Below are 70,204 nucleotides of genomic sequence, written 5' to 3' on the forward strand. Positions count from 1 at the left end.
AAGACCCTCATAAACTGATGGAGCTGAGAGGATTCAAGATGGCACATATTATTATATGGGAAACTTATCCAAATTTAAATCTTTCTCAACTGCTTTTCAGTTTTCATTTGTATACGTGTATGCAGTTTAAAGCATCAAGTAGGTCCATAATGTTTATTATGAGAAACTACAGCCTCCTGTCCCCCATCCCTGAATTCCTCCGCTTTTTTGCTCTTAGATGCAAACTCTTTGAACTCTTTTAGCTGTTGCTTTTAAAATTTACCTCTATATCACTAAATCACTGTGTGTGTGCGTGCGTGTGTGTGTGTTTAGTCTTAAGCATTGTGTATCAACTTTCCACAAAAGAAAAAAAAATGTGCCAGGCGTGGTGGCTCACGCCTGTAATCCCAGCACTTTTGGAGGCCGAGGTGGGCAGATCACTGGAGGTCGGGAGTTCGAGACCAGCCTGAATAACATGGAGAAACCCCATCTCTACTAAAAATACAAAAATTGGCCAGGCATGGTGGTGCATGCCTATAATCCCAGCTACTCCGGAGGCTGAGGCAGGAGAATCGCTTGAACCCGGGAGGTGGAGGTTGTGGTGAGCCGAGATTGTGCCATTGCACTCCAGCCTGGGCAACAAGAGTGAAACCCCGTCTCAAAATAAATAAATAAATAAATAAATAAACTGTCTGACTTTCACCAGCACCACTACTCCCTCTACCCTCACCCTACTTCCTGTTTCATCATTCTTCCAACATACTTCAGTCATAATTTGGGCTAGCTCAATATTGAAAGTTTACAATATTGTGATTGTATAAATCCTCTTCATCTCCTGTGCTAAGTAAAACACTACAGTTATTTTTTTTCTTCCACAGTCTTTTGTTTTCCTCGTAATAATGTTGCCTTATTTTTATTTATTTGACTTCTTGGTTTTCTTTTTTCTTTTTTTTTTGAGACAGAGTCTCACTCTGTCACCCAGGCTGGAGTGCAGTGGCGCCATCTTGGCTCACTGCAAGCTCCGTCTCCCGGGTTCACGCCATTCTCCTGCCTCAGCCTCCCGAGTAGCTGGGACTACAGGTGCCCGCCACCACGCCTGGCTAATTTTTTTGTTGTATTTTTAGTAGAGACGGGGTTTCACCGTGTTAGCCAGGATGGTCTTGATCTCCTGACCTCGTGATCCGCCTGCCTTGGCCTCCCAAAATGCTTGGATTACAGGCGTGAGCTACCGCGCCCGGACGACTTCTTAGTTTTCTATCTCACTTCATCCCAAACCCTTATTCAGCAGCACAAACTGCTGCTTGGTACATCCAAGCACATCAGTTAATCTTTCAGTTGCATCTTCTTGGAAACATTTTTTTGCAGATCCTTCTGGTTTGTTTCAATCTCTCTGGCGGCTTTCTAGGCCTGCTGAGATCTCCCTTCACCACCATCTTGGGAGTTCTCACTGTCTCTCTTCTGCCTTTGTTTCCCACTTTCACCTCTTTCTTGGTTTATTCCCTTGTTTTGGTGGAGCTTGTCCTCCAGTAAATTCTCTAGAAAGCATGCACAGGAGCTGAACTTTTTCTGTGTTCATTTCTGAAAACGTCTTTATTCTATTCTCACAACTGATTGATAATGTGGTTGGATATAGAATTCTATATTTTGAAATATTTTTTCCTTGGGATTTTGAAGGCATTTGCTCCACTGTGGTTTGGTTTCAGGAGGGCCGTTGAAAAGTCTGATGTCATTCTGATTCTTTGTGCTTTGTCTATAACCTGTTTTTTCCTGTTGAAATCTTGTATGACTTTTCATTTGTTCCCAGTGATCTGAAATTTTACGTTAGTGTATTTTTTAAAAATAGTACATTAGGCCGGGTGCGGTGGCTCACGCCTGTAATCTCAACTACTTGGGAGGCTGAGGTGGGAGGATCACTTGAACCCAGGAGGCAGAGTTTGCAGTGAGCCAAGATCATCCCACTGCACTCCAGTCTGGGCAACAGAGTGAGACTCCGTCTCAAAAAAAAAAAAAAAGGTTCATTAATGTGTTTTAGTGGGCAAATATCTTCATCCATTTTGTTACATACTTGTTACACATTTTCAATCTGGAAACTCATATCTTTTTGTTTTGTTTTGTTTTGTTTTGTTTTGAGACAGTGTCTTGCTCTGTTGCCCAGGCTGGAGTGCAGTGGCACGATCAGGCTCACTGCAGCCTTGACCTCCTAGGCTCAAGTGAACTTCCCATCTCAGCCTCCCAAGTAGCTGGGACCCCAGGCACCTGCCACCATGGCTGGCTAATTTTTAAATATTTTTTGTAGAGATGGGTCTCACTGTGTTACCCACTGTGGTCTCCAACTCCTGGGCTCAAGCAATCCTCCCTCCTCGGCCTCACAGAGGGCTGGGATTACAGGCATGAGCCACTGGGCCCAGCCCCACATTTAATTTAAAGAAATCGGCCAGGCACAGTGGCTCACGTATGTAATTCCAGCACTTTGGGAGGCGGAGGCGGAGGCGGGTGGATCACTTGAGGTCAGGAGTTCGAGACCAGCCCGACCAACATGATGAAACCCCATCTCTACTAAAAACACAAAAATTATCCGGGGGTTGTGATAATTTTTGTGTAAAAATTAGCCTGGGAGACAGAGCAAGACTCTGTCTCAACAACAACAACAACAGCAACAACAACAACAACAACAAAATACATAAAATTTTAAAAACTAAAGAAATTTACTTTAGTAACTTGGTTGATGATCCCTCTCCCTTTTATTTTCTATATTCTTTCTGAGACTCCTCATACTTGGGTGTTAGATCCTCCCAGAATGATTCTGTAACTTTCATGTCTTTACTCTCCTATGCTTTGTCCTTTTGCTCTGCCATCTCAGTTATTTCCTCATCTTTATCCTTATCTTCTAACCCTTCCACTAAGCTTTTAATTTGTGCTATCCAAGAGATATGAGATATTTTTTGTTCTCAGAATGTTCCTTTTTTTTTTTTTTGAGACACAGTCTTGCTTTGTCACCCAAGCTGGAGTACAGTGGCATGATCTCTGCTCACTGCAACCTCCGCCTCCCAGGCTCAAGCAATTCTCCTGCTTCAGCCTCCCAAGTAGCTGGGATTACAGGTGTGTGCCACCACACTTGGCTAATTTTTGTATTTATTTATTTATTTTTTTTAGTAGAGATGGGGTTTCACCATGTTGGCCAGGGTGGTTTAGAACTCTTGACTTCAAGTGATGTGCTTGGCTCAGCCTCCCAAAGTGCTGGGATTACAGGTACGAGCCACTGCGCCTGGCCAGAATGTTCCTTTTTGATAACATCCTGTTCTTGTTTAATGTGTGCTATAGCTCATCTTTGGTACTACTAATGATAATTTTTTAAAAATATTTTCTTCTTATCTCTTTCCCTAAGTTTTTTTCTTTAAAAAAAGATCTATTTGTTATTGTTTGTCTCCCCCAAGTGCCTTGGTGACCATTGGCTTCTGTGTATAGAGGCTGCTAGGAAGCTGAGAGCTCAGAGTTTGCTGCCCACCAGGAACTTCACTGTTGGGTGATCTGGCTGGGTTCTTTCATCAGTGAGCTCACAATGTCAGTGTCTTTAGGTCTTTGCTCTTGGGCTTCTCAGATCCCCAGGGAATTATCTTTGAATCTCCTGCCTACAGGTTCATACTAAGCCTGGATGCCAACTGGGAGTCTTCATAAGACCCTCACTGTATTCGTCTGTTTTCAATAAGATGCCCCCGTCCCCAGCTGGACTTACTTTTCCTCAGTCCAGAGACCCTTGGCTTTAGCCGCTCTGCAGAATAAACCATCTGTCTTCTGCTGGGGTGTGGTAGAGAGAGTCACCTTGGGAGAATGTCTCTTCGTTACTGATGGCTCTTTAAACTGTCTTTCAACAAATCCCCTGTGGTTCAATATGCTCCTTACCTCTGCTGCCAGAAGCACCTGGTACTCAATTCCTAGCCTTTGGGGGTTTCTTTTGTGTCTAGGCCCTCCTTACTGCCAGTTTAGGACTTTTTTTTTTTTTCATCCACTAAGGTGGTTCTCACTCATCCATCTGCTTTCCAATTTGAAAATTTTGTTTCTCTTACCTCACATCCCATTTTCTTTGTCATTGTGATATTTTGAAAATGCCTATTCTGCCATTTTAAAGGCATTTCAGGAGGTAGCAGGGATAAATACCTGCGTTTATTCTGCTGTCTCTAACCAGAAACTCTGCTTTTTTTTTCATAATATCTAATTCATTTTGATATTTCCCAAAACTTCTTTATGTCTTTTTTTTTTTTTTTTTTTTTTTGAGATAGAGTCTTGCTCTGTCACCCAGGCTGGAGTGCAGTGGTGCCATCTCGGCTCACTGCAACCTCCACCTCCCAGGTTCAAGTGATTCTCTTTCCTCAGCCTCCCGAGTAGCTGGGACTACAGGTGCACACCACTATGCCCAGCGAATTTTTGTATTTTTAGTAGAGATGGGATTTTTGCCATTTTGGCCAGGCTGGTCTCCAATTCCTGACCTCAACTGATCCACCTGCCTTTGCCTCCCAAAGTGCTGGGTGTCTTTTTTTTCTTTTTCTTTTTAGACAAGGTCTTGCTCTGTCACCAAGGCTGGAGTGCAGTGGCACGATCATGGCTCACTGCAGGCAGCCTCGACCTCCCAGGCTCAAGTGATCCTCCAACCTCAGCCTCCTGAGTAGCTGGGACCACAGGCATGCATCACCATGCCATGCTAATTTTTGTATTTTTCATAGAAATGGGGTTTTGCCATGTTTCCCAGGCTGGTCTTGAACTCCTGGGCCTGAGTGATCTGCCAACCTCAGCCTCCCAAAGTACTGGGATTACAAGCATGAGCCACTGCACCTGGCCTGTCGTTAGTAATTTTAATCATAGCTATTTTATGGTCTCTATCTCCTGGATCTATCATCTGGGGTTCTTGGGGTGTCCACTTGTACTGTTGGTTTTGCAGCTGGATCTCACTTATGGCTACTTTTGTTTTGTAATTTACCTTTGTGAGCTCATCTGCAGGGGCATCTGTTGGTGGGAACCCTGGGCAGCCTGGGTTGAGGTCATAGCCCTCTAGTGCACGTTTGCATTTGTTTCTGCCCCGTGCCAAGGGACCTGTTTTTGTGTTAAGCTTTTGCTTTGGGAGTCCCCAGAGCATATAAGTAGCAGTCTAAATTTAAATCTCAAACCCCCTGAGGCTAAGCCTATGGTTACAAATTCCCAGAGCAGCCTGCTTTCCCCACTCCAAGCCCAGGATGTGGCAGGTGATCTGCCTGAGTGGAGACTGGTTTTTACCCTTCTCTACCTTTTCACTGAGAATGTAACTCTGGAGAGTCTGGCTTGGGGGTGGGTCTCATTTACAATCCCCTGCTTTGTGGAGCCCAAAGCCTCATTTATTGTCCCCAGAGGGGCTATAAACTCCAATCCCCAGACTGCAGAGACCAACACCCTCCACCTCACCCATGCTGCTCACACCACACCAACATCGGCTGCCTGATTCCTGCTCTAGTTTTCAGCTGCTTCTGTGTTTTTGTCGCCCGATTCCTGCTCTAGTTTTCAGCTGCTTCTGTGTTTTTGTCCCTGGGGAGTTCTTTTCCTTTCTTGCAAGCTCAGCCATGCATTTAAAAGGATAGTTGTTATATTTTGGCCACCATTTCCAAGTAGTATGTTGTAGCAGGAGGGTTTTCTGCTGTCTAGCCTGCAATATGGCTGGAAATGGAAGTCCAGGGTTTTGTTTGGCTATTTTTTGGTTTCCTTAAAAATGCTTTTTGTTACAAAAATTAGCTGGGCGTGGTGGCATGCGCTTGTAGTCCCAGCTACTCAGGAGGCTGAGGCAGGAGACTCACTGGAACCCGGGAGGCAGAGGTTGCTGTGAGCTGAGATTGCACCACTGTACTCTAGCCTGAGCAACAGAGCAAGACTCTGTCTCAAAAAAATAAAAAATAAAAATAAAAATGCTTTTTGCGTCTCTGTATTCCCTGCAGCAGACCATCAATAGTGGTCCATGAATATTGGGGAAATGGAATGGAATTGCCCCATTTCTACCTAATTGGCAATTGTGCCAAGCAGTCCTGCTGTTTGGAGCAGGAGTCTTAGAGAACAAAGGACCATATTCATACTCTTGAACCTGGTATTCAAGGCCCACCCTGGCCTGGACCCAACCTGCCTCGGGTCCCATCTCATGGCTGGCCAGTCTCTCTGGCATTCTGCCCTCCAGCCACACACCTGATCAGAGGCTCCGTGCCACCCTGCTTTGAACTTCCTGCTCCCACCCTCTGGCCCAGGCTGAACGTCCACCCACACACGTTGCCCACGCATCCCCTGCAGGCCCTGGCACTTCACTGTGGCTGTTTGCTTGCTGTCTTCTCTGCTGCACCAGACTTGCACTCCCTGGGGGCGAGGCCGGACTCCTCTCCTCTCTGTATCTCCAGCATCCTCACAGTAGCTGCATAAACATCCAAGGCGCTGGAGAGATGTGTGTCTAATGCGCAAACGAGCAAGCCGCATTCCCACTCCACCAGCTCCAAGCACCAACTTTGCACTTTACAACATTAAAGCAGCCGTGGCAGGCCCCTTACTAAACCCAACCTTAACCTCACTCCCCTGTCCCAGATGGTCCCAGATACTGCAGGAGCAGAACTGTCCTCTGGCATTTTAATAGGGAGGTGACAGGTCATTTGGGTTAAAATGGACTCTAATTAGTCCTCGTAAGAGCTCAGCCTGGGGGAGGGTGAGAAGGAGCAGACCTTTGACGAAGTGAGAGAGCCTCACCTGTTTTGACACACTAAAAAAAGGGCAGAGAATGTTGGGTGATAATGATGTGTCAGTGTGGGTTCTCAACTGTAACACATCTGGTAGGGACATTGATAATGGGAGGCTATGCATGGTTGGGGCAAGGGACATATGAAATGTCTCAACACCTTCCTCTCAGTTTTGCTGTGAACCTAAAACTGCTCTAAAAAAAAAAGTGGGGGGGGCAGGGGAAGACTTGGTCACTGGCTCCTCCCCAGCCCCGCCCCTCTCCCTCTCCGGGGTGGGGTTCTAGAGCCCAAGCTTGGGAAGAGAGATCTGTTTCCACAATGGGAACCAGATGTCTGTCTCCCCAAACCTGTGCCCCCTCAAAAGCAAGAGATGCAAGTTCAGCAACTTTGTCTGTGTGGGTCCCTTGGTGGCCAGGGCAGATGACTGGAAGGAAGGTTACAGTGGCCGGCTCACAGTGAGGTTACAATGCACTTTCCCTCCGTGATAGCTGTCTGACCAAGACACACCGGGAGGAACTCATGGAGACTCAGAGATGAGAAGGGACTTGCTCAAGGTCACAAGGCAAGCGGTGGTGTCACAGCGGAGGCCAGGGCTGCACTGTCCTGCACGCAGGGCACTCAAAATGTGGCTAGCCTGAACTGCTATGTGCCTCGAGTGTGAAATGCACACAAATGCAAAGACTTAGTATGGAAAAAAAAAGTAAATATCTCATTAATAATTTTAAATATTAATTACCTGTCAAAGTGATAGTATTTTGGGTCTGTTGGGTTAAATACAAATATTATGAGAAAGAATTCTACCAGTTTCTTTCTTTTTTTCTTTTTTTTTGAGACAGTCTCACTCTGTTGTTCAGGCAGGAGTGAAGTGGCGCAATCTCGGCTCACTGCAACCTCCGCTCACTGCAACCTCTGCCTCCTGGGTTCAAGTGATTCTCCTGCCTCAGTCTTCCAAGTAACTGGGGCTATAGGCACACACCACCACGCCCAGCTAATTTTTGTATTTTTTAAACAGAGATGGGGTTTTTCCATGTTGCCCAGGCTGGTCTCAAACTCCCGGCCTCAAGTGATCTGCCCGTCTTGGCCTCCCAAAGTGCTGGGATTACAGGCGTGAGCCACTGCGCCCGGCCCCAGTTTATTTTTATTTGGTTTTAATGTAGCTACCGGAACATTTAAAATGGCTTATGTGTCTTGCATTTGTCTAGCGCTCAGGCCAGGTGACTCCTCGGCAGATCTGAGGGCCAAGGGGCCTCTGCCGGCTCTGGATTAGATGCTGTGGGTTCAGGCCTCAGTTCCACCACTTTTGACCTGTCTGACCTTCCTACGACAACAGGCCCCTCCCTGCACTCCAGGCCCCAGTTTTCTCACCCATAAGTGGGCACAGTTGGGCCCCCAGAAAAGCCAAGTAGTCTGAGGTTCAAAGATGGTGCTCAGCCGATCACCCATCCATGAAACGATTCCCCACGTGATGATTTGCCCAGTCTCTGTCTTCACCATCAGGCTGTGGGGGCCATGAGGGTGGGGACTTGTGTGATGTCCTCAGTACCTAGCACAGAGCAGGTGGCCAAGAATGAATGAATGAATGAATGAATGAGTGAGTGCTTGTTCAGCACCACTCAACCCTGGCTTCCGAATGAAATGGTTCACTTTGGCTGTGAACACGAGCCATTCTCAATCTATTTTCCACCTTTGCACTTATACCATATTTGTGAGGGGCACTGCCATGTGAGTTTTTTTTATACCTCTGTCCTAATTTGGGGTCCCTTGAAAGCAGAGCCTGCATTAAGGACTTGGGGGTGATGCCAGGAGGAAGGAGAGTGTGGCAGGGGAGGAGGAGAGATGGAGGTGTGTGTGTCTGAGATGACTGCTGTCTGGGAGGGGAGGCTGGATGCCTCTGGGAATTCTGGAAGCAAACAGAATGCCTCCCAGAATCGTCTTCTGGAAGATTCCAGGTGGGGGTATCTATCCGCTGGTTCCTGCCCTCCACTGCAGAAATTTGCTCCAGGAACCTTCACCCCCAAGGCAGGAAGGACCTGTGGGGGAGGCCCCCTGGCAGGCAGGAGGTGGAACCCGTGCTGCAGCCCCGATCAGAGGCAGCCGAGGGGATGTGATGTGGCACAAACAGTGTCCGCCACAGTCTTGAAGTTCACAGACACCAAAAAGCACTCATAATGGCTACAACAAATAGATAAAGATCAGTAGCAGCGGCTGAGGTGGGTGGATCACCTGAGGTCAGGAGTTTTGAGACCATCCTGGCCAACATGGTGAAACCCTGTCTCTACTAAAAATGCAAAAATTAGCCCGGCGTTGTGGTGGGTGCCTGTAATCCCAGCTACTTGGGAGGCTGAGACAGGAGAATGGCTGGAACCCAGGAGGCAGAGGCTGCAGTGAGCTGAGATCGTGCCATTGCACTCCAGCCTGGGTGACAGAGCGAGACTTTAATCTCAAAAAAAAAAAAAAAAAAAAAATCATAGCAGAACTTAAGGGATGTGGCGTAGACAGAATGGGCTGCAGCTCCTGATGATTCTGGCAATTTCCGGCAATATAAGCAATTTCTGGCAAGCTAGCAGAAATCTCACTTGTTTGTTCATTCATGCACTCATTCATTCATGGGGTTCATCTGTTTATTCATTTGTCAACCAATATTTACTGTACACCTCGTCTGCATCAGGCCCTGGCCCACCCCAGAAAGGATGGTGGAACGAAAGGGAGGGTAAGGAAGTCGTGATATCAACCGAAGGGAGGTTTTCCTGCTTCATATATTAATTACATCAGTCACTTGCAAGCTTCAGCCCCTGCATCTTCATTGGTAATGAGAGACTGATGCTGAATGTCACTCATTGTTGGGTGACAAGACAGCTGAAGGCCCTGAAGAGGGCTCAGCCCTGTCCTGAATGAAGGAGGACTTAGAAATGATTTCATCCACCTAGCCAGGTGCGGTGGCTCATGCCTGTAATCCAAGCACTTTGGGAGGCCGAGGCAGGCGGATCACCTGAGGTCAGGAGTTTGAGACCAGCCTGGCCAACACGGTGAAACCCCGTCTTTACTAAAAATAAAAAAATCAGCCGGGCGTGGTGGGGGCACACCTGTAATCCCAGCTACTCAGGAGGCTGAGGCAGGAGAATCACTTGCACCTGGGAGGTGGAGGTTGCAGTGAGCCGGGATTGCACCACTGTACTCCAGCCTGGGCAACAGAGTAAGACTCTGTTTCAAAAAAAAAAAAAAAAAAAAAAAAGCCATAAGCAAGCAAGAAAGAAATGAACTCATCCACTCATCCCGCCTTCCCGTGTCCACTTGGCCCACAGCCCTGGTGCCTACTTACTGCCAGGCTTTGTACCAGTTGCAGGTGTGGTGGTGAACAAGAGGGAGTCCCTACCTTTGGGAGCTCATGGAGGCAGAGAAGGAACCATCCTGCAGATGATTCAGAGGCAGACTCCAAGCCCTGGGGAGTGGAGAGGGGGCCAAGAACTGCTGGGTCTTGGAAGGCTTCCTGGAGGAGGTGCCGTTGAACATTCACCCAAGGCCTCTGGGCCCCAGATGTGAGCTTCTGGCACAGATCAGACCTGGCTGATCCCAAAACTGGCTGCTTGGCAAAGGACACTGGCAAACTCAGGCTTACTTGAGCTATTTGCATATCATTTGCATCTATCTGCATATGTGGTGGCACAGCCTGGTCTCTTATGCATTTAAATTGCAAGTTATTTGTCTCTCTTTGAAAGCTCTCATTTTTTTCCCCAAGGGGAGCTGGCTCCATTTCCCCTACTTGCCTTAAGACTGTGGAATTTGCCCAGTGAGGTTCAAGGCTGTGGATCGCTGGGTGCGCTATGCGTTTGTTATTCTGGGTTTCAGGGCACCGTATTATTTCTGAGGTGCGGCATGTGCCCCTGTGTTACAGATGGAGACACTGATGCAGAGACTCACTGAGGTGCCCAATCCCACTTACCATGTGGGAGGCAGGACCATGATCAGGGGTCAGGGCTCCTGATTTCTGATCCCACGTTGGGGGGGCCCTTAGAAATCATCTCCCCACTGGGTATGGTGGCTCACACCTGTAATCCCAGCACTTTGGGAGGCTGAGGCGGGCAGATCACTTGAGGTCAGTCTGGCCAACATGATGAAACCCCGTTTATACTAAGAATACAAAAATTAGCTGGGCACGGTGGCAGAAGCGTGTAGTCCCAGCTACTCAGGAGGCTGAGGCAGGGGAATTGCTTGAACCCAGGAGGCAGAAGTTGTAGTGAGCAGAGATCGCACCATTGCACTCCAGCCTGGGTGGCAGAACGAGACTCTGTCTCAAAACAAAACAAAAACAAAAACAAAACAAATCAAATCAGCTCTCTGTGCAAGTGATGGGAGGAGCCCCAGAGAGGTGCGGGGACTTGCCAAGGCCACACAAGCTAGTCCAGGACATAGCACTGGCTCCTACAGCTCTGCCTGAAGACAAGAGTCCCCTCTGCCAAGGTGCTTGTTTTGGCTCTGTGTCAGTGACCTCTGCCGCTTCAGAGGGGGACTGTCCCCATCAATACCAGGTGTTTTGATTTCTTCCTATTTGGGTTGTTGTTGAAAGCCTGTTGAGTGTCACCCAAGCTGACCCCTTCCACTCAATCAGGAATTGATTTCACTCAGAGATGAGCCCTCTAACTGGTGACTTTCTGCTGCCCAGGAGGCACAGTCTGGGCCATCCCAGGGGGTACAAGTCCTTGAACTCAGCAGGTGCACCCCTGACATGACAGTGAAAACTAAAACCAGACTTGTGGACATCAGCTTGTATGTCAAAGCATGTCACTAGAGGAGGGTGGGTTCTTACTCAAAGCCAGTGTTGGGTCTAGGCTACTGTCACATCATTTGGGGATCTTTACTTCAGAAAAGAACTGTGGAATTCATTTTTTTTTTTTTTTTTTTTTTTTTTTTTTTTGAGACAGTGTTTTGCTCTTGTTGCCCAGCTGGAGTGTAATGGTGCAATCTCAGCTCACTGCAACCTCCGCCTCCCAGGATCAGGTGATTCTCCTGCTTCAGCCTCCCTAGTAGCTGGGATTACAGGCACCCACCACCATGCCTGGCTAAGTTTTGTATTTTTAGTAGAGATGGGGTTTTACCATGTTGGCCAGGCTGGTCTCAAACTCCTGATCTCAATGATCTACTGCCTTGGCCTCCCAAAGTGCCAGGATTACAGGTGTGAGCCACTGCGGCCGGTCTGTAATTCACTCTTAACAATGTGCTGGGTTTTCACTGGGGTTCCTTCCATTCCTCATCCTGCAAGACAGGGTGATTCCCATTACACGGATGAGGCCACCAAGGCTCAGTGAGGTAAAGGGGCTTGCCCAGGGTCACACAGTGAAGGGTCACGGTAAAGGCTCAATATCAGGGTTGGCTGGCTCCAGACCCCAACAAAAGGGCCTGTACTTTCCACTAAGTCATATCACTTCCAACGTCAAGTCTAAAACCAGACGGAATATGAGCCCTAAGTTCTAAGTCTTAGGTAGTATGGTGTAGTGATTTACAAAGCAGACTTGCTGGTAGTGGAGAAGTAGCTTGTGTCAGATTAACTTTCTGGAGCTAACAATTATAAAGTCTGAAAAAATATATAAAATAATTTGTTTAGCTGGGTGTGGTGGCTCACGCCTGTAATCCCAGCACTTTGGGAGGCCAAGGCGGGCAGATCACCTGATGTTGGGAGTTTGAGACCAGCCTGACCAACATGGAGAAACCCCATCTCTACTAAAAATACAAAATTAGCCAGGCATGGTGGTGCATGCCTGTAATCCCAGCTACTTGGGAGGCTGAGGCAGGAGAATCGCTTGAGCCCAGGAGGCGGAGGTTGTGGTGAGTGGAGATTGTGCCACTGCCCTCCAGCCTGGGCAACAGAGCGAGACTCCATCTCAAAACAACAACAACAACAACAACAACAACAACAACAAAAAACAAAAAAAGAAATTAAGCAGAAAACAGAAGTCTTATTGGCTCAAGACTACATAGTTGGAGTTGAGGGCTTCCAGAGCAACTGGAAATTGAGAGGGAAAAATAATATCCCAGAAAAGAGAGCCACAGAAGGAGAAAACTCCCCTTAAATCTTTGGCTGACTCTGGCATGGGGCATGACTCCAAGAAGCCTAGGGGAAGACACAGATGGAAGACTAAAAGAGGGGAGCATAGGTTCCTGTAGCTGCTTGATATTTGGGAGACGGATTTTCCTGTTCAAATCTCACCAAGTTAGTGGGGCTTGGTAAACACTCCAGGCTTTTTCATTGAGATCCTGGGAGATCATGACTTAGGAAGAAGCACTAAAACAAACCTACCCCAACACAGTTTCAAATTGAGACTCCACCAAATCAAGGTGAATGGTCAGCAACTAAACAGAGCAATATGCAAAATTCTTCAGAGAAAGACAACACAATCCAGAATCTCTATACTGTATTATTTACAATGTCCAGCATAAAATAAAAAATTACTAGATATGTAAGGAAACAGAAAAGTGAGACACATAATTAAGATTTAAAAAAATAGAAACAGGTGCAGATTTTGGAATTCATAAGCAGACTTTAAATCATTATAATACATTTCTTTATTATAATCTACAAGAAGACTGGGCACAGTGGCTCAGGCCTATAATCCCAGCATTTTGGGAGGCCAAGGTGGAAAGATTGGTTGAAGCCAGGAGTTCAAGACAAGCCTGGGCAACATAGTGAGACCCCATCTCTGCAAACAAATTAAAAAATTAGCTGAGGCCAGGTGCGGTGGCTCACACCTGTAATCCCAGCACTTTGGGAGGCTGAGGCGGGCAGATCATGAGGTCAGGAGTTCAAAACCAGCCTGGCCAATATGGTGAAACCCTGTCTCTACTAAAAATACAAAAATTAGCCAAGTGTGGTGGTATGCGCCTGCATTCCCAGCTACTCGGGAGGCTGAGGCAGAAGAATTGCTTGAACTTGGGAGGCGGAGGTTGCAGTGAGCTGAGATCATGCCACTGCACTCCAGCCTGGGTGACAGAGTGAGACTCCATCTCAAAATTAAAAAAATAAAAATAAAATTTAAAAAATTAGCCGAATGTGGTGGCACATGCCTGTTGCTCTAGCTACTTGGGAGGCTGGGGCAGGAAGATTGCTTGAGCCCGGGAGTTTGAGGCTGCAGTGAGCTATAATTGCATCACTGGATGAAGAAAAGAAAAGAAAGAGAAAGAGAGCGAGAGAGAAAGAAAGAAAGAAAAAAAAAAGAAAGAAGAAGAGAAAGAAGGAAAGAAAGAAGAAGAAAGAAAAAAGTAGCAAAGTAAAATTCATCTATAAGGAAAAGCAAAGGCAATCATAGTGGACAAAAACAAGAGAAATTTCCGGAGTGTATTCGTTTCCCAGGGCCGCTAGAACAAAGTAGCACAAACTGAGTGGCATAAAACAAAAGACATTTTCTCTTTCATAGTTACAGAGGCTAAAAGTATGAAATTCAGGTATGATCAGGGTGGATTTCTCCTGAAGGCTCTCAGGAAGAATCTGTTCCATGCCTCTCTCTAGCTTCTAGCGATGCCAGCAGTTGTTGGCATTCCTTGGCTCATAGATGCGTCACTACAATCTCTTCCTTCCTCATCACAAGGCATTCTTCCTGAGTCTCTCTCTTGTTATTTCTTTTAAAATTTTAATCTATTTATTTGTTTATTTATTTATGAGACTGGCTTGAATTTTGTATTTTTGGTAGAGACAGCGTTTCACCGTGTTGCCAAGGCTGGTCTTGAACTCCCGGGCTCAAGCGGTCCACCTGCCTCAGCCTCCCAAAGTGCTGAGATTACAGGCAAGCCACCACTCCCAGCCTCTGTCTTCTTTCCTTTTTTTTGAGACGGAGTCTCTCTTTGTTGCCCAGGCTATAGTGCAGTGGCATGATCTCAGTTCACTGCAACCTTCCTCTCCTGGGTTCAAGCTATTCTCCTGCCTCAGCCTCTGGAGTAGCTGGGATTACAGGCATGCATCACCACGCCCAGCTAATTTTTGTATTTTTAGTAGAGACAGGGTTTTGCCATGTTGCCCAGGGTGGTTTTGAACTCCTGGCCTCAAGTGCTTTGTCTGCCTTGGCTTTCCAAAGTGTTGGGATTATAGACATGAGCCACTGTGCCTAGCCTCCTGTCTTTTCTTAAAAGGACACCAGTCTGGCCAGACATGGTGGCTCATGCCTGTAACCCCAGCACTTTGAGATGATGAGGCAGGTGGATTACTTGAGCCCAGGAGTTCAAGACCAGCCCCGGCAACATGGTGAAACCCTGTCTCTACTAAAAATACAAAAAATAGCTGGGTGCAGTGGTGTATGCCTGTAGTCCCAGTTACTCAGGAGGCTGAGGTGGGAGGATTGCTTGAGCCTGGGAGGCAGAGGTTGCAGTGGGCCAAGATTGCACCATTGCACTCCAGCCTGGGCAACAGTGAGACCCTGTCTCAAAAAAAAAAAAAAAAAAAAATGACACCAGTCATATTTCATTAAGGGCCTACCTTATTCCACTATGATCTTATCTTAAGTAATTACATCAGCAATGACACCATTTCTAAATGAGGTCACATTCTGAGGTATTGGGGGTTAGGAATACAACATATCTTTTGAAGGTGGTGGATGTAATTAACCCATAACAAGGTTGCGCACGGTGGCTCATGCCTGTAATCTCAACACACTGGGAGGCTGAGGCAGGTGGATCACTTGAGGCCAGGAGTTAGAGACCAGCCTGGCCAACATGCCCTGTCTCTACTAAAAATACAAAAAATTAGTCAGGAGTGGTGGTATGCACCTGTAGTTGTAGGAGGGAGGCTGAGGCAAGAGAATCGCTTGAACACAGGAGACGGATGTTGCAGTGAGCCAGGATCATGCCACTGCATACCCTGGGCAACAGAATGAGACTCTGTCTCAAAAAAAAGGTGTGTGGGGGGGAGATACAGCAACTATTTTTTAAAAAGAGAGAATCACATTAAATTTTAAACTAAAAAACACAGTGTCTGAAATTGAATATTCATTTGATGGGACTAAAGCCTGTTAGACTTGTCTGAGCACAATGGCTTGTATCTATAATCCCAGCACTAAGCCAAGGCAGGAGGATTATTGAGACCAGGAGTTCAAGACCAGCCTGGGCAACATGGCAAAACCCCATCTCTACAAAAAATGCGAAAATAAGCTGGGCATGATGGCATGTATCCACAGTCCCAGCTACCTGGGAGACTGAGGCAGGAGGATCACTTAAGCTCAGGAGTTTGAGCCTGCAGTGAGCTGTCATCATGTCACTATACTCTAGTCTGGGTGACCGAGTGAGAGCTTGTCTAAAAAAAAAAATAGCATATTAGACCCAATTTTAAGAGGGCCAATAAATGTAAAGACAGGTCAGTAGAAATTATCTACATAAAGTGTTGCAGGATCCTTGGGGTGTCACTTTTTTAGCTGGAAACCTCTGGACTGTGGCACCTTTGCCTGAGATTTGCTCAGGCCCACTAGGCTCGTTCCACCCACTTGGCCTGGTTGCACTCAGCTCACTCTACCAGCCTGGATCTCATGTCTGCCAAGGGCGAGCCAGGTGTGGAGTGGCCAGGGGTGTGTGAGCAAACAAACATGGGGTCTGGCCACTGCACACAGTCAGGCATACCAGCTGCTGCAGCAGGGTGGACAGCTCCAGGTGCCAGCATCAGTGCTGGCTCTCTGTGAGGCTGTGACTGGATCAGACACACTGCAAGCATCTTTCAAGGCTGCCACTGGGGAACATGGTGGTGCCCAGAAGCTTGGAGACTCTGGGAACTGCAGGGCCCCAAAGAGGGGGTCACAGCCCTGGCTTGGGGAGCTCTCAGGTCTGGGCTCCCTGAAGGGCTGTGGCTCTTCTCTACTTCTCTTCACTCACAATGGATGTATTTCAGCCTTGTGTTACAGCTCTTTCAGCCTTACCATTTGGCTGGTCCCAAGTTCTTGTCCTGTGTCTAGGAAGAATTAAGTGGAGGGGCAGCAAGGTGAAAGGAGCTTTACTGAGTAACAGAATAGCTCAGAGGAGGCCCTGGAGTGAGTAGCTCCTCTCTGCAGGTTGGTCCTCTCGTCATCTCTGCAGCTCTCAGCAGAGAGGAGGCCCTGGAGTGGGTAGCTCCTCTCTGCAGCTGGCCTTCCTGACCTCTGCTCAGCTCTGGCCGAGCCTGGGGCTTTTATGGGCCTCAGAGGGGAGGAAGTACACGCCAATTGGTCCATGGGCGGCCATGGGCAGGCCCAGAAAAGGCACCACAAGTTTCCCACTTCAGCCTGCAGGACTGGCAGTCTGGCCCCCAGCCTTCAGGCCTTCCCTGGCCTGAAGGTGGGACCTCACCAGAGACCCACTCCCTTCTGCCCAGGAAGCTGTCTGCCTCTTGCTGCCATTCATGGCACCCAGGCTGTAGGTGCCAAGGGGCACCTGCAGGCCAGTGCTGAGCTGCCCTCAGCCCCCATCAGCTTCCCTCCTGTGCTTGTTGGTGCCCAAAGTCTGGAGGGGGCCGAAGTGGCTGGGGGCTGGCGTGTCAGCACAGACCTGCTCATGTTTGGGCCCTGCAGCTGCACGGGGCAGAGTAGGGTGCACAAGGCTTCTGCCTGCTCCATGGATTGGGAGGCTTTGGTCTGCAGCTGTAATGTGGGTGGCTGCAGCTGCGCCTGGAAGGGCAGGGCTTCTGCCTGCTCCTGCCCCTAGCAGGAGCCCAGGGAGCCCTGGGTCTGCAGCCACAACTTGGGTGGCAGCTGTGCCTAGTGGGGTGGGGCTTCTGCCTGCTTCATGCAGTGGGAGGCCCAGGTCCACAGGCATAACTTGGGTGGCTGCGGCTGCATCCAGGGAGCTCCTGCCCCACTAGCTCAGAAGAGGTGGGGCTCCCACCTGTCTGCAGTTCCTGCTGGCTCCATGGAATGTGCAGCCCTGGCTGCACCTCCCCCTGCAGCTGGTATGATGGCAGCGGCCACTCCAGATGGGCCACCAGTGCCATCAGAAGCACAAAGAGAAGTGATTGAAAAATTTCGCCTCGGTAAGTTGTGGGGCAGGATAAAGCAGTCTAACATATATTTAATTGGCATTTCAGAGGAGAAAAGAGAGAGAAGAAGACAGAAAAAAAATTATGCTGAAAATATTCCAAGGTTTATGGAAAAAAGAAAATTAATCTACAGATTCAGAAAGTTCAGTGAGCCCCAGCCAAGATGAATGCAAAGAAAGTCCTATTTAGGCACATCATGGGCAGACTGCTGAAAATCAAAGAGAGAGAATGTGGAAAGCAGCTGGGGTGAGTGGGGTGGGAGGAGACAATTATACATAGGAAAACAATGCTGCAAAAGACTGCAGACTTCTCATAGAATCAATGCAAGTCAGCAAACAATGGAACGGCATCTGAAAAGTGATGAAAGAATAAATCTGTTAACTCCGAATGGTATCAGTGAAAATCTCTCTCAAAATGGAAAAATAAAACCATTTGGGGATAAATAAAACAGAGAATTTGTGGCCAGCAGTCCAAAGACTGTTTTTCTTTTCTTAAATTCTTTAAAAATTAATCCACCTTTTAAAGTAAAAATAACAATGCATTCTGGGATCTATAAGACATACAAAAATAAAGTATATGACCACAAGAACACCAAAGGCCGGAGAAGATGTGATGGCATTACATATATATATATATATATATATATATATATATATATATATATATATATAATTTGTTTATTTATTTATTTATTTATTGAGACGGAGTTTTGCTCTTGTTGCCCAGTGTGGGGTGCAACGGCGCAATCTTGGCTCATTGCAACCTCCACCTCCCCGGTTCCAGCAACTCTCCTGCCTCAGCCTCCTGAGTAGCTGGGATTACAGGCATGAGCCACCATGCCCGGCTAATTTTGTATTTTTAGTAGAGATGGGGTTCCTCCATGTTGGTCAGGCTGGTCTCGAACTCCTGACCTCAGGTGAGCTGCCCGCCTCGACCTCCCAAAGTGCTGGGATTACAGGCGTGAGCCACTGCGCCCAGCCCTGGCATTATATTTTTGTAAAGTTCTTACGTTATACATGAAGTGGTGTAATATTATTGGACAGTAGACTGGATATTGAAGAATGCATATTGTAACACTCCAGCAACCAAAAATATAAAGAGGCATAGCTAAAAAGTAAGTAGAGAAGATGGAATAAAATATTTTATTAAGTCTCAACCAAATAGAAGGCAGTAAAGGAGGAACAAAAGAGGGGGGACAAATAGATAACAAATAGCAAGATGATAAAACTTAAACCCACCCATAATGATAAGTATATTACATATGAAAGGACTAGGCACTGCCATTGAAAGGCAGATATTGCCAGACTTGATTGAAAAGGATCTTAGCTGAATTCTTGTCTGTAAATGGTGAGAATTAAATGAGACTGTGAATCAAAGCACTGAGCACAGTGCCTGGCCCACACTGGAGGCTTCTTCAGTGAAAACTCTGAACATATTCTAATAAGAGTCCTGCTTTCCTTCACGCCTGTCTGTGAGCTCTGTGGGGAGGCCCCAGTTAGCCACCCACACAGCGTACAGCCCAGAGCTGAGCATTCATCTAATCAGCCTTTGTGGACCTCCAACGTCATGCCAGACAGATGGGGCCCTTATCACCTGGCAGTTGCATGTAGGTTATATGTCTACTTTTCAGGAACAGTGAAATGACCCCTCCTCCTGTGCCTCCTCCAAAGAGGAGTTGGAGAAGGAGCCAGGGCACAAAGAGACAGATTGTCAAAACCATGCCTATGCCAGGCATGGTGGCTCATGCCTGTAATCCCTGCACTTTGGGAGGCTGAGGCAGGCAGATCACTTGAGGTCAGGAGTTCGAGACCAGCCTGGCTAACATGATGAAACCCTATCTCTACTAAAAACACAAAAATTAGCTGGGCAAGGTGGCATGCACATGTAATCTCAGCTACTCAGGAGGCTGAGGCAGGAGAATCGCTTGAACCCAGGAGGTGGAGGTTGCAGGGAGACGAGATGGTGCCACTTCACTCCAGCCTAGGCGACAGAGCGAGGTTCCATCTCAAAAACAAAACAAGACAAAACAAAACGAAAAACCATGCCTAGAGCTGAGACATCCTGAGGCTGGCTGGGGTCATCAGCTTGTGGCCAGTGTAGCCACCGCATGTTGGCCCACACCCTCCCCTTCCCTGGAAGCTGAGGCCAGAGGTCTTCCCATTAATCTCCCAGTGCCCCAGGGCTTCATGGGAAGCCCCTTTCCCCAGAGAAGCTCTTGTTCTCTAGCGTGGAAGCCCAGCACCTTACTTATTCCTGGAGTCTAGCTCCCTCTAGTCAAGCCAGAGTACCCAGCTTTTGGTCAGGGGGCTGTACGTGTGGGGCAAAGGGCAAAGCGGTGTCCAGGACCTGGAGCAGGAAAAGCTTGCATTATGCTCTGTGTCAACCCAGTGGGGGCTACAGGTCCTGGGTTACTACTTGCCAGTTGGTGGTTGTGTGGGCAAGGAAAGGGGGATCATGGGTGGGACCCTGAGAGGCACTTCTCATTCCCCTGTGAGAGGCCCCACATCTGGCCTCTCCAGACAGACTCCATGCTGGATAACAGTTGGGTTCAGAACTTTAAGGAACAAATTGCTGTTTCCAGCTCAGCTGTTCAGTCCATTGGGCTCCTCCTCTTCCAAATCCCCTATCACTAACCCTCCTGCCGCATGAGGGTAACCTCTACCCCTACTTCTAACACCATGGAGTAGTTTTGCCTGTTTTTGTCCTTTATATATGTGAACTATTTTGCACATTAAGGTTGTAGATTCATCTATATTGTTGTGTACGGTTTGTTTATTCTTAAAGCTGATCAGTCATCCCCTGTATGAATGAATAGTCTATAATTTCTCTATCTGTTCTAAAGCCGGAGGATATTCAGATTCTTTCCAGTTTAGGGCTGTCCTGAATAGTGTTGGTGTGAATATTCCAGGTTATGTCTTTCTTTCTTCTTCTTTTTTTTTTAACTGAGATAAGATCTTGCTCTGTCACCCAGGCTGGAGTGCAGTGGCGAGATCACAATTCACTGTAGCCTCCACCTTCCGGGTTCAATCAATCTGCATGCCTTGGCCTCCTGAGTAGCTGGGACTACAGGCATATACCATCATGCCTAGCTACTTTTTAGTAGAGACGAGGTTTTGCCTTGTTGCCTAGGCTGCTCTCGAACTTCTGGGCTCAAGCAATCCTCCCTCCTTGGCCTCCCAATGTGCTGGGATTACAGGCATGAACCACCTCACTTGGCACAGGTTACATCTTTTGATGAACACGTGGATGCATTTCTTTTGCCTGTATGCCCAGGAGTGGAAATGCTGGGTCAGAGGGCAGGGTGTGTTCAACACAATTAAACCTTACGGATGCTTTCGTGGTGGTTATACTAATTTAGATTCCCATCAGCAATGTCTGAGAGTTCTGGTTGCTCCATATCCTCATCAACACTTGGTATTGCCAGTCTTTTTCACTTAAACTTCTCTGGTGTCTGAAGTGGTAGCTCACTGTGGTTTTGTATTCTCCTTGCTATTGTCCGAATGTTTGAGTTTCTCCCAAAAACTCATACGTTAAGACTTAATCGGCTGGGTGCAGTGGCTCATGCCTGTAATCCCAGCACTTTGGGAGGCCGAAGTGGGCGGATCATGAGGTCAGGAGTTCGAGACCAGCCTGACCAACATGGTGAAACCCTGTCTCTACTAAAAATATGAAAATTAGCCGGGCATGGTGGCACACGCCTGTAATCCCAGCCACTTGGGAGGCTGAGACAGGATAATCACTTGAGCCCGGGAGGCAGAGGTTGCAGTGAACCAAGATTATGCCACCGCTCCAGCCTAGGCAACAGAGTGAGAGTCCATCTCAAAAAAACAAAACAAAACAAAACAAAAAACCTAATCACCAAGGTGATGGTGTTAGAAGGTGTTAGAAGATGGGGATCTTTGAAAGGTGATTAGGTCATGAGGGCTCTATCCTTGTGAATTGGATAACTGCCCTTATAAAAGAGGTGCCAGAGGACTGTCTTCCCCCTTCCACCATGTGAGGATGCAGCAAGAAGGTGCCATGTTTGAAGCAGGGAACAGGCTCAGGCACCGGATCTACTGCTGCCTTGATCTTGGACTTCCCAGCCTCCAGAACTGTGAGCAATAAATTCCGTTGTTTATAAATTTCCCAGTCTAAGGTATTTTGTTACAGTATCCTGAACTGACCAAGCCACCCCCATGAGTCATGAAGCTAGCAGCTTTTCGTGTATTTATTGGCCTCCTAAGTACTCTTGTTATGAAGTACTTTAATGCAAGCCCTTCCCCATTTTTCTCTTGAATTGTCTGCCTTTTTCTTTTTGGTTTGTAGGAGTTCTTCATATGTAGTGGGAAAAAATCATTTGGGATGTGTGTGTGTGTGTGTGCACACGCAAATGCATGCATGCACGTGTTTCAAAGCCCAATCTTCTCTGTCCCACAAATTCAGAACACCACAGTGGTTGGGCCATAATTGCACTGTGGGTGGTGGCAGGGTTTCAGACAAAAGGCATAATAACATGTCACATAAAATTAATCTGATTTGAATCGATTTTGTACGTGATGGGTCAATTTGTCTTGGTCTGATGCTTGTATAAGAGCTACAAGGAGTTTATATCTCATTTTATGCTTGCACATGTTTAAGTAATACACAATAAAAATCATTTAAGGCAACAGTGAGGGCCCAGGAGATGCCCTTCTTCTCTAGGTAAGCAGGAGATTCTCAAAACACAAATCCAATCTGTGACTCCCCTGCTTAATGCATCTCAAAAGATCCTTTTTTTGTCTAGGATGGAGATGAGACTCCTTCCCCTGGTAGGCGGCCTCCTCGGATCTGCTCCCCTGCACTGTTCACTGAAGCCGCCGCCTCCTTCTGGGCATGGTCTCTCCATGTCTTCTCTCTCCACATAAGCCCCCAGCCCCTGTTTTGGAGCAGCTGCTGCCCTGACCACCCCTTTTGCTTAGACTTAGCTCAATCATTCCTTCTCTGGGAAGCTCCCACTGTGGCCTCTGAAACCACCATCCCAGCTGGGCACTTTGCTTCTTCTTTTTTTTTTTTTTTTTTGAGACACAGTCTTGCTCTGTCGCCCAGGCTGGAGTGCAGTGGCACCATCTCGGCTCACTGCAACCTGTGCTCCTGGGTTCATGCCATCCTCCTGCCTCAGCCTCCCGAGTAGCTGGAACTACAGACGCCCGCCACCACGCCCAGCTAATTTTTTTGTATTTTTAGTAGAGATGGGGTTTCACCGTGTTAGCCAGGATGGTCTCAATCTCCTGACCTCGTGATCTGCCCGTCTCGGCCTCCCAAAGTGCTGGGATGACAGGCGTGAGCCACCACGTCCGGCCTTTGCTTCTTTGCATCATCTCAGCTGAGATTTTTAATTTACTTGTGGGATTCTCCCCTCCCAAACTATAAGTTCTGTGAAGACAGAGATGGTATTTTTTTCTCCTCACTTTATTTATTTATTTGAGACAGAGTCTCACTATGTTGCCCAGGCTGGAGTGCAGAGGTGCAATCTCGGCCCACTGCACGCTCCACCTCCCGAGTTCAAGTGATTCTCCTGCTCAGCCTCCTGAGTAGCTGGGACTACAGATATGCACCACCATGCCTGGCTAATATTTGTATTTTTAGTAGAGACGGGGTTTTGCCATGTTGGCCAGTCTGGTGTCAAACTCCTGACCTCAGGTAATCCACCTGCCTCTGCCCCTCAAAGTGCTGGAATTATAGTCACGAGCCACTGCGCCCGGCCTTCTCCTCACCTTTTTCTCCAGTGTCCACTCCAGCATGCAGTATTTGATAAGCGCTCAGTAAATGTTTGTTGAATGACTTACTAACCTGAGCTTGTGTTAAACCTCTCACTGTATTGATTCTGAAAGGCAAAGAGGGCCCAAGGTCACACGTAGGGAAGGGCCAAAGGCAGGACTGGAGCCCAGCAATTCTTGTTCAATCACACGGAATGGGAAGTAAAGTCCTCTTTGGCCAGCAGCAGAGAGGCCAGGTCCCCCTTGTCATCAGCCTGGAAGACCCTAAAGGATCATCTAGGACAATTCTTTCATTCTTCGAATGGGGCATCTAAAACTGAAGAGTGGACAGGGATTGTCTAGAGTCATACTGTGAAGGTGATCTGGAAGTTCCGAGAGAACACAGCAGATTCTATCCTGTAGAAACACAACGGGTTCTACCCAGATTGCCTGACATTCAATATTCTTTTTTAATTAAACTAAATTAATTAACTACTTTTTGAGTGCAGTGTTGTGATCTCAGCTCACTGCAACCTCCACCTCTCAGGTTCAAACAATTCTCCTGCCTCAGCCTCCCGAGCTGCTGGGATTACAGGTGTGTGCCACCACGCCCAGCTAATTTTTGTATTTTTAGTAGAGTCAGGGTTTCGTCGCGTTGGCCAGGCTGGTCTTGAACTCTTGGCCTCAAGCAATCCACCTGCCTCAGCCTCCCAAAGGGCTGGGATTTCAGGCGTGAGCCACTGAGAGGGGCTCTGACACTCAACATTCTTTCCAGTATCCCCAACTCTCCTGGAGGTGAAGGACTAAGGGGGTGGGGGCATGGCTCTCAGACTCCAGACTGACAACCTAATATTGAGGCTGGGCTGGGACTGGAACCGAGATTTCCCAGCCTGAGGCCAATGGATGACAAGGGCCTTTCTTGTTCTCCTCCAGAGCCTCTACTGGAGCCCCACTAGGGAATTCCTGTCCTTGGAAAAGTGGGAGAGGACCAGAACATTCTGGAATAAAGACTGGAGACATTCAGAGTGATGCAAGAAGTACAGTCCACAGTGGAGGAAAACTCCAGCTGCCAGGCAATTGCCCGCTGGTCCCTGGCCTGGTCTAGGTGGTTGTGGGGGAAGGGGAGCTAACTGCAGTGACTCACTTAACCCTTTCCGGGCAGAGGAAGATAACGCTTTTTAATTGAAAAAATTTTTTAATTAAAAAACATTTTTTTGACGGCTTCTTGTTGAGCAGGGCTACCCCACAGGCCATGTGCCTAGAGTGGCCTTAATTGAAATTTTTGTTACAATCATTGTAGATTCCTGTACAGTTATAAGAAATAAGAGCAAAGGCCGGACGTGGTGGCTCACGCCTGTAATCCCAGCACTATGGGAGGCCGAGACGGGCGGATGACGAGGTCAGGAGATCGAGACCATCCTGGCTAACACGGTGAAGCCCCGCCTCTACTAAAAATACAAAAAATTAGACGGGCGTGGTGGCAGGCGCCTGTAGTCCCAGCTACTCGGGTGGCTGAGGCAGGAGAATGGTGTGAACCCAGGAGGCAGAGCTTGCAGTGAGCCAATATCGTGCCACTGCACTCCAGCCTGGGGGACAGAGCGTCTCCAAAAAAAAGAAGAAGAAGAAATAAAACAGAGAGGCTGGGCACAGTGGCTCACGCCTGTAATCCCAGCACTTTGGGAGGCCGAGGCAAGTGGATCACCCAGCCTGGGCAACAAGAGGGAAACTTCATCTCAAAACAACAACAACAACAAAAAAGAAAACAGAGGGATCCCAGGTACCTGCCTTCACTCAGTTTCCCCAATGGTAACATCTCGCAGAACTACTGGGCGCCATCACAGCCGGGGTCTGACTGCTCTTGCTCAGGTTTCCCCGGTTTTCCGTATCCTCACGTGTGTGTATTCACTTCTGTGCAATTTTATCGCAGGCCAAGGCAGGCGGATCACCTGAGCTCAGGAGTTTGAGACCAGCCTGGGCAACATGGTGAAACCCTGTCTCTACAAAAAATACAAAAATTAGCCAGACACGGTGGCACGTGCCTGTAGCCCCAGCTCCTTGAGGGTCTGAGATGGGAGAATCACTTGAGCCCAGGAGGTGGAGGTTGCAGTGAGCCCATATTGCGCCACTGTACTCCAGCCTGGGTGACAGGGCGAGACCCTGTCTCAAAAACAAAAACAAATAAACAGAATGAGAGTATGCAACCTTTTGGGACTGGCTTTTCCCCTCAGCAGACACCACTTTTCTTGAGCACCTTGATCTCATAGTCCCAGGGACGGCTTCTGTTATTCCCATTTTACAGCTGAGCAAACTGCTCCCCAGCGCCCAACCCCCAGAGCCAGTGCTCATGATGGCTAATTTGGGGAGCATCTCCTCCAGGAGAGGAGGGCAGGGGGTTGGGCGGAGGGCTGGGGCCAGAGCCTTCCCCAGCCCTGCTGAGACCCAGCTCCCTCTTCTGCAGCCTGTCTCAGAGCGGGGTCTCCTTTGTGCCTCCCACCCGCTCCCCAGGCCCGTCTTTTCCCTCAGCAGAGAGGCAGTGAATGGGGGCCGCTGGGGGCCAAATCTGCTGACCCGAGGCCCAGCTTGGCCACAGAGAGCCTGTGACTAGCACGGTGGCCCCATCCTCTGAGCCTCAGGATCCCCCTGGGTAAAACAGGGGGAAGGGTCACACCCTGCAAATCCATGAAGATGCAATGAGGCAACGTGTGAGGCGCAGTCAGCGAAGTGCCAGGCGCAGAGTGAGCCCCCAGCGCACGCCGCGGAGAGCCGCCCGCAGCCCCATTTGGCAATGAATTATGTATGGCCTTCTGGCAGCCCTGCGTGTGGGGCTGCAAGCTCCCTCTGCTCCCCCCTGCTTCTCTTTCCGGTGAGGGGCGCAGGCTCCCCGGGGGGGTGGGCAGTGTTCTTTGTCTCTCCTGCAGGGACCCCCTATCAGCTTCCCAAGGCTAGTGCCTCAGTGCCCAGGATGCCCATTTCACAGGCTGGAGAACCAAGGGCTGGTATAGCTCAGGGTCTTTTTCAACAGACACTAATAACAATAATAGAGCACCACCAGTAACAATAATAATCACCATCGTACCTGCTGGGCTTTGTTTTTCTGTGTGTGCCAGACACATTTAACAGAAAATCCTTCATCCAACAAAAACGTCCACCTGTGCAGGCACTGTCCGAGGGGTTGGGGGCATAGCCCACAACCGAACAAAGTCTTGCCCTCACAGAGCTCGGGTGCCACTGTGGGAGAGCAGGAAATTAATAAATGAGTAATTTATGACATAAAATGTCAGGTGACAGAGGCTATGCAGGAAGAGGAAAGGGACGGGGTGGTCAGGGAAAGCCTCTGTGAACAGGTAGCATTTGAGCAGTGCCTTGAAGGAAGTGAGGGAGCCCTCTCAGGAGGTATCTGGGGAGGAATGTTCCAGGCCAAAGGAACAGCCAGTTCAAAGGGCCTGGGGTGGGACCTGTGCCTGTGCCAGGCTCACCAGTGCAATGGGAGGCATCAGATTCTCAGAACAGCCCTGGGAGGTGCATGCCATCACTGCCCCATTGTAGAGATGAGAAAACTGAGATTCAGAGCCTATTTAGAATCTTTCCTCGTCTGCTTTGCGGCATATGCATAAATGTGTTTGGTTGGGGGTGTTAGGAAATATGTGATATGTATCACATCATCTTTCTTTCTTTTTTTTTTTTTTTGGTGGTGGGGGATGGACTCTTGCTCTGTCGCCCGGACTGGAGTGTAGCGGTGCGATCTTGGCTCACTGCAACCTCCACCTCCCGGGTTCAAGCAATTCTCCTGGCTCAGCCTCCCGAGTAGCTGGGATTACAGGCATGCATCGCCACGCCCGGCTAATTTTTTTTTTTTTTTTTTTTTTTTTTTTTTTTAGTAGAGACAGGGTTTCACCATGTTGGCCAGGCTGGTCTCGAACTCCTGACCTCAGGTGATCCGCCCACCTCGTACTCCCAAAATGCTGGGATTACAGGCATGAGCCACTGCACCTGGCCCCATCTTTCTACAACTGGGAAAATTCTGAGTTCTGGAACCATCTGCCCAGGGATTTGGGGTCAGAGATGGTGGGCCTTTCTGATCCTGGTCTTTGCCATGGTTATGATTGTGGCATCCCTGCCTGTCTTCTATCACGTGCCTCAGCCTGTTTTTTTTCCTTTGCCAGGCTGCAAGCCCCTGATATCAGACTAACAGGAGCACAACATTGCACGGTCTAAAGACACTACATTAGGGTGAAATTTTGTTCTTCTATCTTCCCCCCTTGCATGGAGAGGACCCTCATTCCTGCCCCCACCCTCGCTTCACTGTGCCAGGCACAGGCAGAGCCCAGGTGCTGCCTCTGCTTGTCTGCAGTTGCCGACGAGGCCTGCGCTGAGCATTTTGGCAAGTCTGGAGAATTGAAGGCCCAGGCCCTTGGCCCTATCACCGCAATGCAGGCCCAGAGGTGGCAGGCGGGAGCTTACCGATGGATCTGCCAGTGTCAGTCCCAGAGCGGACCCCAGAAGTGTTCAGGCATGGACTCGCACTGTCTGACATTTCCATCGATGGCCTGCATGAGGAATGGATGGTGAGCATCCTCCTTCCATCTCCAGCTGGGGGTGGAGGGTGTGAGCCTGCCCGCCGAGAGGAAGCCAGTTACAGAATCAAAATGACTCAGGCTGGGCTCTGTGGTGCGTGTCTGCAGTCCCAGCTGCTCTGGAGGCTGAGGCAGGAGAACTGCTTTAGTCCAGGAGTTCGAGGCTGCAGTATGCTATGATCATGCCTGTAAGTAGCCACTGCACTCCAGCCCGGGTAACACAGCGAGAACTTGCTTCTGAAAAACAAAAACAAAATGACTCACAGAAAGGCGGAGTGGCCAGAAATCAGGGACTGGGAACCTGTGGGGGAAGAAAAATCACTCAGCAGTGGTCTCCTCCCAGCCTTCCTGCCTCCAAGTTTGCCCCTCTAATCAGTCTTACAGAGCTGCCAGCTTAATCGTTCCAATTAATCCTCCTACCTGAGCCAGCAAACCTTCGCTGTTGCTCCTACTTGCTTCCAAAGGCAGTTCAGTGTCTGGCCCCACTGTCTTTCCAGGGTGTCCTCCTCCTCCCGGAACACAACTGGCTGCCCACCGGCTGGGCGCGGTGGCTCACGCCTGTAATCCCAGCACTTTGGGAGGCCAAGGCCGACAATCACCTGAGGTCGGGAGTTCGACACCAGCCTGGCCAACATGGTGAAACCCTGTCTCTACAAAAAATATAAAAATTGACCGGGCACGGTGGCTCATGCCTGTAATCCCAGCACTTTGGGAGGCCGAGGCCTTGGGTGGATCACGAGGTCAGGAGATCGAGACCATCCTGGCTAACACAGTGAAACCCCGTCTCTACTAAAAAAAATACAAAAAATTAGCTGGGTGTGGTGGCGGATGCCTGTAGTCCCAGCTACTCGGGAGGCTGAGGCCGGAGAATGGCATGAACCCGCGAGGCGGAGCTTGCGGTGAGCCGAGATCGGGGCCACTGCACTCCAGCCTGGGCGACAGAGCAAGACTCCGTCTCAAAAAAAAAACAAAAAACAAAACAAAACAAAAAACAAAACAAACAAACAAAAATTAACAGGGCATGGTGACACACGTCTGTAATCTCAGCTACTTGGGAGGCTGAGGCAGGAGAATCGCTTGAACCTGGGAGGCGGAGGTTGCAGTGAGCCGAGATCACACCACTGTACTCCAGCCTGGTGACAGAGTGAGACTCCGTCTGAAAAAAAAAAAAAAAAAAGAAAGCCTTTGTCCATGCTGTTCTCTCTGTCTGGAACAGCATCACACTTGCAGGCCAGCTCCACATCAGAGGAGACCCTCTTTCTACAACTCTTGAGGGCCTCTCCAGTCCTCCAGCCCCACTCCATTCCACATCCTCACAGTCAACACAGCCCCACTTGCCTGGACTCTCGGAGCAGTCTCCCAATAGGCCTCCCTGCCTGGGGATAAGTCCCAGCTCTCAACCTGGCACTCAACGGCCTTCCTGATCAGCTGGGCTCCAGCCTCGTGATTCCCACCCACTGTTTGACCTGACACAGCTGCTTAAGTTTCTCTAGTTCTTCTAGATTACCCTGTTCTCCCACTTTGAGACCTTCTTATGTGTAGATTTCCTCTTCCTGGAGCACTTTTCCCTCCCCTCTTGGCCCGCCTTTTACTCATCTGTCAGGAAGCCATGTTGATTCCACCTCCTCCAGGAAGCCTTCTTGGATTTAGGGTCCCTCCTGTTGGCTCCCAGAGGTCCCATATCCCTTGCATCATCACAATTCCTCCTCCAGATTGAAGCTGGCTGCTTTGCCAGTCTCCTCTAGGCCATGGTCTCCTGAGGACAGAGCCACACATTGGCCTCTGTCTCCCCCAGCTTGATCAAGGCAGGAGGTGCCCAAGAAAGCCCAGAAGGAAGGAGTGGGAAATGGTCCCGCACATGTATTGAGCTCCCGCTCCACAGTGAGCCTTTTACTTGCAGCCCAGTAGCCTGGATGGCTCGGCCTTTCTGACATGGAGTTAGGTCACCATCTGGTCACAGCCTGCAGCCCCAAGCTCTTCTCTTTTCATCTAGATAGTGGGCATAACCCTGGATCTTAACAGCCTGTGAGATGCAAAGGAAACACCAGACCCCAAGGGCTCATCCCAGTCCCGGGTAGATGATTTTAAGCATTTCGTGTTCCTATCATTGGTCGTTATTGGGGCTCTGGAGCCAACCTCTGTGGCTTCAAATCTTGGCTTCTCCTCTCCTGGCTGGGTGACTTTGGGCAGTTACTTAACCCCTCTGTGCCTCAGTTTCCTCATCTGTAAAATGGAACTAATCATAAGCTCATTTTCTCTGTTTCTCAGGGCCCTGGAGAGGATTATAACAATTGATATGCATGCAGAGTTTGCACAGCACTTGGTGCAAGGGCCGGGCAAATGCTGGCTGTGGTTGTTATTATCTCGGGGTCACCCTGAGCATCTGATACCAGTGAGGAGACTCTGGCTTCTGGGGAATCTTCCAGAGCTGCAGATCTGAGCCTGGCAGGAGGAACTCTTAGACCTTGTGAAGACTGAATTCCTGTCCCCTGAAGCTCTTGAAACCATCCCATTCATGTCTGCCAGTCAGAGTCACCAGGAAGTTCTTCCTTGTATCTATCCTAAGTCTTTCCTGCGTTGATTTCTCTGGGTTCCCATCCAGGCCAGATAGGAAGACGAGGGAAGGAGCCTTAAGGGTGTTTCAAGCATCAATCCCAGAACTTCCCAGCTCAGCTCAGAAGCCAGCAATGTGAGTCTCTGGCTCCAAGGGGGCCAAGAGCCAGGAGGGGAGGGTTTGCCTGGCTCAGTCTCCTTCGAAGGTCTCCCAGCCACAGCCAGATGCAAAACCACCTTTGTTCGCTGAATTTCAGGCCGTGGGAGGGAATGGGGCCAGCGCCTGGGGTGCGGCTGGGGAGGGAGGAAGAGATGCAAGGATTGAAAATTCGAGGGAGGCCTAGAGCAGCAGGGAGGCAGGACAGGGCACCCTGGGCAGCCAAATAGGGGCAGGGGTGTGGGAAACAGAGGGCGCAGAGCAGGGGCCAGCGGGGCTGGGAATACGAGCCTCGGGGAGGCCGGCGAGGCGCGGAGAGGGAGGCCTCATACCAGACACTGTCTAGACGCAGCAATTATTGTCAGCTCGGAACACCCAGGCTCTGCCGGTTCAGCTGAAAGGGAGCTTAACAAAGAAGCAAGGGAGGAAGAAAGCAGGGAGAAAAGCCGGCTCCTGGCCTGTCGGGCTCTTTCTCTGCCTTGGCCACCCCCCTTTGTGTTCCACCAGCCCTGGTGGGGGGGACCCCAATGTGAAAGCACAGCTCAGAGATGCCTAATGGGGACACGGCTCCTCCTGGGCCCAGGGGGCCTGGCCAGGATCACTGTGTGGGTTTTTGGGAGGGAGAGGAGGGTGCTCTGGGCTGCCTCCTGCACGTGTATTTCTTTATATGGAGGCAGTGAGAACAGAATTCCCAGGGAGACAGCAGGCCTGAAAGTTTGAATCGCAATTCCCCCAGCTTCCTGCTGTATATATAGCTCTGGGCCGACTACAGATTTCTCTCAGCCTTGGTCTTCTCATCTGCAAAATAGGAAAAAGAACACTGCCTGGGCCAGGCGCGGTGGCTCATGCCTGCAATCCCAGTACTTTGGAAGGCTGAGACGGGTGGATCACCTGATGTCAGGAGTTTGAGACCAGCCTGGACAACACAGCGAAACCCTGTCTCTAATAAAAATACAAAAAATCGGCTGGGTGCGGTGGCTCATGCCTGTAATCCCAGCACTTTGGGAGGCTGAGGCAGGCGAATCACCTAAGGTCGGGAGTTCGAGACCAGCCTGACCAACATGGAGAAACCAAGTCTCTACCAAAAATACAAAATTGGCCGGGTGTGGTGGATTGAGTGCAATGGCGTGATCTCAGCTCACCGCAACCTCTGCCTTCCAGGTTAAAGTGATTCTCCTGCCTCAGCCTCCCAAGTAGCTGGGATTATAGGCATGTGCCTGTAATCCTTTTTCCCTCTTTGCTTCCATCCCAGGGAGAGTCCTTCATGCGTTGGATGGGACCTCCAAGGCCCTAAGTTTTTGTGGCTGCAGAGTCAGCTCAGAGCCATTTGGGCCAAACTCAACAGACCCACAGACAGAGAAAATGTGGCACATGCTCTCCGGCTCAGGGCTGCTACGTGGCCTTTTTCTCTCTCCTCCTCTCCCTGGCATTCTTTGCAGTTTCTGGGACTTTGGGTTCCTCTCTGGCTTCCACTTTCTCTGGGCCTCCTAGAGTCTCTGTGATTGTCTAGACTTTCATTCTCCTGCCACTACCCCAGCCACTGTCTGGAACCTGACCTTGGCTGAGCCACTGGGCCTGGTATTACAGGCAGCTCCAAGCTCAGGAACCCCAAGCTCCATCCTGGGAGAGGACAGACCAGGTCCTGAGTAAGAGGTAGGCAGGTGGCCCTGGACGCTGCCCTCCAGCCACTGGGCTCCTTGAGGAGGGGCTCAGATGCTGCTCCGGGGTTCCAGAGTGACCAGGGCTGGGGGTGGATTTTCAGAGGAGCAGCCCAGGCCCTCCTCCGTCCATCATTTCCTAGTCTGGCCTGGCTGGGTCATTCCCTGGTCCTGGAGAGGTTGGAGGTGTCCCATGGGTTGTGCCTCAAGTGGAGGGCAGGGCACTTAGTGCAAGGGACAGTCTCACACACACTCACACTCACTTATACACTCACACACGCACACTCACATACACTCTCACACACACATTCACACACACACATATACACTCACACTCACACATATACACTCACACACTCACATATACACACACAAATACACACACACTCACATTCATATACACACTCATACACACACACTCTCGCACTCCCTCTCATACTTTTACAGTCATTCTAACACACACACATGCTGTCCCAGAGCTAAGGCCCTGACACCTGCCCCAGTGACACTCCCCCACCACCAGCCTGGGTCCCTGGCTGCTGGGCACCCTCACTGTGTCTAGAGCTGGAAGCTCCCTTCCCCTCTCCCGCTCCCACACGCCCATAGCTGTCCACTGCCTGCAGATCCAGGGCAGACCCGTCTGCTTGCATCAGAGGCCCACCTCTCTGGAAGATTCCGGCATGTCCCACCATGTCACATGTGGTTCTCTTTGCCTGTCTCCTCTCTGCACCTTCGCTCAAGCTGTTCCTCCCCCTGGCACACCGTTCCTGGCTGCCCCCACCATGTCTCAAAACAAATGCCTGGCCTCCCATGAACCTGCTCCCCCATGCTGTCCTCTGCCTCGGGGACAGCACCAGCGTCCACCCACTGTACATGCCAGGGCCCAAGGAGCCTCCCCAGCCCCTCCTTCGCCTCCTTCACCCTCACACCATGCCACACCATGCCCTGTCCCCTGTACCTCCCACACTGTCTCAGCCAGCTGCCACCATCTCCACTGGATCTCAGTGCCACACTCCCAACCGGCTTCTGTGTCCACTCTTGTCCCTACCATTCTGAGTAAGCTTTGGCAATCTAGTCTCTTTTCTCTATAAAACCTTTCCTAAGCTTCCAGCCACCACAAGACAAGGGCTGGTCTCAGGCCAAATGGCCCCCTCCCTGCCACTGGCCATAGTGATCTCCTCTCAAGCTCTTAGGTCTGTGGCTGGGGGTCCCCATCCAGACCACCCCTGTCCCTCTTGCCTCCACCAGTCTCTCCTCCCCTCGTCAGCCACCCTGGTCCTCAGGCACCCTCTTCAGGGAGGTCTTCTGCGACCTCTGCAGAGGCCAGGCCCAGGGGACCGGTGCTCCCTGCCCGCTACCCCCTTGTCATTCTTTAATGCCTTATTCATCATGATTTGTGCAGCTACCGTCTCTGCTGTAGGACTGCCCTGTGTGGGCCTGGCTGTGGCTGTCTTGTTTGTCACTGTGTCCCCAGCACCCTCCTGGGGCCCTCTCTGGGTTTGGTTTTCAGCCTGGCTCCACCAAGAGGCAGGAAAAAGGGAGCCCCAGTCCCTCCCACCCTCTCCTCCAGGAAGCCCTCCCTGGAGAGACCCTGGAGTATCAGGGGAGGCCTCCTTGCCCCTCCCCTAGGGCTCCCAAGCCCTGTGTCCCAGTGGCCACCAAAGGGCAAGGACATATTGGCTGGAGAGCCCCCAGAACAGGGCTGCGGCTGCCTTGCGCCTTCCACTCCTCCAAGCCCAGTGCCCCGCCCCACCGCCCCCCCCGCCGCCCCCGCCCGGGCCTAGGTTGATGATGCTGGGGGGCTGCTCTCAGCTGGGGCACCAGGAGGCCAGGATGGAGCCCCACAGAGCCCCTGGGGTACGGGAGAGGTGGCAGTGCCCGCTCCGCATCCATTCCTCCTCCCCAGGCCCTGCCAGCTGGCTTCTCCAGCTCCAACTGGGCTCTGCCTTTCCCTCTCCCTCCATCACCCTGCTGCCTCCCCTCCTTCTCCCCTCCTCTCCTGCTCTCTTTCGCGTTCCCTCCCCTCTCCCCATTCCCCTTCCCGGACCTCCCCCGCCCCCACTTCTCTCCTCTCCTCTCCTCTCTTTTCCTCTCCTCTTTTCTCTGAGTCCTTCTCCCTCGCCTCCTTCCTTTCTTCTTCCTGGGTTAAAAATAATCAACTTTCTGGGAAGCAGCAGCTCCTGCTGAGCCGCCCTCCCCACACTCGGGAGCCCCTGAGAATAGCTTTCTGCGGTTCTCCACTAGAGCCCCTCCCCTCCCCTCGCCGCCTCCCCGCGAGCTGACTAATAAGCCCGGCCGCGCGGTGCCAGCTCGGCTGGAAAGGCGTTAACCACTTCGTGCCCGGACTGCGCGAAAGGGGCGGACGGGCTCCCTGCAGGCCCGGGGGGAGGGGTGGCGGGCGCGGGCGGCCCCGGGACACGGCTCAGGACGAGGCCCTGAGCGGCAGGCGGTAGGCCCTCGATTTTTCCTGGCGGTGGGATGAATGTTGACTTCTGACCGCCACGCCGGCAGGTCCTGCTGCTGGTGCAGCTAGCAGAGCTTAGTGGCACCGGTGGGCGCGCCAGGTGCGACACCCAAGGGATGGGTCGGGGTCACATGGAGGGCGTGGCTGGGCCGGTGAGGCTCTCTCCCCGTGGCCCGAGGGACTCCTAGGTCCTGGCACTGGGCACCGCCTGAGGGGAAGCCGGGGCTGGGACCGTTAAAGTTCGGGCCAAGGGCAGGGAAGGGCTGAAAACTGTCCTGGGATCCAAGGACGTCCACAGCTGGTAGGGTCTTTAGCGATCACCCACTCTGCTTCTTGCAGAAAGGGAAACTGAGGCCCAGAGGGTGTGACTGAGGCCGGGACGTCTCTCAGTTCCTGTCCCAGACTAAGGGAGGCCCGCGGCCCTGCAGCCGAGACTTTCAGTTCGGGCGCCTCTGCAGGGGTAAGGTTGGGGGAGGGGGGGTGTACATCAAGGTCAAAGGTGAGGGGTAGGTGGGGAGAGAAGAAGCGCTGAGCTCTGCGGGGTCCCCGTCAGCCCCGCCCACTCCGCGTGGTCCCGGCATTACCTCATCGCGGCGCGCGCTCATTGGCTGGCTCCCCCCCTTGAAGGACGGCCCAATGCGGCGGAGCCCGTTAACCCTTTCCGCCCCGCGGACTCTGCCCTGGCCATGCCACCTGCCTCCGCGGCCCCCAAGCGGCTTTCAGGCGCTGGAGGGCCACGGAGAACAGGGAAGGGTAGTGTGGGAGCCGGCTTGAGGCCGGAGAGCACAGTGGTTAGAGCACAGGTCAGACAACTACGTCTTCGGCCCCTGTCCTGCGGCCGGCCGGCCGGCTGTGTGACCTTGGGGGACTGGCTTCACCTCGCTGAGCCTCCGCTAGTTTGCTCAGCTGTAAACAGGTGAATGATGTAACTCCTGCCCTTCCCAATTCCTTCCCGGTGTACTTGCCACGTGCCAGGCACACGTGGGCTCTGCGTTCTATTCCACCTTGTCTCCTCACTGGAAGAGGTACAGTTATTATTATGGGTTTTCCGGGGAGGAAACAGGGCTCAGGGCAGCAAAGCTGCCTCCCAAGGTCACGCATCAAGAAAGTCACAGAGCTGGGATTTGACCCCGAGTCTGCGGGTTCTGAGCTGTACTCCTCCCCAGGGCAAGATTCTGCTTCTGCTGGGAGGCGCTGCTTCTAGGAGCATTCCGTCTCTCCGGAAGGAGGGACAGGACTCATACCCAGCTGGTCAGCTCGTGACACATGCCACTGTGGCCAAATAAAACCAGAGCCCAGGATCTCCATGGACAAGGGACAGGAAGAAGGGTGAGGGCAGGGAGGGGCTGGAGTTGAATCCTCAAACAGGGAGGCAGGAGGACCCTCAGACAAAGGCAGGGGGCTGGACTGAGCCCAGCGAGGGTGCATGGAGTAGGAAGCTCTGAAGAAGCCTGCAGGATCCCCTGGGGGTCAGCCTGCTGGTTAGGGGTCAGCCCAGGGAGGCGGCTTCTCTCTGGGCAGCACCAGGGGTCAGCCTGGGGCAGGAGTGCAAGCCGAGACCCACATACCTCATGTCTAGGTATTTACAAGTTATAAATCAAGCTAACAAACTGCTAAATAAAATATGTTCTGTTGCCGGGTGCGGTGGCTCACGCCTGTAATCCCAGCACTTTGGGAGGCTGAGGCGGGCAGATCACCTGAGGTCGGGAGTTGGAGACTAACCTGACCAACATGGAGAAACCACGTCTCTACTAAAAATATAAAATTAGCCAGGCATGGTGGCGCATGCCTGTAATCCCAGCTACTCGGGAGGCTGAGGCAGGAGAATTGCTTGAACCAGGGAGGTGGAGGTTGCAGTGAGCCGAGATCACACCACTGCACTCCAGCCTGGGCAACAAAAGCGAAACTCCGTCTCAAAAAAAAAAAAAAAGTTCTGTCCTCCTTCCTTGACAAATACACCTTCATAAGGACAAACACACCTGGAAGGCTGGGTTTGTGTTTAGAATTCTCAGGCTCCTTGGAGACCACAGGAGGAGCTGTAGCGGGTGGGGGAGCCCGCCTCTCAGCCTCTGGCCTCTGGCTTCACACTCGCCTCTTCTTTTCTTTTTGCCCCAGGTTTTGTCCTTTTCCCTGAGGGGCTGTGCATGCTCAGGTGTAGGCACTCCAGGCTGTAAGCACGTGTTCTGTCCACACCCCCTGCCAACAGCCACCTCCTGGTCACTCCTGGGGTTTAGGGGTGCCCAAACAGGTGGCTCAGACAACCCTCAGGAGGATGCACCCAGGACGCAGGCCGGGGCCATTGAACAGGGAACTCCAGGGCCCCAGGTGCCAGATCATGGTCAAGGGGCCCATGGCTCCAGCTGGAAATGTCTCCCTGGTCCAGGAGCGCTGCCCTCTAATGCACAGGGCTCAAGTCTGTGGGCTGAGGGCCCCAGGGTGCTGCGGCAGCTGGGGTGGCCAGAGCTGGACACGGGGTCTCCCTCCATCCTTGAGCTTGCTCCTAACCATCACCTCCAGCCATGTACCCCCGCCCCAGCCAGATTCCCCATGCCCCAACCAAATGCCGACCCTGGGGAGCTTCCCACCTCAATGAGTCAGCTCCCTTTACCCTGTCCCCACTGCCCCCCACCCTTATCCCCCTTATCCGGCTGCTCCATCTCCCGCCTGCTCCCTGGGCTCCTAGCCCCTACTCTCTGCCTGCCCCCCCAACCCCCCTCCGCCACCCTAACCTCCTATCTGCCCTCCTCAGCTCAGCCAGCCAGATCTTTCTAAAATGAAAGGCTGCAGGCTTCCTTCCCTCTCTAACCATCGCTGGTTCCCGGGCTCTCTACATATCATCCCCAGGCTCTGGAGGTCTCTCCTTTCCTCCCCTCTCCTCTCCTCGGGTTCTGAGCTCTAGCCATTTGGGCCTTCTCTCCAATTCAGTTTTGTGTGCTTTCTGCCTCACGGTCTTCATGTGCGCTACCCCCCTCTACCTGGAACCATGTTTTCTGCTCTTTGTCCCCGGCTCCCCAGACCAGCAGAAACCACATGGCGATGAGCACATGGAGTTATCAGTTTCCAGTGTGTTTCCTACCTGGCCTGCAGGCAACAGGAGGACAGGCTGGGTCAGTGCTGTTCACTGCTCCATCTTCAGTGTCTGGCACAGAGCAGGTGTCACTGAAGTTTCGTAAGTCAGATGCAACTGCACTGGGCTTGAAATCAAGACACCACAGCAGCTAATGTCTATTGTATGCTCACTGTGTCCTGGGCCCTGCTTTTAAGCATATGACATGTATTAGTTCACTTATTTCTCACAACAATCTTTGAAATAGGAATGATTACTATCTCCACTCTACAGAATGAGGACACTAAGGCACAGAGAAGTTCAGAGACTTAGGCTCACAGCTGGCCAGTGACAGACCCCGATTTGAACCCAGGCAATGGAGCTCCAATGCTGAACCACCTCTTGCCATCTAGCCCCAGCTGGGCTAAGGCCTTGCTGTGGGTCCCTGGGCCAGTGTCTCCACTTCTCTGAGCTGCAGCTTTGTTTTTTTTTTTTTTTTTTTGGGACGGAGTTTCGCTCTTTTTGCCAAGGCTGGAGTGCAATAGCGTGATCTCGGCTCACCACAACCTCTGCCTCCCGGGTTCAAGCGATTCTCCTGCCTCAGCCTCCTGAGTAGCTGGGATTACAGGCATGCGCCAACACGCCTGGCTAATTTTGTATTTTTTAGCAGAGACAAGGTTTCTGCATGTTGGCCAGGCTGGTCTCGAACTCCCAACCTCAGGTGATCTGCCTGCCTTGGCCTCCCAAAGTGCTGGGATTACAGGTGTGAGCCACCACGCCCGGCTCTGAGCTGCAGCTTTTCTGTGTGTGCAGTTGGGGGTTGGCCACAGTGGTGATCCCTGAGGTCCCTTCCTGCTCTGGCAGCCTGGCAGCTCCTCTGATGATCCATCCTTCAGGGAGCCAAGGACTCCCCGTGGAGGTCCTGCAGGGATGCCCAAGAGTTGGGTGGCTGGGAAACAGCTCACCGTGTGTTAGGCTGTAGACCTGAGTACCTGGCCAGGGACCCAGTCGTCCCCAGCAGTCTTGTCATCGTGACCGGCCTTCATCTCACAGGAACCCAGGCTGGGCTACGTAAATGAACTGAGCTGAACTGCCAGGTGCTGGGGTTCAGGCAGAGACCGGAGGCTAGAAGTTTAGGGGGGCCAAGTACTTGGGGCAGGGTTGAGCTTGGGTCCCCACACCAAGAGCTCCACAGTCATCTCAGGGACCCTTCAACAACAGCCCTGAGGGCTATGCATCCATTTTTTAGAGGAGGACATGATGGGGAGGCACAGTGGGGGACAGCGACCTGGCCGAGGTCACACAGCAAGAAGGAGTCTAGATTTGGCTTTTAACCACTCTGCCCCCAGCCTTGGGCAAAGGTGTTCAGTGTAGATGTGAGAGTGAACTGATAGAGAAGTTCTAGAAGGGGTCAGGTGCAGTGGCTCACCCCTGTAATCTCAGCACTGTGGGAGGCCGAGGCGGGCGGATCACCTGAGGTCGGGAGTTCGACACCAGCCTGGCCAACATGGTGAAACCCTGTCTCTACTAAAAATACAAAAATTAGCCGGGCATGGTGGAGGGCGCCTGTAATCCCAGCTACTCGGGAGGCTTAGGCAGGAGAATCGCTTGAACCGAGGAGGTGGAGGTTGCAATGAGCCGAGATCGTGCCACTGCACTCCAGCTTGGGCTACAGAACAAGACTCTGTCTTGAAAAAAAAAAAAAAGTTCTGGAAGAAACTCTGGGACATACATATGGTTATATGGGTCCATGTGTTCATACCCATGAGCATGGGTACCCCCTTGCTCCCCATCCCAGCACCTCTCCTTGCCCACCTCTGTCTCACTGCCTTTGTTTATTCGCCTGTGGTCACTGTGGACTCTGCTAGACCCTGAGCCTGTGAGGGCAGCGGCTGTCTTCCTGTTCCCTGCACACCAGCACGTGACTCGAGCACAGGCAGGAGGAAGGCGGATGGAAACACAGGCGCAGCCCAGGGCTGTTCCACCCTGTGTTCAGTCCCTTCCCTCCTTGGGCCTCTGTTTCTCATCTCTGCATATGGGGTAAAATGCCCCATCCTTAGTCCGGGCTCAGGTGAGCCGCTGGGTTCCTACTGGGCCATGGGAAGGGCCCTAATACCTGAAGGGCAGGGAGGATGAGGGCAGGCAGCTCAGCTGCCCTCCCTCCATCCTGGGGCCTGCCACCTCCCCTCTGTCTTCTCCTGATTCCGGTTCCCCACCAGGAAGGGCTCACTGTCCTGCTCAGCAAGTTCTCTCAACAAGCTGGGCAGCCAGGGGGGTGCTCTGCTGGACTGGAGGAGCCGATGTGAGCCCAGGCCACCCATGGAGGCTCCCTCTGAAGAGAGGGAACAGACAACCCAGCCACTTGTCAGGAACCCCGATCAAATACCCCACCCCCAAGGCTCAGCACTAAGTGTCCCAGGGGCCTGATTTGCAGGAAGGGCAGCAGGATGCTCACTTGGGGGTGGAACACTCACCTGAGGGAGGAACTGTACCTGCCGAGGCTTGGATTACCCACAAACTCAGCCCAGCAGGAGCCCGCTGGCTGTGCTAACAATGTCCACTGTGACGTTGCTGAGATTCTGCAAGGTTCTTTCAGTGTTAGCCCATTTTACAGAGGAGAAAGTTGAGGCTCCAGACAGATGTGAGCTTAAGCCTCTGGCCCAGTTCAAGTTTCCAAATATTCCAGAGGCCAGGGCCTGGGGCGGGGTGTGGGGCACCCCAAAGTCCAGGTGAGGGTGACCTGAGGGTGAAGTCTGGGTCTGGAGAGGCAACAGAGGGAGTGAGGACGGCTCCTGCCAGAAACAGGGGAGGGGTGTTTGAGACCTTGAAGGAGGTGGGACTGTGACAGTGGTGACTGTGGGAAGAGTCCGGGTCCAAGCAATAACTGGGAGAGACTTGGTGCAGGGCCCTGAGCTGAAATGGAGGAAAACGGAGCTGGATGGGTCCCTGCCCTCAATGGGGGGTAAATGCTGAGGCTGGGGGCATGAGCCCAGAGGAGGGCACCAGGGCAGCCTAGACATGAGCTCTATGGTCTGTGTGTGTTTACTGTGTGGCCAGAGCGTGTGAGGAGTGTGTGGAACCGTCTGTGTGATGTGGGAGTGGGGGGATAAGTGTATTGGCATATGGAGTGGGAGTGTGTATGTGTGCACGCATGCACGCTAGGGCATGCACCTTTGTGCCTGTGATCTGTGTCATGCAGTGTGTCTGTGCCTGTGTGGGATGTGGTCCCTGTGATGTGGGGAGTGTATGTCGGTGTGTGTGTGTGTTGTGGGGTGGTGCTAACTGGGACACTCTCCAGGGGAAGATCCTAACTCGGATGGAGGTGGAGGAGTTAACCAGGAAAATGGGAGAGGGACCAGCACGTGCAAAGGCCTGGAGGCATGAAGATGGAGCCTGGAGCACTGGAGGACTTGAAAGTGGTCCAGTGAGGCTGGGAGTAGGGAGGGAGAGGCAGGGGCTGGGAGGGACAGGGCAGGCCTTCCTCCACCAGTTTGAGTTCCATTAGCTTGAGGGTGTGTACAGCCAGGAGGGGTGGAGGGGCTGAGAGGAGGCCGAGCCACCACTGACCAGGTGGAGGGGTAGGGGGTGAGCCTGGACCGGGGCAGGTGCTGGGTGGAGGTGGGGGAGTGAGAGCCAGAGCTCTCAACCAAGCCTCTGGGAGGCCGCAGGGCCTGGGATCGCAGACGCGAGCCTAATCCCTGCTCAGCCCAAGAGCTGTAGCCAGAAGGTTCTTAGTTTCCCCTCAGTAAACTGAGGTTCAGGACATTTCTGGGGCACTTGCTCTGTGTGACTGGGCAAGGGCTGGGCAGGCATTTCCAGCATGAACACATTTTCCCAGGCCCACTGGTTGGAGGGCACCGAGGGGAGAAGGGGGACAGAGGAAAGGAGCCGGAAGCAGGAGCCAGAATTTGAACCTAGGTGGTCTGGCTCCAAGAGGGCCCTCTCACTTGACTTCAACAGTGACATTAGCCAACTTCAATAGTGACCCCAGTAGCCAGGCGCGGTGGCTCACGCCTGTAATCCCAGCACTTTGGGAGGCCGAGGCGGGTGGATCATGAGGTCAGGAGATGAGACCATTCTGGCTAACACGGTGAAACCCCGTCCCTACTGAAAATACAAATAATTAGCCGGGTGTGGCTGCGGGTGCCTGTAGTCCGAGCTACTCGGGAGGCTGAGGCAGGAGAATGGCGTGAACCCGGTAGGCGGAGCTTGCAGTGAGCCGAGATCGCGCCACTGCACTCCAGCCTGGGGAAAGAGCGAGACTCCGTCTCAAAAAGAAAAAAAAAAAAATTGACCCCAGTAGTGACAACAGTGACTCACCTGCCCCATGGGCTTCCAACTGAGATGGTTGTGCTCTCCTTTGACCCTGTATCCTGGGGGACTGCATACGGTAATTATATTGTTACTGCGCCTTTTTAGAGATGAGAAAACTGTGGTCAGTAGCAGAGTGGCCTGACCAGGGCTCCAACTCCCCCGTCCTACTGCAGATGATGTGGGGCAGTTTTCTTAGCACAGGCTGGAAAGCTCTCTTAGGTAACACGTGGATGACAGCGTGTGACCCGGCAGAAAGGAATTGTAATTCCGGGTGGCTGTACGACCTTGGACGGTCCTTTTGCCATCTCTGGGCCTCGATTTACCCAACTGTACAATTCGCCCTGTGAGTCTAGGAAGATTTGCTGAGCGTCTGCCAACTGGCAGATGAGGAAACCGAAGTTCAGAGAGTTGAAAGCACTTGCCCCAGGTCAGGCGGCCGGCTTCGAAGCCGGATTCCGAAGGCGTGCCCTGCCCTCGGCCCCCAGCGGTGTCGTCCTGCCCCCAGGGGGCCGCGACGCGGGGCCGTTCCAGGCCCTGCCAGCCTGACGTCAAGCCCGGCCGGCGGGGCCTGGCTCTGCACAAACAGACGCCGCAGGCCAGCGTCGGGGCCGGGGGCGGCGATGACTCAGGGCCCCGAGACGGGCCGGGAAGCGGAAAGTTGTGTGCAGATGACATCAGCCGGCCGCGAGGGCGGGAGGGGGCCGGCTCCGGGAAACGGCGGCCTGGCGGGCGGCCCGGGGCAGGGGGTGGAGAGGCGGCCGCGGGGCGGGGGCGGGGGCGGGGACGCCGGGACGGGACGCTCGGGACCACGAAAAATGTCCCCACTCCCGCCCGCCCCGGACCCAGGCCCCGGAGCCCGGCCCCGCTTTTCGCCGGCGAGGAGCGGGCTTCACCCGCCTGCAAAGACTCCGCGCTCCCCCGCGCTCCGGAGGCAGCCGCATCCATCCTGCTGCGTCCCTGCATTTTAATTACCGCGGTATTAATATTCATGAGCCGGGACTCGAGGGGGACCGCGGGCTGTCATTTCCCTCGCCCGCCCTTCCCCCACCGCACCCCTCTTCCCGGGCTGAGTCGTGGGCTTTTTTCCTCCCGTTCCCAACCCCGCTCGCACCAACCGTTGGTGCGCAGATTTGGGGGAGGGGGGGTTGGTGTGAGTGTGAGCATGAGTGTGAGCGAGTGTGAGTGGGGAGGGGCCGAGTGTGAGTCTGTGCCTGTGTCTGTATGCCTGTGTGTACGTGCCTATGTGTGCCCGTGTGTCTGTCGGCAATCCCAGGGCCGTGTGTGCACATGTCTCTGATGTCTCTGTGGGGCTTGGAGAAGGGCCAAAGTCTGTCCAAGTTAGCAGGGCCTGACTGTACAAATGGGGAAACTAAGGCCTGGAGAAAGGCTGGGCCTTGTCCAAAGCCACCCCATAGGTCAGTAGCACAGGGAAGCCAGAGCCCAGGGTCTTGCGTTTGGCCGACTCTGCTCCCCGACTCTCCCGTGCTGTTGTTTGTAACAATGGCAGACAGGATGTGCTGAGCCGGCACCTCTCATATGGCCTTCCCAGCAAACCTGTGCAGCACGTGGTCCTGGCCGTCCCCCGTGCACACAGGGAAACTGAGGCAACTGGTCCAGCCAATGAGGGGTGGACTGGAGCCCAGAAGTGTCTGAATCCCAAGTCCCTGGGTTTAACGGCCCCACTGTGATGCCTCCTGGGGAATTGTGGAGTGTCCTCACTGGGGTGATCCGGGGGTACCTGGAAGTTCCTGGGTGCCCGGGCATCAGGGGGGTGTTTCCCCAGAAACACAGCCCACATTCTGTTTCCCTCCCAAGTCAGTCATCAGATGAGGCTGCCTTCCTGTGGCTCTCCCAGTCCCCCTCCGTCCTCTCCCCATCCCTGAAGCCTCCCAGGAGCTGCCCTGCACACCAGGCCTTCCTCCCTGGGCCTGAGGTCAGGCAATCACTCATTCATTCATCCAACAAATGCTTCAGTGCCAGTCGCTGTGCTAGGCACTGGGGATTCTCTGCTCCCTACTCTGGTCATCTCTACCTGGCCTAGGAGCCTCCAGGCCCACAAGGGGGCTGTTCACCTCTGTGTGTGAATGCTCACTAGTGGTGGGGGACTAGGGGCACCTGTGCACAAAAGACAGCTCTCACCCAGCCTTGCCACAGAGGTCTGGGGTGCCCACATATTCACTGGCCAGAAAGGGGCTGCGATCATCTTAGGGCTGATGGGGCGGTGGCCACACTAGGCAGCCTGAATCTTTGATTCTCTCTCCTGCAACTTGTCCTCCTCTGACTGCCAAGCCAAATAACCCCAGGGGCTGGTCAGCCTGCCTTACCCCGGGTTGAGCCAAGGCCGTCCTCCCTCTCACGTCCAGCCTAGAATAGGTGGACTGTTCCCTCCTCTCTGCCCACGCAGGGCTGGGCTGGAAGTTGTGTCCCAGCCATGTCCCCTGAGCCTTTTCTCCCCTCCCTTTGGGAGCTCCGCAGAAACACAGAGAAGAGGACAGGGGTGCAGCCAGAGGACTCGGGAGAGGAAGCGATAATTTAATTGGGCTTCACGGGCTAAATAGGAGTTTGCCTAGGAGAGGCGGCCCAAGGACAGGGGACTAGCTCAGAGGGGTGCCTGCCTGCAGCCCCCATTCTATAACAGGAACCAGAGCAGGCCAAAGGCAAGAGACCTGGGGAGACTGGGAGGACGGATTTTCTCCTAAAGGGCCCGAGGCAGTACAGCCTAGTGGTCCATCCGCACTCTTGGGTGGGTCCATCCTGGGTGAGAATTCCCCTTCCCTCCTCACTGTGAGGGCCTCTATTTCCTGATCTGCAAAACTGGGAAAATAACATTTTTTTTTCAGGTTTATATTCAGATCAAGAGACACTGCCTGTACAGCACCTAGCACGGTGGCTGGGGCTCTTTCATAGGGTGATGTGTCCTCACGGACGTAGGGAGGCCTCTGGAATCACTGTCCCCATTTGGCCCAGAATGGGATTTAAGGATCAGTCTGTGTCCCACAGTCTAACCCATGGGGAGGAGTTTGGTAGGGACAGACTGCTGGGAGGAGGGGGAACAGCCTGAAACTGTCATGGGTCAGGCAAGGCTCAGGCTCTAGGTAAGAGAGGGATCTCAGAGGCCGCACCGCCCTGCCTGCTGGGCTCCTTGTAGACCTGCCAGATGGCCCATCACCCAAACAGCCAGACCTGCAGTGAGAGGGGCAGCCTGGCCCGCCAGCTCTGGGCTCCCTCCTGCTGCCTGTGTCTCTTTGCCTCCTGGCTCCCCTCTGTCTTTTGAAAATGTCCTCCCTTCTTTTGTTAGAATAGTCATACCTGTACAGGGCAAACACATACACACACACACACACACACACACACAGACAAACAAAAAAAACACAAAACCATTTTTTTTGAAGGAAGCACTGTAAAAGTTCATGCAGTACATCCTGACGCTGTCATTCTAGGTTTCGTGTACATTTCCAGGACATTTCTCTGCCTATGGAGCTGTCTTTGTAAAATTCCCACAGGATGACATCCACGATGGCTCCTCATTTTTATAAAGCAAGGTAGCTTCCTCCAGCCTTTGCAGGCTGGCCCAGGCTCGGCAACACCATTCTCCTTCCCCTCCCCATTACCCTCCCTGACGCTGGGCTGCGGGCCCTTCCTCAGAGCATGGCCTCCTCTCCTGCCACCATGCCTTTGGCTTTGCTGTGCCAACCTCTGGGAATGGCCCAGTGCCCTCCACTGAGATTTCTCAAGACCAGCCTTTGCTGTCCCCTGGCCTCTGTGCCTCCCCCACCAGCTCTCCTCCCTCCCCATCCCCTACACCAAAACCCACCTCTCTCTCTCCCGGTGCCCTCAGCTCTGGTGGACGCCTCTAGGGTGCTGCTTTTCACATCTAACTCTCAGGAGCGCCTCCTCCAAGTCTTGTGTCCCCACTCGGCTATGAGCATCTCAAAGGCTGGGGCCCTGGCATCTTCGTTTTTGTTGCCACCTACCTTGATGCCCTGCACATAGTAGGGACTTTAAAATGTTATATTAAAAAAATTAAAGTTGCTTTTTCTCTTTTTCCTTCTCTCTTTCTTTCCTTTTTTCTTCCTCTCTCTCTCTCTCTTTTTTATTTTTATTTTTTTGGTGGAGTCTCATCCTGCTGTCCAGGCTGTATGGAGTGCAGGGGCGCGATCACGGTTCACTGCAGCCTTGACCTCCCCAGGCTCAGGTGATCCTTCCACCTCAGCCTCCTGAGTAGCTGGGACTACAGGCGCGCTCCCCCAGGCCGGGCTAATTTTCGTATTTTTGTAGAGATGAGGTTTCGCCACGTTGTCCAGGCTGGTCTCAAACTCCTGGGCTCAAGTGAGCCTCCAGCCTCAGCCTACCAAACTGCTGGGATTACAGGCGTGAGCCACTACACCCTGCCTGCTTTTTCTTTAGGGATTCAAGCTCTAAGCCAACAAATGATGGTTTGAATCGTGACTCTATCATTTCCTAGCTGTGTGTCCTTGAGAAAGTGAATCAACCTCTCTGAGCCTCAGTTACCTCATCTGGAAAAGAAAGTTAATAATAAAATCTCCCTCCACGAGTAACAGTGATTAACAGTGCATGTAAAACATCTAGCACCGGCCCAGGGCAGAGAGTAGCCAGCAAGCTCTAATGTTACTCCGTTTTGTCTTATTCAGTCTCATTCAGACTTGTCCAAAGTCACCTGTCCAATTTGGGGCAGTGCTGGGATGCTCCCCCTGTCTCTTCCCCCTCCAATGCTACTTCCCTGTAGTAGGAGAGGGTCCCAGGCCATCATCTCTGTTTTGCCGAGGAGAACCAGGTTCAGAGAGGCCGAGTTGCTCACCCAGGATCACACAGCCCTGAGAACAAAGCAAGGGTCTGCCTGTTTGCTAAGTTCCATGTGAGTTCTTTAGGTTGCTCAGGATAGCGATGGCCTCAATGAGACCCACCGTCCTGACAGAGGGGCTCGTACTCCTGTGGCCAAGAACTGGCAAGGTGGGCTCCTCGGGGCCAGGGAGCCACCACAAGTGCTATTAAATGGAACATCACTAAGACAAACAGCCCGCATTTCCTGGGTGCTTTCCCCAGGGCAGGGAGCTGTGTCAAGTGTTCATGGGCAGTCTCCTTCCATCCTCACAGCAACCCTATTATCCTGCATTCCAAGGATGGGTGCTCACTCAGATCCCAGGTAGGGGCTAAACGAGGGGTGGCGCCTGCACCCGAACCCTGATCTCGCTCCTGCCCTGAGCCTCTGTGGACCACTGAGGACAATGGGCTTTTGCCTGTGCTGTATCAGCTCTGGGGCTCAGCAGGAGGCCAGGCTCCACCCCCAACGCCCCCAACCCAAGTTGGGGGTGCTGCTTGGGTCTCATAGAACATCTTGGGGTCCCTCCCCAGCCCTGGCCCCACAGAGCCGACCCAGCTGCGTCTCTGAGCCGCACCCAAAATCTTCCCAGCTTTGCCAGGGAGACTGGAAATTTCTGCTCAGCAGCTTCGTCTGGGATGATTTCGACACTTGGCTCGATGGGGTCGAGAGGAGGAGCCAGGCCGCTCAGCCGCTCAACATTCTGGAACTCCCCTTGGGTCACCGGGAGGGGGGCTTTGCTAGGCGTAGATGAGCCCCTCCGAAATGATAAAATCAAGCAACAGTGACCAAGTACCGAGCGCTTACCGTGTGCTGGGCCCTGTGCCAAGTCAGGACTTGCTGGGCCTCACGGAACCTTTCGGCGCCCGGGCAAGGCCAGCACTGTTACCAACTGTCTCGCGGACTGCTCCTAACTGGGGGCTCTGTTAGCATCCAGGAGTCTCCTCCTCGGATACTCTGAGTACCCCCTCCAGAGACGCCAGGCACCGGATTCTCTGTACGGGGCCGCTGATGTGCCCAGCCCTGGTGAACCCACCCTTCCAGACACTTCCACCCACGCCCGGCCCTGGGGCTGGGGGCGTCGGGCAGAGCGCCGGTGAAATTCTGCCAGTGGCTAAGGCGCCTACTGTGCCCCTGGCTCTGCGAGGGTCGGGGGACTGTCACCAGGCCCAAAGTCGCCAGGGAGGAGGGGCGTGAATGACGAAGCTCAGATCCGGGCAAAGGATCGGAGAGGTGATTAGACACCCCGGGCAGGCAGCGGAGGCCGGCCCTACTGAGCGACCCCCGTTAGCGACGACCCTCAGGGGCTCAGGCTCCACGCCCATTAACTGGGTATCAGTCCCTTCCATCCCGGGGAGCCGAGCTCCTGGGAAGCAGCGCCTGGGGGCGCCGGCGACCGGCTGGGGCCGCCTCCCTGCTCCCCCGCCCTGGGCCCGATCGCCGGGCGCGAGGCGTGCAGGGCGCGGCCCGGGCCCGGGCGCCCAGTTCAGCGGAAAGGAATGCCTTGCTCGGCGGGGGAGGCCGTGGCCCCGAGGCCGTGTCCATCCCCGCCCGCCCCGGGCCTCATTTACTGCGGCTCTGAAGCCCGGCCCGTTTCGCCCGCCGGGCCCCGCGGGGTGACTCCCCCCACGATTGCGGCCCCCCGCCCTCCGCCCGGCCGCCGCTGGCGGACCCCAAAGTCGGGGCGAGTCTCCAAACCGGGGAGCCGGCCCCGCCCCCACGCCGCGGCGGCGCCCTCCCTTCCCCCTCCCCGCCGCCCGCCTCTCCCCCTCCCCCCTCCATAACTCAAAAGCCTGTCAAGCTGGTTCCAGACTCCTGGCGCCGGGCTCCGCTCCAGGAAAGAAAAAAAGGAAAGAGAAAAAGGGAAAAAGCCGGCGCGAGGGAGCGAGAGAGGCCCGCGGAGCAAAACCGTGCGCCCCGGCACGCACAGCCGCGCGGCCCCCGACCCCCCGCGCCCCTAACCCTAACGGGATCCCAGTCCTAGGGACACCGGGCGCGTGCGCGACCCCAATCAGTTATTTATGGACGAATTAATTATGTAGCCGCCATGGGCGGGGGGGGCGGGGGGGCCGGGAGGGGCCATGCGACGCGGAGACCACCCGGCCGCGGTGGCGGCTCTCCCGCCGGGCCTCGGGGTCGGGAGGCGTCCCCACGCGGCCCGGGGAGGGTCCCGTTGTGAGAAAGCTGCCTCGGGGTGGGCTCCGGGAGGAGCGCGGGGGAACCTGAGGAAGCGGGAGAGACGGCTCGGAGACCTCCCAATTAGACTGGGAGGGGAGGGGGGGCGGGCGACGGAGCTGGAAAGAGCGGGCCGCGGAGACCGGGGCGTGGGAAGAGCCTGGCCTAGGCATTTCTTCCCTTCCTTCCTTCCTTCATCCCCATCCTTACTGCGAGCCCACTACGTGCCACTGCGCCCACAGCAGAGGGCGGTATTAGGGAGGGGTTAGGAGCAGGAAGGAATTTCGAGGTACAGCTGGGTCCAAATCCGGATTTGTATCCTATACTCCCCTGCTGTGTGGCCTTAGGCAACGGCTTGCGCTCTCGGAGCCTCCACTTCCTCATCTGCCAGTGGTCTTCAGGACGTGGGAGATGGGGCGCTTGGGCAGAGAGTTTGTGGGGGCGCGGTCGAAGGGAGGTCCTGTCCTTGGGAAACTTTACATAGAGGGGAACACGCCCAGTCCCCCAGTATTCCCCATCTCGAAGCCCCGACTTTGGGTCCCATATAATCTGCCTCTCCCCGGGGCCCACACATTTGAAGGTCATTATTAAAACCACACCACCCCCAAGGCCACTGCTCAGGGCGCTCACCCCTAGCTGGCTTCTCACCAGCCTGGCCCTGCAGAAGGTCGTGCATATGGCAGCCAGAGGGGCTCAATCTAGTCCTTTTACTCCCCACCTCCGCTGCCTCCCCCCACTCTGCCCTTCACATCCCCATCTGGGTTCTCCTTCCAACCTTCTTCTAGTCTGGGGTAGGGAGATTGGAGCCCTGAGGCCATGGGGGCTACGGGGCAGTGAGAACAGGGGAGGGGGCTCAGCTGGCCCTCCCTGGACAAGTGTCCCCCTCGTCTGGGGTGTCAAGGCGTTCTACTTCCAAGACTCAGAAGTGAAGGAAGCTTCCGTTTGCGACCCAGGATTGCCTAGGGGTTTGCCTGTCTTCTTTCACCAAAACTTGCAATAACTCTGTTAGGTGAATGGGGCAGATCCAGGTTTTATGGGGCCTGAAGGTTTTACAATCCTGGGGACCCACTTGAAGAAGAATAGTGCAAAGTTATGAATAGGCGGTTAAGCTCAGGGCCTTGGTAAATGACAGTCCCAGGAGCTAAAGCTTCATTAGCCCCTCGGTAACTCACCTCTGTAGATGGACAACACAACTGTCATCCCTTTGCAGAGGTGGAAACAAAGCTTAGGCCGGCCCAAGGTCACAACAAGTAGAAAGGACAAGCTGGGATCAAACCCAGGTCCCACCCCACAGGCAGCACCCTGAACTAACTGCCTCAGTAGGAATGCCACCTTCCATATCATCTACCCCATGCCACATCTCACCTGTCCCCACCAGTGCCCAGCCCAGGCAGGGTCAGTCAGAACAGCCTTTGCTTCCAGAACAGTCTGTGTCCCTCCCTCCAGGGGCCTCCATGTCCCAAGGCTCAAGCCTCAGAGACTCTGTCTTGTGACAACACTCACAGATCTAGTAAGCAGGTCTCTTCTAAACTTTTGATTCCTGCAATGGTAACCTGCTCACTCCAGAACTCCAGCTCCCCCGTCCACCTGGAGGGAGCGCACCCCTGTTCCCTGGTGGGCTCCCTGGTGTTCGGGGCTGGATCTGTTTTATTTGGCTCAGTATTCCCCGCTCTTGACGCAGTACAGACATACAGCCGACAGAGTGACTGTAGCAGTAACATCTATTCCCAACCTCGTGGAACAGGATGTTGTTAAACTGCGGATTCCCGGGCCCCCCTCAGATTCTACTGAATCAGACTCTCTGTGCACAGGGCCGGGGACTTGGCATTTTACAAGCTCTTTTGGGTGCATCTTAACCATAGTAAAGTTCGAGACCACGGACCTACGGCCAGAAAGGACCAAATGGTTGTGTCTAGACCAAGGCCTTCTCACCAGGGGGAGTTATCTCCCCTAAATCCGACTGATTTCACCAGTTCCCCAAGCTCTTCTGGCTGAGATCAAATTATTTCACTTATCAGGCCAGGCACAGTGGGTCATGCCTGTAATTCCAGCACTTTGGGAGGCTGAGGTGGGTGTGTCACTTGAGGTCAGGAGTTCAAGACTAGTCTGGCCAACATGGCAAAACCCCGTCTCTACTAAAAACACAAAAATTAGCTGGGTGTGGTGGTGGGCGCCTGTAATCCCAGCTACTCAGGAGGCTGAGGCATAAGAATCGCTTGAACCCGGGAGGTGGAGGTTGCAGTGAGCCGAGATCGTGCCACTGCACCCCAGCCTGGGTGACAGAGCAAGACTCAAAAACAGCAACAAAAATTATTTCATGTATCAAAGACCTACTGCCTGCCCGGGACTGGGTCTGAGGCCTTAGAGAATTGACCTCATAGGATACTCGCAAAAGCTCTGAGAAGTAGGGAGAATTATTGTCCCCATTTTACAGATGGGAATCTGAGGCCTGGAGAAGCAAAGTGACTTTGTGGAAGGGATACGGTGCTGGGGAATGAGGAGGCTGGGATGGGAGCTGAACTCACACCCTTAACTCCTTCCTTCCACTGCCCCCAAGGCCACTGATCCGAGGGCTGTAACTCGCAAGGGTCCTTCAGTAACATCCGGAGATGAGAGTTTACACACCAGCCTGTGAGCGGCTTTGAGAAATTAAACACGCTACAGAGTCACTACAGGGACCTCATGCTAAGACGCGCAACAAAATTAGGCGACAGGCCCCAAAGAAATCTAATCAAGTAGGCCTCTTCTCCTCCGTATCTTTGGAGTCGGTGTTCAGGGGAATGTGTGTTTGCGGAAGGATTTGATGTATTTGCTTCAGGCAAATCTTTGCCTTTTTCTCTGCCTGCAGTTCTGTGCTAGGCAGCAAGAAAGCTCCACAGCTGGTGGCCAGTGCTGCAGGCCAGCGTGGCTCCCTGGGCTTCTCTGTAGGGCTGTGTTATCACGCTTCCCCGGGTCCGGTGCTCTGTGCAGACGTAGCCTCTTTCCTGCTCCAGGATGGGCAAGGCACAGGGGAGGTTTCAGGTGGAGAGAAATTGATTTAGTGGCCACTGCTTCTGAGGCTGGAGGACCTGCCTGAGGCAGAGGGTGTGGACTTGTTCTGGGAGGACCCAGAAGGCAGAACCACGGAAGGCTACCGAGAGAGGTCGGTTTTGCTTCAAGATGAACTATCCAATAGTCAGGGCAGCTGTGTAGGTAGTGAGTGCCCCACCTGGGGAGGTAGTCAAGGACAGGCAGGGATAGAGAGTGGTGTGTCTAGGAGTACAGAGCCATGCCTCAGGAGAAGAAGTGGCTGAAGACACTTTGAGGTCTTTTGAAACTCTGGGAATTTCCATATCTAACATTACTGACCAGCCCATGTGGGACTGGGGGGATAAATTAAGAAAGGGAAGGGGCAGGTTATGATGGCCAGACTGGGAACCACAGACCCCCAGGGAGACAGAAGCAGGCTCCTAGCCCTTGGTCTTCCAACAAAACTGCTGTTTCTCTCTCTCCCCTTCCTTCCTTCCTTCCTTCTTTCCTTCCTTCTCTCTCTCATCACCCTCTCCTTCCCTCCTTCCCTCTCTCCCTTCCTCCCCCACTCCCTCCCTCTCTGTCTCTCTTTCCTTTTCTTTTCTTTCTTCCGACAGGGTCTTGCTCTGTCGCCCAGGCTGGAGTGCAGTTGTGTGGTCACAGCTCACTGCAGCCTCAACCACCCAGGCTCAAGCAATCCTCCCACCTCAGCCTCCTGAGTAGCCGTAGTGAGACTACAGGTGCACTCCATCATGACTGGCTAATTTTTGTATTTTTTGTAGAGACAGGGTTTTGCCATGTTGCCCAGGCTGGTCTCAAACTCTTGGGCTCAAATCTTCCTTCCACCTTGGCCTCCCAAAGTGCCGGGATTACAGGTGTGAACCACCACACCTGGCCTCACTCTCATGACCCCTCATGGGGTCTTGCCATGTTACCCAGGCAGGTCTTGAACACAAGTGATCCTCCTGACTCAGCCTCCCTAAGTGTTGGAATTGCAGACCTGAGCCACCGTGCCCGGTGCACTATTGTTTCTTGAAATTCAAATACGCTTCTTTCTTTTTCAGTCATTTGTAAATGTCTGGTAACCTTTCATAATGTTATTAATAATAATATTTCTAATAACTGGTAATCAATAACTGTACTCTCTGTAGCATTAACTGCATGCTTACTGAGAAAGGATGTACTCTAGGCCAGGCATGGTGGCTCACGCCTGTCATTCCAGCACTTTGGGAGGCTGAGGTGGGTGGATCACTTGAGGTCAGGAGTTTGAGACCAGCCTGGCCAACATGGTGAAACCCCATCTCTACTAAAAATATAAAAATTAGCCAAGTGTGGTGGCACGTGCCTATAATCTCAGCTATTCGAGAGGATGAGGCATGAGAATCGCTTGAACGTGAGACGCAGAGGTTTCAGTGAGCTGAGATCATGCCACTGCACTCCAGCCTGGGTGACAGAGCCAGAAGCTGTCTCAAAAACAACAACAACAACAACAAAAACAACAAAGAAAGAAAGGAAAGGAGAGGGAGAGGAAAAAGGAAAGAAAGGCTATATTCTAAGTGCTTATGTGTATAAATGTGTGTAATTGACATGGCAGTCCTATGAGAAGGGTGTTTATTTGTGCTATCACTCTTGTTTTAGAGATGAGGACACTGAGGCTCAGAGGGCCGACATGCCAAGCCCCAGGGCACAGGAAGGCAGGCCTCTGCTTCCACCTCACATCCCCCAGTGCCTCTGGAAACCGCAGCCTGTGGAGGGCCTGAGGTCGCTTATCACCTGTCTCTGCAGCTCATCCTCAGCAAAGACTGAGGGTCCTTGATGCTGTCCGGGTCCTTGATGCTGTCCCCATCCTTATGCCAGGTCTCATCTCAGAGGCAGGCTCAGGAAGGGAGCTGGGAGATGCCGGCAGAGGGCCCAGGAGAGGCACACTGCCCACCAGCTAGGAGCTGCTTCTGACCTCGCTGGCCGATGGCCGGGGACCCTGGCCCCTCCCAACCCCAGGGACACAAAGCAGAAGATCCCAGAATGGGGATGGGGAGAGAGGACCATCTTGTTCAACTTCCTTATTCTATACCAGGAAAACAGGCATAGGAGAAGGGAAGAGATACCTCAAGGTCAACGCCAAGTCCAGCAGCTGCTGCTCTCCTGAGTCCTCCACGTGGACTTCTTCTGCGTTCCCACATCTCATTCCTCCAATTTTTTTTTAAATTGTTAGTAGTAGCATAATACTAAGAAAGCACTATTCAGAGGAACAAGAAGACCCACCGTGTGCGGAACGGTCACTGTGCACCAGGCAACGTGACCCGCAATTTTCTCTCCTGTAAAACGGGGATGAGAACAGGGCCTCCCCTGCTGACTCATGGGAAGAGGTTAAGATCAAAGGTGACAGTGGACATGAATCAGCATTTTATAAACCACAAGACATTGTCACCATGGCTATCTTTGGTTTTTATTATTTATTTTTTAATTTTTTAATTTTTATTTTTTGAGAGCAGGGTCTCACTCTGTTACCCAGGCTGCAGTGCAGTGGCGCAATCATGGCTCTCTGCAGGCTCAAATCCTGGGCTCAAGCAATCCTCCACTCAGCCTCCTGAGTAGGTGGGACTATAGGTGTGTGCCACCTTGCTATTAAATTACCTGGCTATGGCCGGGCACAGTGGCTCACACCTGTAATCCCAACACTTTGGGAGGCTGAGGCGGGTGGATCACTTGAGGTCAGGAGTTCAAGACCAGCCTGGCCAACCCCGTCTCTACTGAAAATACAAAAATTAGCTGGGCATGGTGGCACATGCCTGTAATCTCAGCTGCTAGAGAGGCTGAGACACAAGAATTGCTTGAACTTGGGAGGCAGAGGTTGCAGTGGGTCGAGATTGCCCCACTGCACTCCAGCCTGGGTGACAGAGCGGGACCCTGTCTCCAAAACAAAAAATAAAATAAATAAATAAATAAATAAATAAATTACCTAGTTAACTGAAAAAAATTTTTTGTGAAGACGGTCTCAGCCGGGCGTGGTGGTTCATGCCTGTAATCCCAGAACTTTGGGAGGCTGAGGCGGGTGGATCACCTGACGTCAGGAGTTCGAGCCAGCCTGACCAACATGGTGAAACCCCGTCTCTACTAAAAATACAAAAATTAGCTGGGCATGGTGGCGGGCGCCTGTAATCCCAGCTACTTGAGAGGCTGAGGCAGGAGAATCGCTTGAACCCTGGAGGCTGAGGTTGCAGCCGAGATCGCACCTCTGCACTCCACCCTGGGCAACAAGAGTGAAACTCTGTCTCAAAAAAAAAAAAGACAGGGTCTCAAGTATATTGCTCAGGCTGGTCTTGAACTCAAGCAATCTGGCTTGGCCTCCCAAAGTGCTCGGACGACAGGCATGAGCCACCTTGCCCAGCCCCGTGGTTAGCTTTGAATCCTGGGCATAGAAGCTAGAAGTAAGCTCCTACCAGGGAAACCAGGTGGCATTTAGGGCCCAGAAACAATCAGTTCTTCCAGGTTAGATCCTCCCTGGGAAAGCACATAGGGCCATTTACTCATTTGCTCATGGTCCACCTGAAAATCCTGCGTACAGCACCTGCTATGTGCAGCAGCTCAGCCCCGAGGCTTTGAGTGTAGGTTCTGGACCGAGCCCTCTCTGGGTTGGGTTCAAGTCTTGGCTTTACCACTTCCCAGCTAACCATAGTCTTCCTTCTCGAAGGCTCGGGGTCTGGGTTAGGATGCTGGCCCAGCTGCTGTAGCAGAACCTGAGTAACAGTGGCTACAGGAGACAGGAGCTGATTTCTCTCATTTCAGAGGTTTTCCTCCTTTCAGTCTAGGGGATGGGAGGCTGCCCTGGGAGCCGGTCCAGGGCCCAGGCTCCTTCTATCTCTCTCATCCCTGGAGGATTGCTTCTGTCCACAAGCTTGAAGATGGCTGCCCCTCTCCCTCCCCATTCTCTGTGAGTGTGTGTTTGGGGAACCAAAGGGGTGGAAGCTACCAATTTCTTTTACTGGCTGGCAGGAAGGTGCATAGCTCATTGCTTGTGTTTCATTGGCCAGAGCTGATCATATGACCACACCTAGCTGCAAGGGAGGCTGGGAAAGGTAGTACTTAGCCTGGCAGTCATGTGCCTCATTACAACCTGGGAGAGGGCCATTCTGTTACCAAAGGGGAGGTGGCAAAATGGGTACTGGGCAACAGCCAGCAGCACAGCATGTGTCCCACAGGATTCATGGGGATCTTTCGGGAAGCACCTAGCACAGGCCAGGTGCGTGGTGGGTGCTCAGGGAACAGGAGCTGGTGTTGATGTTGCAGGTGAGTGCCTGCACTTTCCCAAGGGAGGCTGCAAGCGAAGCCCTGGAACTGCTCTGGCTGCTTTTTTGGGGGTCTCCACCCCACGCCCCACACCCTCTAGGTGATGAGGAGAAGCACCAAGAAACAGCAACTCCCAGCCCGTCCCCTTGGGGCCTCACAGCCCAGTGTAGCGAAGACCTCCGAGTTCTGCCCTCCTTTCAAAGAAAGAACAGGAAAGCAGCCTTGTCTTCAGGGCTTGTAGCCCAGGAAGAGACAAGAGTGACATTGGGGGCCTTGCACCCCCACCCCACGGCTGCCTCCAGGGACCATGGCAACGTCTGCCTCCAGTGGGGAGTGGTGGGGTTCTGCCTGGAGGCTCAGGCAGGCGTCTGTGTTCCACCCCTTCCTAAGGCAGTGCCAGCCAATTTGGGCTCAGAAATGTCCTCTCTCTAAATTTTCCCCTCTGCACCTGAAGCTCCCACAGCCCAAGGAGAACTGGTGGGTGACAGGAAGAGGAAGTATGACCTCCAGTGCACACAGTATCCCAGCAGGGCCAGCTCACCCAGGAGCTGAGAGGGAGGGTCTCTCTGCTCTGTAGACACTGGGTTCAGGATCAGGAGCTGAGACCCCAGATCAGATGGACCAAGACCGTGGCTCTTCCTCTTAGCAGCTGTGTGAGTCTCCGTTATAGTGGGAATGATATGGGGAACCACGTCTCCATCTTATTGTAAAGATTTATAAAATAACCCGTGCAAGGTACTTGTGGGGAGAAATGGCTCAAAGGACAGTGCCTGCTCCAATCACGACTATGACTATTGTTTTTCTAATCCATGCCACAGACCTTGACTTTCTGCCTCCCACGCACACCTCCCAGCAGGCAACGCCCTCCCGTCTGGCAGTTTACACTCTAGGCCTTTTCTGAGCCCCTAAGACTGGGCGGGTCCCCTGCACGCCCTACGCACTCTGGCTTTCTCCTTCCCAACACTTTCAAAATCATGATGAAGTCATTATTTGGCTGGAGTGCTGCCCTCCAGGCAAGGAATCTCGTGACAGCAGGGACTGTGATTCTTTCATTCGTTGCCATAGAACTCGTGCCCGGTGAAGGGCGGCGTGGTGTGGTGAGGATTCACGGTGAATGCTGCAGAATGGGTCCTTCATTCGCTTAGCCATTCATTCATTTACCCAGGGCTAGAGGAATTTGACTCTCCACCTCCGTCATTTACTTTCTGGGTGACCTAGAGAAGCATCCTTCTTCTCTTAGCCTCAGTTGCCTCATCTGTAAAATGGGGCTAGCGTGGCCCTCACAGAGAATGGCAAGGAGTCATTGAGATAATGGGGCTATGACACACAGATATTTTGAGCACCTGGCATCTAGCAGTTGTTCAATAGCCACTGGCTGTAGTAAGAGTCTTATTTGGGCAATTGTTACTGTTATTGTTCTCCCTGAAACTACAACAGGAGTTTGCTCTGCCCTTTCATGTCAAAATCCACTAGACTGACCCACACTGCCTGACTACTGGAAAGGCCAGGAATGGCTGATAAAAGTTCTTTCCTTCCTCCCTTCCTCCTTTTTCTTTCTTTCTTTTTTTTTTTTTTTTTTTTTGAGACAGAGTTTCACTCTGTCGCCCAGGCTGGAGTGCAATGGTGTGATCCAGCTCACTGCAACCACCGCCTCTCAGGTTCAAGCAGTTCTCCTGCCTCAGCCTCCCAAGTAGCTGGGATTACAGGCATTCGCCACAATACCCAGCTACTTTTTTGTATTTAGTAGAGATGGGGTTTCACCATGTAGGTCAGGCTAGTCTCGAACTCCTGACCTCAGGTGATCCATGCGCCTTGGCCTCTGAAAATGCTGGGATTACAGGCGTGAGCCACTGTGCCCAGCCAAGCTAATATTTTTTTTTAAATGTTTTGTAGAGGCAGGGGTCTTGCTATGTTGCCCAGCCTGGCCTTGAAATCCTGGCCTCAGGCAATCCTCCCAAAGTGCTGGGATTCAGCATGAGCCACTGAGTCATTCATTCATGCATGCATGCACACAGTGAATCCACATTTTCCGAGCGCCCCCCAGGGGCTGGGCCCAAGACTAGGTGCTGGTGGTTGCAGGCATATAGGAGGGTCCTGGACTGAGGGGAAGCCATCAGTTTATCCTCTGTGCAAAGGGAAGTAGCTGAGCCCTCTGCCCGCATCCTGTCACCCCCATCCCCCCATCGGCTGGTCCATCTGTGTCCTTTTCCTGAACCTCTTTCATCCTGGCCTGGGCAGGGGGCTCGGCACCCCCACCCCTCCCTGCAGCCATTTCCTGCCCTCCTGTCATCTGCTTCCTTTGATCCTTTTGTTGGAAGACTCTTGGAAGCCTCTGAGCTGTTGGCAACCCCGTCTGCTGGGCTGGGGCTGGTGACCCTACAGGGGCTGTGCCCAAAGTGGGCTTCTCTTGGAATCCTGCTCTGGGAGGCAGATGGATTCTGACCACATTTGTTCATTCGCTCATTCACTTATTCATTCACAGGTTCCAGGCTCTATGCTGGGCCCAGGGGCCACAAAGTAAGCAAGACAGCCATGGACCCTGCCCTCATGGAACTCCAGCCCAAGGAACGGCGGCTCATCCCATGCCAAGGGGCTTCTCTCAAAATTCCCACAGCAGTAGCGATCTAAAGGACCTGGGCAGGGGCACTGGAATTCAAGTCCCAGCCTCTGGCGAGTGTCTTTACTCTTGAGCCCCAGTTCCATACGTGGGTACTTGCGGAGGGACTGGACCCCATATTCCCTAAGGCCTTCCAAGCTCAAAAACTGTGAGAAGATGCGGTGTGGCCAGGACGCTGCTAGAGTGAGCTTCCTGGATGCAGGAAGGGGGCTCTGGGCCCAGCAGAGAGGCAGGGTGAGGAGGCCAGAAGTATAGGGGGCCCAGTTTGACGGGAGATGGAATACACATTGTCATTTTGATTTTTTTCTTTTTTATTTAATACTGTTGATGCAACAGTAAGAATACACATTGTTGATCAGAAAATGAATAGAGCCTTATCCCCAAAGACAACAAGCCTCTTCTCTTTATCTTGTATGGGGCCTCCACAACCGGCTCAGGACAGGAGTTCAGTCCATGCTGGGAAGGGGCTACCATTTATTGAGCACTTACTATGTGCTAGGGATGCTGGGCTGAGCTCTTCATGTCAGGCATGAATCCATGGAATCCCCACTCTGGCCCTATGAAGCAGGTGCAATCATTCTTCCCATTTTACAGATGAGAACAGGGAGGCACGGAGAGATGAAGATTGCCCAGAGTCCCACAGCTTGCAGATGCCACAGCTGGGTTTTGAACCCTGTTTGCCTGGCTTCAGCCCCCACACTGTTCTGTCCCCTGGTGACTGAATGGGGGGACCTCCAGGCATCAGGACGCTGGGCTACACAAGGTAGCAGACCTGCCCTTTCTGGGGTCTGCCTCAGTAGTTCCAGTCGGGTGGCTGGGTGGTTCACCCCCTTTCCCTCAGAGGGTGGAAAACAGTCAGAGAAGACAGCAGGAGGCCCACCTGCCACAGGAAGTCCTTCAGAGGACAGCAGTAGGGACTCCTAGAATGGCTTCTCCACCCACCCTCCAGGGCTCCTGGAGTCCCAGCAAGGCTGGCACCAGCTCCCTCAAGCCATTTTAGGAATTGCCAGTGGCTGAGCTTCTCCTAGTTCTTGGTGTGATGGACTCCTATAGAGCTCTCAACACCCTGCTCAGGTGCCCCTCAACCTCCCTAGGATGACTCGATCCCTCCTCTCTCAATGCCCTCCTCTGCATCTGATACCCTTTCCTATACACACTGCGACTTGTACTGTGGAAACCTGCAAACGTGTGCTTGTTGTTGATAGTACAGCAATACCAGCCTCTTCAGCCAGCATTCTTTCTGTGCCAGGCCCCATGCCATGTGCACAACCCTCACCAGCACCTGGGACTGTTCTTACCTCCACTTTACAGATAAGCAAGTTAAGGCACAGAAAACACTTAGGTGTCTTATCCAGTGATCCAGGGAGGCCAGGCACTGTGGCTCACACCTGTAATCCCAGCACTTTGGGAGGCTGACAAGGGCCAATTGCTTTCACCTAGGAGTTTAAAACCAGCCTGGGCAACATGGCGAAACCCCATCTCTATGAAAAATACAAAAATTAGCTGGGGGTGGTGGCGCATGCCTGTAGACTCAGCTCCTAGGGAGGCTGAGGTAGGAAGATCACCTAAGCCTGGGGAGGTCAAGGCTGCCGTAAACTGTGATTGCGTCACTGCACTCCAGCCTGGGAGACAGAGTGAGACAAAAAAACAAAACAAAACAAAACAAAATACAAAACTGTGACCCAGGGACCACCTGCAGGGAGTGCTTGTCCTGGCCATGCCTGGATTTCTAACCCCATCCTTAGTGTCTGCCTTCCGGCCTCCTGGGTTTTACTGCCTCACAAGAGGCCCTTTAGGAACAATTGTTTTGTTTTGTTTTGTTTTGTTTTGTTTTGTTTTGTTTTGTTTTGTTTTGTTTGAGATGGAGTCTCGCTCTGTTGCCAGGCTGGAGTGCAGTGGCGCAATCTCACCTCACTGCAATCTCTGCCTCCCGGGTTCAAGCGATTCTCATGCTGCTCAGCCTCCTGAGTAGCTGGGACTACAGGTGCGCACCGCCACACCTGGATAATTTTTGTATTTTTAGTAGAGATGGGGTTTCACCACATTGGCCAGGCTGGTCTCAAGCTTCTGACCTCCAGTGACCCGCCCGCCTCAGCCTCCCAATGAATAATTGTTGAATGAATAAATGAATGAGAAGTCAATTTTCTCCAAGGTGCTTGTGGCTGACTTGTCCCGCCCCAGACCATGCAGCTCCACTGCTCCCCTTTCCCCGCACATCTCCCCACGGATTTGGGTCCCACTGAGTGGCAGAGACCAGAAGCCCTGCCTCGCCTCAGCCTGGACTCGCTGTGTGACCTTGGTCAGAGGAAGCAACATCTCTGGGTTTCTTTTCTTCTTCTGTGCAGGAGTCCCTGCCCAAACCACATCTTCTCTCTCTTGTGATGCTCAGACCAAGGAGCAAGCCGTGGGGTGGGAGGACCTCCAGTTCCTGGGAGGAGCAGGGGGTGCTTCACACACACTGCGGCGAGGCTGAGACCACGTTCTCAGGGGAGGAGAGTGGCACTGGGCCTCGCGACCTCACACCCTCCCTGTAGGTACCGAGCTACGCATCCCCGCCTGGGTGCAGCTTGTGTTGGAAAAGAGTCCCTGCCATCCAGAAGTCCCAGAGCCCCGCCCACCCTACTCTGGTTGTAGACCCTTCCAGCATCTTTGGCAGCCTCGCCACCCCTGGGCACAGCAGGAGCAACCCCAGTGCCCAGGGATGAAGCACCTACCGTGTATCAGGCCTTCCTGGAGCCCCAGCTCACTGACCCTAACAGTGACCTCCTGGGGCAGTCCTGTTTTTATCCCCACTTGATGGGTGGGAAAACAGGCTCAGAGGGGCCAGGTCACCAAGTGTCACAGCTCCCAGGAGCACGTCACAATTGCATGGGAAAGGGGGAGGGGTTGCTAAATGCCCATTCCTGGCATTCCTGGGCCCCTCCCCATCAGCAGAACGAGTCTCTGGACGGGCTGGGAAGCTGCAGTTTTCCTCAGGTGCACTGCTCACGGGAGTTTCATGTAACCTGTGGTCTGTGGAGGCACAGAGAAGAAAGGGCCAGGGCCAGGGTCCCTCAGCAGGGAAGGGCCAGGGCTAGGACCTTGGCCTCCAGGCTGGAGGGCTTGGCACATCTCAACAGCCAGTGGCTCTGTCCCCATGCCAGGATCTGTCCCCTGGTTCCTCTTCCTTAGTGACAGGAAAGGACACATGGCTGCACTCAGGCAGTCTAGACATGTGCGCACGTGTGCACATACATTCGACACAGTGTCATGCCGGTGCACACTGTCCACACACACACACACAGGTACACTGTGCACACTAGACACAGTGTCACGCCGGTGCACACTGTCCACATGCACACACACAGGTACACTGTGCACACACATTCGACACAGTGTCACGCCAGTGCACACTGTCCACACGCACACACACAGGTACACTCTGCACACATGCAGAAACACTGTGCACACTTGCACACAGTTGTACACTGTGCACACACCTACACGAGACACACATGCACACTTGCACACATATGCACTCCCCACCTGCACACATGATGCACACTGCACACACACATGCACACATATGTTCACACATGCACACACCCACACCTGCACATGTGCCACTGGTGTTGCATTCTGTGACCACCCACTGGCTGCAAAGTCAGAGCCTTCTCCGACCCTAAGGCAGCGGCTGCCAATTTATGTGCTCCTTCACTCAGGCACCTGACAACAATGCACACAGGCGAGCAAGAGAGGCCAGCACCTGCCCTCAGGGAGCTTCCTGTAGGGCAGCCCCATGTAGTTCAGGTTTCAGAAGCGTTTTGAAGGCTGCAATGATGGAGGGAAGGCAGAGCATTCGGCCTGGGCCAGATCCTTCCTGGGAGAGGTGACGTCCAAGCTGAGATCTGAAGGTAGGGGCAGCCCTGGGAAGAGCTGGGGACACCTAAGTGGCAGGAGTGGCAAGTGCAAGGCTGGAGGAGAGGAAGGGGCGGAACTGTGGGAAATAGAAGGAGACCAGGGGCTGCGAGGAGGAGCAGGTCAGTGCTGGGAGATGACCTCGGTGGAGCCTTGGGTGGGGCCGGTGCCTGGACACGCGGGGCCTGACGCAAGCCCAGTGCATCTTTAAAGGGTCCCTAGGCTTCCCTGGGGCTGCACTGAGGAGGTGGGAGGGAAGAAGGAGGCAGGACGCCCAGGGAGGCTGGTGTCCTGGGAGAGATGGTCCAGCTGTACTTGGGGGTGGCTGGGGGGAGAGAGGGGGACAGATTTGGTGGCAGAGGGAGCAGGACTTGATTATGACTGAGTATGGGGGGAGGGAGTCATGGAGGACCCCACATTTTGGGAGCTTAACTTTTCAGCACTTGGAACCAAGGAGCAGGGGAGGTGAGGAGGGCAGGGGGTTGGGGTGAGGAACCAGCCATAGGCTGGGCACCCCCAGGACTGCTGTTCCGCTTCTCTTCTACAAACTCTCCTGGGGCCTGTGGGCTCTGACCGCTGCCACCCCCCACCCCCTCATTCTCCTGTGACCGATCAAGGCCCCGTGCAGTGTTTGCTCAGCTGCCAGGCCCTCTGGGGCGGGTGGCTGAGTCTGTCCATCTGCATCTACCCGTCTCAGAGACGAGGAAACCTAAGGAACAAGAATGGGGGGCCGAGAGAAACCCCCACCACCTGGGGCAAGGCCCTCCTCCTCTGTGGAGCTTGGGATGCCTCATCCGGGAAGTGGGAAGTCCAGGCCGAGGCTTCTGTCCTCTGCTGGCTGCAGGCAGGGACCCCATGTCCTGGGACTTGGCCCCAGGACTGCCAGCTGTCTACCCATGAGGCCTCCACCTGCCACAGACCTGTGGGTTTCCATCCAGTGCAGCTCCCCGCTGCAGCCTAAGAAGGGCAGTTCTAGGGGCAGGACTGTACTGAGGAACCCAGCAGAGCTGTGGGGACTCAGGGCCATGGAGAGTCCCCCTACCCACTTCTCTTCTATGGGCTGCCTCAGAGGTGGCCCCCCATCCAGCCCATGGCCCACCCTCTTTGACCCTCACTTCCTTGTCCTGTCAGATCTACCCTCTATACCTTCTTTTTATTTTTATTTATTTATTTTTTTTGAGACAGGGTTTCACTCTGTCACCCAGGCTGGAGTGAGTGCAGTGGCACCATCACAGGTCCCTACAGCCTCAACCCCCTGGGCTCAAGCGTTCCTCCCATCTCAGCCTCCCAGGTAGCTGGGACTACAGGACCACATCACCATATCTGGTTAATTTTTGTATTTTTTGTAGAGACAGGGTTTTGCTATGTTGCCCAGGCTGGTCTTGAACTCCTGGGCTCAAGCAATCCTCCTGCCTCAGCCTCCCAAAATGCTGGGATTCCAGGCGTGAGCCACTGCGTCTGGCCTACACCTTTTTCATCACTTCCCTTCCCCGACTTTTGCCGCCCTGGTCCAGACCCCCATTATCACCCAGATGTCTGCAGCAGCCACCTTGGTGGTCTCCCTGCTTCTGCTTTGCCCTGCAATCCTTCTTCCTAAGGATAGCCAGAGCAGTCTTTCTGGAAGGTGCTTCTGAATATGTTACTTCCTGCCTAAAACTTTCCATGGCTCCCCATGACCCCTCCCACCCCGTGGGATATTGAAACTAACATGCCTGCAAGCCGTGTTCTAATGAGTCCTGTTCTTCTCGCCCCAGGCCTTTGCGCACACTGTGTGCCCCTTGCCAGAGCATCCCACACCCTCAGCCTGGCTGACTCCTATTCAAGCTTTGGGTCTCAGGTTAGACCTGCTCTTCTAGAAGCCTTTTGGGCTCCCTCCCCCTAACAATAGGCAAGGTCAGGAGCTGCCTCCAGCCTCCCATAGACCCTGGTGCCCCCATTATACCCCTGACCACACTGGGCCCGTCTTCGCCTCTGGTGCCTCTCCATGCCTGGCACACAGTAGGTGCTCAGGAAGGAATTGTGGATATCGGAGAAGCCTCCAGGGAAGGGCGGGGGGATTGCTGAAAAACAAGACCTGCTCAGACCTCCCGGCTACATGTGGAGGGCAGAGAAGGAGGGGCCCTGGAGCTCACACCAGAGACACAGCTCCTGCGTGGGCAGGACCTACATTCCTGACTCGGGAAGCCATTGAATAATAATTGTCATAGCAAATGGAATTCCTCATCTATATGTTCCCAACACAGCTCCATGAAAGATCTTGATCCATCACCACCAAGGGAGGAGGTGCCTGGAGGGCACTGCCCACAGAACCCCACGCCCTGTGCTGAGAGCTGCACCTGCTCAGGCTCATTCTGTGCCCTTATCACCCCCACTTTACAGAGGAGAAAACCGAGGCTCTGCAGGTGGGTGACTCGCCCCAGGCCGCTGAGTCACAGTGCGGCTGGGATGGGAATTCAGGCACTAGCCCAGGCCTCTGGCTGCCCACGTCACTGCCCACCACCTGGCTGGCTTTGGGCGCTCCACCTAGACTCTCCGGCCTCAGTTGTTATTCTGTAAAGCAGACATCTGAATAATAATTAAGATTTGTGAAATCAGCTGCTCAAAGGTGCCTGGCAGGTTAGTGTGATGGCAGGCAGTTTTCAGAAGAGGAGGCTCAGAGAGGGGCAGCGAGATGGCCATGGTCACAGAGCATGGGCATTTGGGTCAACCTCTGAGGGGGTGGAATTTGGTGAGATCTCTGTTAAGCTTCTCTCTGAAATCACAGGAGTGGGGCTGGCCACGTGGGTGGGCCGGTTCAGCCATGTCATTGGAGAGAGTCCAAGAGGCTCAGTGGTGTCAGGGCTGTGGCTTTGGCGGGAGGGGAGGGTGCATGGCCACTCTGCTGGTGAAGGGAGCTTGGAAGGGGGCCATGGAGACCCCAGCCACTCCGAGACCAGAACCCTCCTTCTTGGCAAACGCTACTGGGTCTCAACCTAGCGCTTTATCCTCCTCCCCTGGCACAAATCTGGGAGGCGCTGGTGTGAGCCTCAGCTGCAGGGAACGAATCCAGAGCGTCTGCAGCCTGGCCCAGCCCTGTGAGATGAGCTGGGATGGGACCCCAAGGTGGGCTCTGGGCTGGTCCTGCCATGTCACCTGGCCCAGTCATGCCCCTCTCTGGCATGGAGTGGGAGCTGGCCAAGCCCCTCCTGGCCTGGTCCCTGTGGGAATCTTAGTTCAACCCCATCCCACCTTGCTGGCTCTGGTGGGGGATGGGATTGTCTGTAAGGCAATAAGGGCAGCTGGTTCTGGGGCTTCAGAAAATCCCCTCCTCTTCAAGGCTTCATTCTCTCTCTCGTTTTCTTTCTTTTTTTTTTTTTTGAGATGGAGTCTTGCTCTGTTGCCCAGGCTGGAGTGTGGTGGTGCGATCTCTGCTCACTGCAACCTCTGCCTCCAGGGTTCAAGCAGTTCTCCTGCCTCAGCCTCCCAAGTAGTTGGGATTACAGGGATGTGCCACCATGCCTGGCTAATTTTTTTTTTTTTAAGTAGAAACAGGGTCTCACCATGTTGGCCAGGCTGGTTTCGAACTCCTGGCCTCAGGTGATCTTCCCACCTCGGCCTCCCAAAGTGCTGAGATTACAGGCGTGAGCTACAATGCCCGACTGAGGCTTCATTCTCTAATGAGCAAAGGATGAAAACCAGCTGGTCAAAGCTGTTCATAATTACAGCTCAGAAAACCAAGAAAATAGCCCACGCTGGCTCTAAACTTGAGAGAAGGCCCCAGCCAGGAGCTGAGGGTGGAGGTTATGAAGGTCTCAACACCTCTGGAGAGCTCCTGGGATCCGCACCTGCCCACCATGGAAGAACTCATCTCTTTGTCTTCCAACCAGACAGTGAACCCTGTGGAGGCAGGGGCTTTGTTCCTGCTACACAGGGGACTCCGTTCACCTCCTGAGATAGTCACTGGGTCCCTGGGCTGTGCCTCTGTGCCAAGTGCAGGGGCTCAGAGAGGAGAGGCTGCAGGCGCTGCCCCCGGGAACCCACAGTTGGGCTGGGAAAGTTACCCAGAGGCTGAAAACTATAACACAGTGTGACAGACGCAAGGGAGTTGGACATAACCCAGACCTCCAAGCACCGAGCTCTGTGTCAGATCTCATTGGGGGTCCTTACCCCCACTCACCAGACAGGGAATCTGAGGCTTACAGGAAGTAAATGGCAGTGAAGAGGGAAGCTGGAATTTCCACCAACACAGAGCCAATGCCACAGCCTCCTCCAAGCCGCATTCAGGGGCTTGGCACCCTCACAAGGCCCTGCGCTTACCCCTGAACAGGTCCACAAGAAGCTGCACAGCAGGGCCAGTCTGTGCCCTGCGTGCTGCCCCCACTTCAGCCACAAAGGCCCTTCCTGTGGATTCAGGAATGTGCCGTAGTCCCACCAGCACAGGCCCTTTGCACGTGCCTGGAACGCTCTTCCCTAGGTTGTAATTGTCACTGTTTGTCTCTGTCACCCCAGCCAGCCCACGAGGACGGAGTTAGGGCTTGTTCCCCCCCTATTAACCCAGGGAGTGGCCAGGCCTGGCACGGAGCAGGGGCTCCCCTTCTGATGGGAGGCCACGAAGGAGTGGTGGAGGCCGAGCTGAAGCGGCTTTGTCTTGCAGTCCTGCAGTCCTACATTCCTGTTATCTGCCCTGGATCAGGCACCCATGATTTGCCCAGGATGGAGCCGAACAATTTACCAACACTGTGTAACTGAATTCTCAGAACCAACCCAGGAGGCTGGTACCATCCTTCTTCCATTGTCATGAGTGAGAAACGAGGTGACCCACCCAACATCAACGTGGTAGAGCAGGAATTTGCTTTTTCAATGTATTGAGGCATAATGGACACTGGACACCTGCACATAGTTAAATCGCACAGCTTGATGAGCTTTGGCACAGGTGCAGCACACCCCTAAAACCATCACTACCATCAAGACGGTGAACACCCCCACCCCCACCCCACCCCACTGCCTCCTGTCCCAACAAAAGTTTCCTCATGCTGGCTGGGCACAGTGGCTCACACCTGTAATCTCAGTGCTTTGGGAGGCCAAGGCAGGAGGATCATCTGAGGCCAGGAGTTTGAGACCAGCCTGGGCAACATAGAGAGACCCTGTCTCTACAATAAATAAATAAATAAATAAATACATACATACATACATACATACAAAAATTAGCCAAGCATGGTGGCATGTGTCTATGATCCCAGCTACTTGGGAGGCTGAGACCTGAAGCCAGGAGATGGAGGTGGCACAGTGAGCTATGACTGCTCTACTGCACTCCAGCATGGGCGACAGTGAGACCCTGTCTTAAAAAAAAAAAAAAAAAGAAAAGAAAAGAAAGAAAAAGTTTCCCATTGCCAATTTGTAGTCCTTCCTGGCCCCCAGCATCCGCAGGCAACCACAGAGCTGCTTTCTGTCATTACCGACTCGCATGCATCTTCTGGGACTTCACACCGACACAATCCCCCACGCCTTGCTGGTGGCTGCCGGCTCCTCTCCCAGTCATGGTGCTGTGGTGCTGTGTGCACGGTTGTTCCGGCTCCTCTCCTGGTCATGGTGCTGTGGTGCTGTGTGCACGGTCGTTCCTGTTGGTGAGTCGCCTTCCATGGGACGGATGTGCCACAACCTGTTGCTCCCTTCGCCTGCGGGACGGAGCAACACTGTGCTGTCTCCAGTTTCCGCCTTTTACAAATAAAGCTGCTGTGAACATTCATGTGCAAGGCTTTGTGTGGAGGTGAGTTTCATTGTTTTCTTTTTCTTTCTTTTCTTTCTTTTTTTTTTTGAGACATGGTCTCGCTCTGTCGCCCAGGCTGGAGTGCAGTGGCGTAATTTTGGCTCACTGCGGCCTCAAGCGATCCCTGGCTCAAGCGATCCTCTCACCTCGGCCTCCTGAGTAGCTGGGACTACAGGCGTGCACCACCATGCCTGGCTAATTCTTTTTTTTTTTTTAATTGAGACGGAGTTTCGCCCTTGCTGCCCAGGCTGGAGTGCAGTGGCATGATCTCGGTTCACTGCAACCTCCGCCTCCCAGATTCAAGCGATTCTCCTGTCTCTGCCTCCCAAGTAGCTGGGATTACAGGCATGCACCACCATGCCTGGCTAATTTTTGTATTTTTTGTAGAGATGGCGTTTCACCATGTTGGCCAGGCTGGTCTTGAACTCCCGACCTCAGGTGATTCACCTGCCTTGGCCTCCCAAAGTGCTGAGGTTACAGCCGTGAGCCACCACACCCGGCATATATATATATATATATATATATATATATATATATATATATATATAGTTTTTTTTTAGACTCTCGCTCTTTTGCCCAGGTTGGAGTGCAGTGGCATGATCTCTGTTCACTGCAAGCTCCACCTCCCGGGTTCAGGCCATTCTCCTGCCTCAGCCTCCAGAGTAGCTGGGACTACAGGCACCCACCACCATGCCCAGCTAATTTTTTGTATTTTTAGGAGAGACGGGGTTTCACCGTGGTAGCCAGGATGGTCTCAATTTCCTGACCTCGTGATCCGCCCGTCTCGGCCTCCCAAAGTGCTGGGATTACAGGCATGAGCCACCACGCCCGGCCAGTCTTTAAATATTTTGTAAAGACAGGGTCTCACTATGATGCCTAGACTGGTCTTGGACCCCTGGGTTCAAGAGATCCGCCCGCCTCAGCCTCCCAAAGTGCTGGGATTACAGGCGTGAGCCACCGCGCCGGTGGAGATTTCATTTCTTGGAGATAAAAGCCTCGGAGTGCCATGGTCAGATCCGTGGTAAGAGTATGTTCAACTTTTTAAAAAGTGCCACATGTTTTCCAAAAGTAGTCGAACCACTTCTCATTCCTATCAGCGGTGGATGAGGGTCCCACTGGGGTGTGGGATTTGAACTCAGGCCCAGCCCACTCCAGAACCTGTGTCTGTCCCTGCCAAGCTTCAGGAATCCTCTCTCCACTGGCCTTGGAGAAGGAACCAGCAGACAGCCGGCGGGGGCGGTGCTGGGATGCGGGCTCCGGCCTCTTTGCATCAGCCGAGGGTCCCTCCCTGTAGCTGGGTCTGGCTTCCTCCTTGAACAGAGTGCTGCCTTCCCAGGGGCCCAGGGGCTCCTGGAGGGCAGGGGTGGGCACTCCGTGGGCACCAGGCCCACGAGGGGCTCCAGACCCTCCGCGGACCCTTGTCCCTGGCTGGGTTGAAGATGCCCGGAGTCTCCCAGGCCATGCC

General features: G+C 53.1%; 1 protein-coding gene and 1 long non-coding RNA gene across 6 annotated transcripts; both read right to left on the reverse strand.

Moving 5' to 3' along the window:
* Window positions 1-17,227: 17,227 nt before the first annotated feature.
* Window positions 17,228-42,782, reverse strand: LOC100986134 (uncharacterized). 5 transcript variants are annotated; one of them, XR_010108999.1, is made up of 5 exons: window positions 42,175-42,782; window positions 37,885-38,061; window positions 28,397-29,132; window positions 27,864-28,213; window positions 18,803-26,630 (listed from the first exon to the last, which is right to left on the reverse strand). It is a non-coding gene; the product is annotated as an uncharacterized LOC100986134 (long non-coding RNA). The 5 variants fall into 5 exon arrangements; XR_010109001.1 differs by lacking the exons at window positions 37,885-38,061; window positions 42,175-42,782 and adding exons at window positions 17,228-18,035; window positions 33,006-33,293 and having other exon boundaries at window positions 26,479-28,213; XR_010109002.1 differs by lacking the exons at window positions 37,885-38,061; window positions 42,175-42,782 and adding an exon at window positions 33,006-33,293 and having other exon boundaries at window positions 18,803-25,393; window positions 26,479-28,213.
* LOC100986692 (uncharacterized) lies at window positions 40,242-40,976 on the reverse strand. The gene has a single exon (XM_003822360.5). It carries the CDS (start codon window positions 40,974-40,976, stop codon window positions 40,374-40,376), a length of 603 nt encoding a protein of 200 aa, XP_003822408.1. The 3' UTR covers window positions 40,242-40,373.
* Window positions 42,783-70,204: the final 27,422 nt, after the last annotated feature.

Source organism: Pan paniscus, chromosome 11 (assembly GCF_029289425.2).
Source record: "Pan paniscus chromosome 11, NHGRI_mPanPan1-v2.0_pri, whole genome shotgun sequence".
In the NCBI taxonomy this organism is placed as follows: Eukaryota; Metazoa; Chordata; class Mammalia; order Primates; family Hominidae; genus Pan; species Pan paniscus.

Coding starts and splice junctions, on each gene's coding strand:
- LOC100986692 (XM_003822360.5), bottom strand. CDS start 40,976: ATGCCAATACACTTATCCCCCCACTCCCACATCACACAGACGGTTCCA.